This window comes from Solanum stenotomum, chromosome 2, assembly GCF_019186545.1.
Source record: "Solanum stenotomum isolate F172 chromosome 2, ASM1918654v1, whole genome shotgun sequence".
NCBI lineage: Eukaryota > Viridiplantae > Streptophyta > Magnoliopsida > Solanales > Solanaceae > Solanum > Solanum stenotomum.
The window spans coordinates 41,284,366-41,356,454 of NC_064283.1; the positions used below are offsets into that span (position 1 = coordinate 41,284,366).

Consider the following 72,089-nt stretch of genomic DNA (forward strand, 5'->3'; position numbering starts at 1 on the left):
TAAGAAGTGGCTACGCGATGCGGAGGGGTTCCATATTTCGACCGACGAAATTTCTTCTTCGTTTCCTAACCCCAATTCGCCTAACTTCGATTCTTTTTCTCAATCTCTCTTTAGATTTAAATACCCAACACAAGAACACAAGAATCTCTCTAACAACTCTATAAATCGACACAATAACCTCAAGAACTTAACAATCTCAGCCCAATTCAAGAACGAAAGCAATTTCATGAATACATAACAAGAACATCAAAGCTTTAACTTTCTAGAATGAAATTAACGCTGAAATTAACATGATTGGCGTGGGGGTGAACAAACCCAACACTATAGAAGCTTACATACCTGAAAGAATTATCCTCTTGAAGCAACTTGAAGGAAAACCTTTGAAAGATGAACCCTAGCCTTAGCATTCTCTCGAATGCCTTGATCATAGAATTTTTGGAGTGGATGAGAGGGTTTGATTTAAGAAAACTGATTTTCTACACGTTTAGGGTAACTTAGATGACCTCCTAATTATTTTTAGGACTAAAATACCCCTAAAGAAATAAGTAAAACAAGTTGGGAGTCGGAAAGATCTTCAACCAGGCAGTGAGGTTCGTGTTGGCACCGCGTCGCGGAGCTGCTGCCAGGTTTGCGCAACGTTAGAAAATCCGTCATAACTTTTTACACAGGGCTCGGAATTGATCAAACTCGGTGGCGTTGAAAAGAGGACTCAAAGGGCTTTAATTTTCTATCTTGAAGATCACCTAACTCATCTTGTACTAGGAGTTATGGTCATTTGAAGTTGACCCAAAACTTCAGAAAAACTTAGGAATGACTTGAATGAACTCTCTTCTTCTTGGAACTCAAGGTGCTACATATAGTGACCTTAATACTCAAGAAATTTTAAATTCCTTGCAAAAATCTCACTCACTATAAAGAACGGTTCGAGTCTTAGCTCAAAAATTTTCTGGGGTGTTACAATATCTCCCCTTTGGGATCATTCGTCCTCGAATGACGACTGGACTGGGTATGGAAATGAGTTACTCTTACTAAGGTCTGCATCTAATGGTCTGCTCTTACTATATTCAAGCTTAGCCCATATCCTTAAGTTCAGATTCTATACTTCTCATCTCAAACTATTACTCATTACCACCACATTCAAGGTTTGTACTCTAACACCTCCATGGACTCTTACTAACCAACTCTTTCAGAAATTCTCAACACTTGACCTGATTTCTCATCTTATCATCTCCCCCTTAGATCTAAAGCTAACACTTGAAATCTATGGATCTATTCCACATTTACAACTCAATTATTCTATCTAGGCACACATGGAAAATTATAACTTAATTGGAACCTCATCTGGTAGCATACCATCTCGGCATACCTCTTAACACTCTTATTACTCTTGTGACTTAGCCACACTTCACTGCCCTTATCTAAACGTTAAGGTCTCTTACTTGTACCACTCATATCTATTGCAGGTAATCATCTCAATTCCTCACCTAATCTATGTGAAGTCTTCTAGGTCAAATCTCAAGACTAACATCATCACCCTAATGTTGCCATTCTTTGATCATGACACTCATCTCGAATTCAAGCTTAATATTTATGACTAAACTCGAATATTAATATGATTGCTCGCTAACTCTACTAACTTACAACTACTAGATGCAAATTCAGAAACACTCGTCCACTAGGACCTTATGACAAATAGCCAATCCTCACCTCTTAGTATTCATACTTATAATTTACTATCACATTTCCCTTCACAACTTGAGTACTATTCACTCATTCACTATACATCAATGCCTAATTAGTTCTATAACACTTTGAATATTATGGGCTCTCCCTCAAAATCATAAGCCTAGCTTAGATCTATAACCTCATGAATACTCATGCTCTTCTATTCAACACTTACACCTGGTCATTTCCTACACAATGACACTTCATCACCAACTCCTTTCTAGCTACAACGCACTCTACCTCCTATGATGGAATCTTCACTACTCAGCACTTCTTAGTCTACCCATAAGGGAAAACTCCTCATCAATAACTTACTAGGTGTATGACTATAATAACATAGTTTGTCAAAACACCATCTCCCTTACTAGGATTCCTAAACATCTACATACTTCCTCTAACTTTGGGCTTTTTCACTACTACTGCTCAGGATCTCATAACTCATGCTACTCTTTAGGGTGAAAATACTACCCAAGCTCTAAACATACTTCCTCATAAGGATCTCAACTGAAACAAGACTTAAGGAAAAGAGTGCAACTCACTTTTAGTTCAAACGCACGATTCAAATGAATATGGGTGCATTCCTCTGAAACTGAACACTTAACTTACTATTTGGCTTCTCTCAAACCCCTTTGGAGTCTCATGACTTTCTCAAGACTCTTGCTAAGAACAACTCATCCACTAAGGATTAACTTTGCTTTTCAATTACCTCTAGTATGATGGGTAGTCGACTGATTCTGAGAAACGCACGAGTTAGAATAAGTCTCTATGACATAGCTCTATTGCACGATTAAGAGTATGAAAGAAGGGAAACTTTTCTTAAATGTCTGCAGTCCCTCATTTATAGAAGTGGGGCCCTTATAACCATAAACAAGAACCTACTAACACGACTTCATAGACACTCTATGACACTTAAACTCTGTGCTCTGATACTAAGTTTGTCACGACCCGAGTCTACACCCTGGACGTGGCCGGCATTCAAGAACCATTATTGGTCCCCAAGTGAACCCTCATCCTGGTTGACTACAAACGGAAGACTAACTTAAACATGCAAAAGCTTAAAATTGAATAAAATTCATAAACTCAACTTTTCAAAAACTTTAACTCAAATGAACAATTTAGAATAAAAATAATATATTCAACTCACCATAAAATAGGCACTTAAGTCTTTAAAATATTTAATAAAATAAATGAATAATACAGACTTCTCAACTATATTGACTATCTATGAAACCTCTAACTGATAAAGATGGAAGTCGGGACAAGACCCAAGGCATCTTGACTAAACTGAAAAGTAAATGAAATCCTCTGGAAACAAAGAGGCTCACCATAACTAACTCGAACTCTCAAATGTATCAACGAAGCTCCTGTTGATGATCCTAAATACCTGTGTCTGCATCATGAGAAGATGAAGGCCAAATGGCTCAGTAAGTGGAATGTACGAGAATGTAAGGGAAATTCTAAAACATAACATAAGCTTGAAAGAATCTGAAAGAAACTAAAGAACTTACCTGGCTCAACTCAACTCAACATAACTGAACTCATTTTATTATAAAACAGTTTAAAACAAGTGCAATATAAAGAAATTGAAAACTGTTTAAAACATGTTCTCAACTCATAATCATAAAATCATAAAAGACATACCATGCTCCCTCTCAAAGTATACTTGTGCAATGCATGAATGAAGTCCCATACCCCCATTCATACTAAGCAGAACCCCTTGAGGAACCATGCAAATACTATTGTGGGATTTTCTCTAACCGACAACCATCACTTAAGAACTATAGTGATGATACAACGTTATTAGCCTCACGTTGCCCGGGCCATCCTATACCTTGTCGTGGTATAGGACCTGAACTACTAAGTGGATCCACTAGTCTCTGCGAAAAAAATTCATCTAAAAAGTATGACCCTTTTCTACCTATGATGGCTACATGGTTTAAGGGGGCTGATAGTTGTATGAACTCTTCCCCATCGGTGCTCAATACTACTCCCAAAAATATTATATTATATTAGCTCTTTATGTTTAAAAACATATTTCTTCTGTGATTTGAGATTAGTGCTAAAAAACATAGCTCAAAGGCTATATTGGAGATCAAAGTTTCCCCTCTTACTTCATTTAGAAAGCGATTTCTCTTTTCTAAAAACTAGCCCGAAGGCTCTTTGGAAATCTCAATTTCCGTTCTTATTTAAATGTGAAAACATTTTAAATCTTTTTGGGAATACTTAGTCCCCATATACTTTTTGAAGAAAAGAACACCATCTTTACCCTTTACTGAACTCAAAACTTAAGTTCTAAAACAAAGTTAAAACGTTTGTAAAAGACTTCTTAAAATATGGTTCATGCCGAATTATGGACATGAACGACTCAATGCAAGGTTTTCAATAACCATAGATAGAACTCAAATACTTTGAACTCAAGAACTTCAATGATACTACTCATTTCAAGAATGCTCAACTTAGAGTTCATGCGGAATTATGAGCATGAACTACTCAACTCAAAGACTCAAAGATATTTCCCATCAAAAGACTGTTCGACTTATAATATTCATGCAGAATTATGAGCATCAAATATTCAACTCAAGGACTCAAAGATACTTCTCAAAAGGGATAAGGAACTCAATACTTAAAGACTTAGAACCTGAAGATACCACTTTTATGAAAGATGCTCAACTTACGAAGTTCATGCGAAATTATAGGCATTAAACAACTTGACTCGATGGTCTACATAACTATATGGAACTCATGTATACGACTCTTCTTATTCTCTGACTTACTTTCTCAAAACTTAGTTCAAATTGATAGTTGATCTCAAAGGATTCACAATTGAACTCAAAGACTTTCTTGAACTCTACTCTTAACTCTGTCTTGAATGTGAACTATGAATTCAAGAGTTATGGTTTATGATAAGAAAGATCTTATGATGCAAAGGTAGACTCATGAATACATTATTCTCACTTTCATACTCACTTGCTCGAGTCTTGAAACAAGTTATTAGAATTTGTAAAATACTCCTAAAAAAGACTCAAAGGGACTTTCTCTAAATGTCCGAAAGAACTCTCAAAACTTGACTCTTAACTTTACCTTGAATGTGATTTATGAATTCAAGGTTGTGATTTGTGATAGGAATGATCTCGTGATGTTTAGGAATGATTTTAGATAGCTAAACATGAGAAAATACTGAAAGTCAATATCTGAAGGTAGGTCCGCGACGCGGAGAAGCATTTAAATTTTGGTTTCAAAAATGGCTTATGAGGAAGAACACTCCGTGTCAGCTCAGCGACGTGAAACATAAATTCCCAAATCTGAGAAGTGGCTGCGTGACGTGGAGGTGGTTCCAAATTTCGACCAACGAAATTTCTTCTTCGTTTCCTAACCCTAATTCGCCTAACTTCGATTCTTTTTCTCAATCTCTCTTTAGATTTAAATACCCAGCACAAGAACACAAAAATCTAACTCTAACAACTCTATAAATCGACACAATAACCTCAAGAACTTAACAATCTCAGCCCAATTCAAGAATGAAAGCAATTTCATGAATACATAACAAGAACATCAAAGCTTCAACTTTTTAGAATGAATTTAACGCTGAAATTAACATGATTGGCGTGTGGGTGAACAAACCCAACACTATGGAAGCTTACATACCTGAAAGAATTATCCTCTTGAAGCAACTTGAAGGAAAAACTTTGAAAGATGAACCCCAGCCTTAGCGTTCTCTTGAATCCCTTGAGCATAGAATTTTTGGAGTGGATGAGAGGGTTTGATTTAAGAAAACTGATTTTCTACACGTTTAGGGGAATTTGGATGACCTCCTAAGGGTTTTTAGGACTAAAATACCCCTAAAGAAATAATTAAAATGAATTGGGAGTCGGAAAGATCTTTCACCAGGCAGTGAGGTCCGTGTTGGCTCTGCGTCGAGGAGCTGCAGCCAGGTTTGCACGACGTTAGAAAATCAATCATAACTTTTTACTCAGAGCTCGGAATTGAGCAAACTCGGTGGCGTTGGAAAGAGGACTCGAAGGGCTTTAATTTCTATCTTGAAGATCACCTAACTCATCTTGTACTAGGATTTATGGTCGTTTGAAGTTGACCCAAAACTTAAGAAAAACTTAGGAATGACTTGAATTAACTATCTTCTTCTTGGAACTCAAGGTGCTACATATACTGACCTTAATACTCTAGAAATTTTAAATTCCTTGCAAAAATCTCACTCACAACGAAAAACGGTTTGAGTCTTAGCTCAAAAATTTTCTGGGATGTTACAGCTAACATCATGAATTTGGAGGAGAGGTGTCTCATAGTAGCAGGTCCATATTGAAGAGGTCTTGCAAAAGTGGAAGCACCAGCTACAGAAGTTATCTCGGTGAACTAGCCAAAATCATGGTCCACCACATCAATCTCTCTCTTTTTGTTCCTGTTATCCTATCCACATTTTTTCTTCAGGGAATGAATCTCTTTACCTGGTTTCTTCTCCTCATCAGTAGGGTGTTTTGCCACCCTCAACATTGTAGCTGGAGAATTAAATTAGAAAAATTGTTAAATTAAAAAAACTATTGATTCGGGATGAAAAATTAAATTAGAAAAATTGTTAATTCGGTATTGAAATAGTATATTTATCAATAACATGTTTTTAGATGTTATATTACTTTAAAAAATAATTAAAAATATTAGAGACTTAATTAATAGTCTTGTATAATATAAATAATATTAAAATAAATTTAAATTAAATATTAAAGTGACAATTTTTTAAAAAAAAATTAGAAAAATTATTAATTCAGGTGGAAGTAATAACTTGTCAATAATATATTTTTACATGTTACAAAATAATTACAAATAAATAATATAATAAAATAATAAAAAATGAAATGGTAAATGTTTTGTTATTGTAGCAAATTTCCCCCAAATATATGCCCCTCCGCCATAGTAGTCTACGTAGCAGAGCAGTGTGAGCATGGAAATTGAAGAGACTATTATTGAAGTGGAAATGGAAGATGAAGCCATCCCAGCGCCGATTCCGAAGGAGCCGCCGAAGATTCTGCGGCTGGAGGAATGTGTGGTGAACAGAATAGCGGCTGGCGAAGTCATCCAACGGCCAGTCTCTGCCGTGAAAGAGCTCATTGAGAATAGCCTGGATGCTGATTCCACCTCTATTTCTGTTGTTGTTAAGGATGGCGGTCTTAAACTTATCCAAGTTTCCGACGATGGCCATGGAATCTGTGTACTTTTATTTTTAATTTTAAATATTCCTACTGAAATTGACAAATATTTTGGTACTACACCGTTCCGTTATATATAATATATTTGTTTTGATTATTTTTTTATGTTTTTATTTGTTTATAGTATGAAGATTTGCCAATTTTATGCGAGAGGCATACTACGTCCAAGCTGAGTAAATTTGAAGATTTGCAGTCCATTAGGTCGATGGGATTTAGAGGAGAAGCCTTGGCTAGCATGACATATGTGGGTCACGTCACTGTCACCACCATTACTATGGGCCAGTTACATGGATACAGGTGATATAATGTGTTGTTTTTCATCCTACAAAATGAAATACCTCATGTTGTATTGTGTTGAGGAGTTACATCATGCATGATAAACATTTTTATTTCATATGGTATGCTTTCGCTTGGATTTTTGTTTGTATATAGGTTTTGCTTTTAGTAATTACATCTTTCTTTCTCAAAGTAATTTTTTCCCCGTAATGTGTTCTTTCACAGCAACTTAGTTAGCCTCGGAGTTTTGAGTGTTATTCCCTAGCAGGCTTTTTTTTTTTTTTTTTAGGTTTCTTCACGTCAGTGGCAAATTTAGCTTGTTAGGTACAGGTTACCAAGTCCACTATTGTCAACATGGAACGTGGATATATATGTGAAAAGTCACTAAATAATATATTCTGGAACCATAACTCAGAAGTACAATAAGTTCAGTGCTAAAAAGTTTAAAGATCGAAACCAACAAGCTTAAATTCTGCATCTGCCTTTGCTTCATGTTCATGTTTATCGAAATAGTCATATTATGATCTTGAGAAAAAGTAAATTGGTCATTTAAAATTTGGATATAATATTTTTTTTCTTCCTCTTGGGATCTTCCAGGGCAACATATAGAGATGGTTTGATGGTGGATGAGCCAAAGGCTTGTGCTGCTGTCAAGGGTACCCAGATAATGGTATGATTGCAACGTCTTGTTATTTATGATCGTGTTTTACCCTTCATCTTTAAGTCCTCATATATAATTTGATGGACAGTGGGATGTGGGAACACTGAAGGCAACAGAGCTTTTATTTTTTAAAATGGTGTATAAGATCTAGCTCAGAAGCATTCTGGCTTCAAGTTTGATAGTTTTTATTTTCTGTGGAAACGCTTAGTTTCACTAATTAAAATGTCCTTAATTCGGAAGTTCACCAATATTTTCTCTGTTTATGTGTGAAGCTATAATAATTGCTACAAGAACTTTTGCTTGGTTGTTTTCTTCCTCCCAGATTGAAAATTTATTTTATAACATGGCTGCGCGAAGGAAAACCCTTCAGAATTCTGCCGATGACTATCCAAAAATTGTTGACCTTATTAGTAGGTTTGCAATTCATCACACACACGTGAGCTTCTCTTGTAGAAAGGTTAGTTGTTTGACAATATTATGTTCCTTTATTACTTTTAGTACTTACTCTCTTGTATTCAAGCATATGTTTAGAAATACATCACTTTAGAATTTCTTTGCACGCAGCATGGAGCTGGTAGAGCAGATGTTCACACTATTGCTACTTCTTCAAGGCTTGATGCAATTAGATCCGTTTATGGAGTTTCAGTTGCTCGAAATCTGATGAATATCGAAGTTTCTGATACTGGTCCATTAAATTCAGTTTTTAAGATGGATGGTTTCATCTCCAACTCTAATTATATTGCGAAGAAGATAACAATGGTGCTTTTTATGAATGGTATGTAGTAGTATTGGTTTAAGAATATAACATGTGGTCAAGCTGAGACCAAAGGGCTGTTGATGCTATGTCTGTTGCAGCCTTAATAAACACAGCATTACGAGTTACTTGAATCTGGGTCAACTATGGGTAAACTATTCGCTACAGATATATAACTTTCATATGTTGGCCCATTAAATTTGCATGTATTCTCCGTCCAATCTCAAATCTCGAGTTATTGTGATACTAGACTTGGGCATTGCACCTTGTGCTTCCTTTAACATGTTTTCAACTTTATGATCTGATGACAACTGCTGCGCTCAACCACCAAACAAAATTGATCTTTTATGTGTGTTAATTTTCAGTAGACATTTAGAGCTTCTAAGAAAATAAAGTTTAGAACTATTGTTCTCCTTGGTCACTCCCGTATTTATAAACATAACTTAGATGTTCTGATGCTTTCAACTAGTTTCCTTAATGTAAAACTTCATTACCATCAATTAGTTTACTGTCTTGATTTGGCAATTGTTCTGTTTCATTCTTTCCAGATAGACTCGTTGATTGTGGTGCTTTGAAGAGGGCAATTGAAATAGTCTATACTGCAACATTGCCTAAAGCATCAAAACCTTTCATATACATGTCAATCATTTTGCCGCCCGAGCATGTTGATGTGAATATACACCCAACAAAGAGAGAGGTATTGATGATTCTGTACTTACAACTTTCATGAATCTCTATCCTAACAGGTGGGATTGTTTGCAGAATTAAAACTATTGTAGGAAGGAGAATTGAATATTGTTACTTAAGGGGATCTTCAGAACTTAGCCTCCACTTAAATACCTTCGTTGTATGGCATCACCTTTAATCACTTTATTAGATACTTGTTGAACACTTAATACTTCATATCGGCCTTCTTGTTCATAGTGGTTGACTAGTTGAGGAGTTTTCTCCTGACCACTAGGTCAAGGATTCAAGGCTGGTAAACAAAAGAAAATGCTGCGACTTTTATGAAGTCACAACTTTTTATAAAAGTCACAACTTTTTATAAAAGTCACAACTCTTCATTAAAGTCGCAACTTTTCATAAAAGTGACAACTCTTCATTAAAGTCGCAACTTTTCATAAAAGTCACAACTTTTCATAAAAGTCACAACTTTTCATAAATTTCACAACTTTTCATGGAAAGGGAAGGCTAGTTTTGTAAATAAAAAAATTAAAAGGGAATTCTGGTTTGTGGTGGCGCCACGTAGGCGGGCCGAAGGTTCTCTTTTATATATATAGATGAAGATGATGTTCGTTACTACGTAATCATGTATGTAAGACAACATAGTGTTTTAATTTTAATGATCGATAGGTTTTAAGTATTATTTTATAAATATTGTGATATCAAATTCCTGCGCGAAGCGCAGGTAATTTTACCAGTTTAAGTAATAAAATTAAAATAAGTCAAAAAGTATGAGAGAGAGAGAGAGAGAGAGGAGAGGGAGAGGGAGAAGGAGAGGGAGAGGGAGAGGGAGGGAGAGGGAGGGAGGGAGGGAGGGAGAGAGAGGGAGGGAGAGAGAGACTTAAAATGAAAAAAATATATATTTTAAAAATTAAACTAACACATGTCATTAAAATCGGAGAATGGTTAAAAAATGATGTAATAATATCAATTCAAAATTGTTTAAGTATGTAATAGGCTCGTATAGTTAAGGTGTCTTTTTGAAAATTCGGGATAGCTTCATGTGTCACTTTATGTCTTTTCTCTTATTTTCTATTCTTAAATAGTCTACATATGAAATCCAAATCCAATGCATCCACAAAGTGTTTAAAATGATTGAATATTTACCAACATAATCTTCCAAAAGTGAAGCTATGTACCACAACAAAAGCATTACCTTGAATCTGAGATTCAACACATACATTTTTTGCATGTCTTTTCCCATTTTAAGTGAATGGTACTCATGCTGCAAAACGAAAAATGAATTGCTTCCACATTAGGCCTTTTCATTAGGGCCATTATCCTCATTCTGCCTCTTTTTTCTATTGCACTTAGTTTAGATCTTTAGTTGTTCCTTATTGTTTTCATGACTAAAATTGGTAACTTGATGGGAGAACTCTCATATTACAAGTAATCTCTACTCGGTTCATCTATATTCACAAAGCAAACTCCTTCCGGAAAGTTGTAACCTCCATTTCTAGGCCCAAGGAATTGGTAATATCTATGGGGGTTGAGATAACTTTTTATGTGTCTTTTCATTCTTTTTAATTCCGACTACTCTCTACTTGGTTTCATGTAGTTTTATCAAAAGTAAAAAGCGCAAAAAAGCTCTAAGGTCTATTGGGGCTTCAAGTGCAAACAAAGCATGGGCTTCAATGAAAAAGGCACAAAGGGAGGAAAAATACAAATATATATGCTTAGTCCAAAACTATTACTTATAAGCATGAATGACAAATATATGAATAAATAAATAAATAAAAAAAAAACAATAAAGTGAAATATCAATTGTTTAGTATCGCCTCTACTCAGGGAAAAGTATGTCTTAGAACCTTGATGATGGCACTGAAGCGCACATTAAGCGAGGTGAAGCGCTAAACATGTTTTTAGCTTCGTTACAGGGCTTAAGCACGCCTTTGAAAACTTTGGTTTCATGCAGTAAATGCAAAGTCATGACAGAGTGGGCATCTTTCAGAATTAGAAAGGTTAAAATGGTCAGGCTAATTTTGTATAATATTGGCTTGAGATGAGTTTAAATGATTTAATATGGTCAATGAGGATTCATATAGTCGACTCCAACTTGTTCAAGATTGAGGCATACTTGTTGTAGAAAGACTAAAAATAAGAAACACCTAATGGTCCAGCCAACATGAAAATCACACAGAAAGTCCAAGAAATGAGAATAACCCTCAGATGAGAAGATATGATCATTAGGAAACGACATTGATTTCGTCAGCAAGTTTAAATTGTAAAATAAAATAGAGAAACACACTATAAGGGCCCCATATTTTTAAATAAAAATAAAAGAAGAGAAAAACAGAACCTATGAAAAACTAAAACACATCGAAAATTGCCTGACAAAGAATGATAATATCAGATAGGGTTTGAGTTCAAGTCTGTCCAGGTGGAGACAAAGAGCTCAAATTTTTGGTTCCTTCCTGAGAACTTTCTTGTCTCAGTTTCTTTCTTTGACAAAATCAACTTTTGCTTGGGTTCTTAAAAAATGCTTCCTTGTATATCTTTGATGTGAGTTGAAATCATCATCAATGCCTCGTGATTCCTCATTAAATTTTAATTATTCTTAGTGTAACCTAAACATTCATGGTATATTGGTGTCCCAGAATTTATTGCATTGGGTTGTTATAAAATGGTACAGCTATTAAACATAACTTTTTCGTATTTCATTTGCAATATGGAAAAAATAAATATTCCATGAATTTACTCTAGTTAGAAATGCAAAGAACACAGTTACCTTAAGAATACCAAATACGTTGAATATGATATTTGATATAACTAAGAGACATTGCGGTTGATTCATTGTACAATATCAAATTTGATATTATCTTTACATTTTGTGAAATATTATAGTAGTAGTGTTTGATTTAAGGGTACAAAAGTTGTTTGCCTTTTGATAGGTATTTTGGCAATTCAACTTTGGACTTGGGGTTTTCCCACTTTTATATTTAATAAGAGTAATAGATAGATAGATAATAGTAAGGCTAGCATTTGTTTTTTGAGAAAGGTAACAAAATAGAATCAGCTTTGTAAGAAAAAGAATTGGATGATTTTTTAATGGTTCAATTCTTGAAATGTTACAAGTGGTTCATATAAAATCATTTATTGATATGCAGGTAAGCCTTTTGAATCAAGAGTTCGTCATTGAGAAGATCCAGTCTGTAGTAGGGTCAAAATTGAGAAGCTCCAATGAGTCGAGGACATTCCAGGAACAGGTAAGGACCACCTACCTAACAGTTGCTTAAAGATATGTAAACATGTCCTACTTATATATGTAAAAAGTAGAAGTTCTCAACAATTTGGCTCCATGTCCTTTTTTGTTTTTGATTAGTCAATTTGACTTATATTTATTAAAGGGAAAAGGGCCAAATGTACCCTTGAACTATTCACAATGGACCAATTTTACCCTCCGTTATGTTTTTGGCTTAAAAATTCCCACCAACTAACAAAATAGCTCAAACATATCTTTCTTACTAACGATTGCTAAATATGGAGGGATGTGATTGTTACTAAATATGGATTTCTCAATCCTTGGATTACTAAACAACTACTTCCTCCTCACACATGGTCTGGAGACACATGAGTGCCCATTGAGCTTCTTTTCAACCGAAGACCTCAATAGTAATTGGAGATGGCAGGAAAGTAGATTCTGGCTTGATACCTGGCCTGGAAAGTCAACACTAATGGATCTGTACCCAAACTGATTCAATCTGGCACAAAATTCTGATGCGATCAGATTATTAGACTAATCAGGGTTGGAATATCATATTCAGGTGCAACATCAATGACCTGGGAAATGGACAGGTTATGTTCACTACTAATTCTCCTTCACAAGACCCCTCCCCATCTTCCCGGAATGATTCTCGATGGTTAAAGTTCGATACTAAAGGAAGGTTTACTGTCAGATCATGCTACGCAGCAGAGGGCCAATGCTTCTGAAAAGTTTCCCTGGAAATGCATCTGGAGAAACATAGCACCACTAAAACTTGACTATTTTATTGGTGGCAAAAGTCTGTCTTAGGCATGAGAACCTTCAAAAGAGGGAACTAATATGTGGAGTAGATGGTGCGTCTGCCTAAAGCAAATAGAAGAAGTCAATAGCCTATTTCTTCATTGCTCTTCACCTCACAAATGTGGAGTTTCGTTCCTACCATAGTGGGAGTTACTTGGACTGTTGAAAACTGATTAATATAATGCTGACACTTAAAAAGGTTTAGGAAAGACAAAGAGGAAGACCTCCCTGTATATTGATCAATTACATTTACCAATCAAAAAAAGAAGAGGATGATGATTGGAGATATGCTTTGTCAAAACATCAATGTAACAATTAAGAAGTTGTTGAACTTGTTGTTTTCATTTTGCTTCCCTAATGTTGTTATATCCAAATCTGAATGTGCATACTCTCAGACCTTTAGGTGCTTTTCCAAACAAACTCCTTTCTGCAGTCTTTAATGCAGATCCATAAGATTAGGATATGAAAATCCCATTGTATTGGTGAAATTTGAATTGTAGCCAAAATGAAGTTGTATGTTTGTCGGTGGAGACAGGTAGGCCCCAGGGGCTTCATCCGAACTCCTTCGACGGAAAATTAAATTATTCATACATGGTAAAAAATATCTTCTTTTTTTTAAGACAAGGGAAAACCGCAGCCGCTACCCTTTGGGTGCGCACAGGGTAAAACTCCGCTCCTATGCAATAGCTTGCAAACCACACCAGAGAGGAAACCCGCACCGGGCAAGCTTGGTGCGACAAGCTCGACCCAAAAGGCAAACTGGTTAGAAATATCTTTTTATGTATATATGGTAGATATAGCTTCTTTGTTTGTTTACTTTTCATATTTTAAACCCTAGGGAAAATCCCGACTCCGCCATTGACGTTTGACCTGAACTTTTGTCCTGGACTGTTCACTAGAGTTATCATGCTTCCTTGCCAGCCTACTGGTATACCATCTAGCTTGTTCACTATTCTTAATTATCCACCATATTTCATATGTGAGACAGACTATGGATTTTTCTTCATCCAGTCCAACGGCCACAAGTAAAGATTCCATTAAAGAACCGTCTCCTTCTGGTATGTTTCTTGCCTTTACTGACTATCTCTTCCTTGAAATAAGATGTGACTTATCTAGTTCTTTTAGAATCTAATAATTTGCAGATTCTGCCTCTTTAATAGCCATAACGTTTCTTATTTATTAAGGGATAAAGTCACAAAAAGTGCCACATAAAATGGTACGAACAGATACTTTGGACCCTTCTGGAAGGCTGCACGCTTACATGCAAATGAAGCCTCCTGGTAATTCAGAAAGAGGTTCTTGCTTGAGCTCTGTGAGGTGGGTCTCATCTTTCCTTGCACATGATTTCCAATTGTTAAACTATTTTTGATCTCTTTAATATGACAGGTTGCTCGCTTGTTCTTCAATTTCTGTTAGAATATTGGTATGTAAATGTTATGCCATCATTCATTTGCACCGAGGGAATATTTAGAAACTCAAAATTGGATTTGAGTCTATCGTTAGTTTTTTTTTTTCTTTTTCTAGTAGTGCCCAGTCAGGGGAAGGATATGTTGTCCAAATCCTATTCCCTTAGCCAATTATATTTGCTATTTTTATATATGTTTAAATATTATATAAATGACACATATATATAAGGGCCAACCCCTTTGACACTAGAAAATACTATAATACATTGATGAAGGAGTTTCACTTAACGTTTGCTGAATTTTTGAAATTCCTTGCTCGAAACCTAGAAGGCTTGACCTGTGATTTTTTCCTTAAACAAAAAGACCATAGACAACTTTCCTTAGTTTTAAACAAAATTGTTCTGATAAATAGACTTTATATTCTCCAATGGCCCAAAGTCCAAAATAAGTCATTTTCTTTCGCAGCTGCCAAAGATGACCACTACTTGCAAAATCATTAAATTGGCCAAAAGAAACTCAAAATAGATCCATAAGCCACTTGTATATTTCTTGACTATGCCAAAGTATTGTATTACTTGGCAAAGCACACCTTATTATCCTATTAATGGATGATTCTCGAGTTAAAATGTCAAACCAACTTTTAGGGATAAATTCTTGATGGTAATTGAGATGTCTGACACTGTTGCTCTTGTTTGCTAGAGATTGCATTCTCTGCTTAGTCCTATTTTGATGAAACCTGAGAAGTTGTAATTTGAATTCCCTAGCAATCTTACAAGTTCCTTTTTTATCTTTACTTCAAGGTGTTGGAGCTTCTCTTAAAGTTTTCTTCTTTGTGACCTTGCCATTAGTCTTCTAGGAGCTTCAAGGACTGGTCCTTGGATTCAAGTGTTGATTGGCTTCCTTGGATGCTACCACTCAAAGTGCTCTCTTGATAGTAGACAACATGAAAGGAGAGCATCATGTAAATGCTAAATGTTTAGGGAGGTCTGGTATTATATAATCATCCATCATCCTTTTTGTTTTGCACTATATGGTGGCACCATTGGAGAAGAAGCTGAAGTGGATACTTCTTGTTTACTGTCTTTGGAAGTTAGCTATATTGAGTATAGTATATAGGCATACACATTACCATACAAACATGAGATTTCAATTAAGTGATGGGAGTGAGAGAAAGGAATTGTGGGAGGAGTAGGGAGCAATGAGGAGCTTCTGTGAAGGGCCATGGGTGGTATGTGGGGATTTTAACACCACACGGTTTCCATCAGAAAAGATCAATTGTAGTAGAATTTTCGGGGCTATGTCTGATTTCTCTAGTTGCATCAATGAACTGGAACTTGTGGATCCCCCTTTATTTGGGGGATCCTACACATGGAGAGGAGGGGCGAATAAAAAAAAAGCTTCAAGAATTGACAGATTCTTGTACTCTTTTCTGTAGGATGAGATATTCACTCAAATTAGACAAAGGTCTTTACCTAGCTTGGGGTCTGATCATAATCCCATAGTACTGACCTGTGGGGATGAGACTTTCAAAAAATCATACTTCAAGTTTGAGAAGTGGTGGGGTTCCTTTAATGTGACAGGCAGTCCTGACTTCATACTAGCCTCAAATTTGAGTCTCTTAAAAAAGAAGCTCAAGGAGTGGAGCAAAGAAAATAGAGGCAACTGGAGGGTCAGAAAAGAACACCTATTGGAACAAATTGGCAGTTTGGAAGACATTCAGGTGCACAGAGCTTTAACATATGATGAGCAACTTTTGAAAACTCATATAGCACTAGAGTAGGAGGAAGTAGCTAGAAATGAGGAAATCCACTAGAGACAGAGATCCAAAATTCAGTGGATAAAGAATGGAGATAAGAACACCAAGTTCTTCCACAAAATGGCTACAACCCACCAAAGAAACAACACTATAGAATTCTTAGTGATTAATGGAGAAGAGTCTTTAGATTTTGTGGTAATCAGAAATGCAATTGTGAATTTTTATCAGATTTTGTACAAAGAGACAGAAAGCTGGAGACCATAATTGAACATCTTGGATGTTCAAACAATCACAGAAGAAGTACAAATCTGGTTGCCTAGAGATTTTGAGGAGGAAGAATTCTTAGAAGGAATAAAGCAGTGTGTTGTTGATAAAGCACCTGGACCAGATGGCTATACAATGGCTTTCTTCGGTGCTTTTTGGGAAACTATCAAAGATGATGTGATGCAGACCTTCCACAAATTCCATGCTCATCAAAAGTTTGAGAAGAGTTTTAATGCCACATTTGTAGCTTTAATTCCAAAGAAGGTGGGGGCAAATGAGCTAAAGGATTTTAGACCTATCAGCCTGATCACGGGGGTATACAAGATCATAGCTAAGGTGTTGGCAGAGAGGTTGAAGAAGGTGATCAGTAAGCTAGTAAACAAGCACCAAATGGCCTTTATCAAAGGAAGGTAAATCATGGATGCTGCACTTTTAACTAGTGAGTACATTGATTCTAGAATTAGAGGAGGAGCCCCTAGACTAATGTGCAAGCTAGACATTGAGAAGGCATATGACCATTTGAACTCGGAGTTTCTAATCAATATCCTAAGGCAGATGGGGTTTGGATGGAGATGGCTCAGCCGGATAAATTTCTGCATTAAAACCACTCGGTTCTCCATTCTAGTAAATGGAGAACCAGTTGGTTATTTTCCAGAAAGAGGCACGAGACAAGGGGACCCAATATCCCCTTTTCTCTTTATCTTAGCCATGGAGGGTTTAGATAGGTTAATGAGAGTTACTTCCCATAATAACTGGATAAGGGGCTTTTCCATAAAGAACAGGGTAAATGATACAATTGAACTAACACATATATTGTATGCAGATGACACATTGGTTTTCTGTGAAGCTGAGCAGGAACAAATTTGCTATTTAAGAGTGATCCTGGTGGTTTTCGAGGCATGCTCAGGACTAAAAGTAAATTGGAGAAAGAGTAGTAATTTTCCAATTAAGGAGGTGCAACAGATTGAGGCTCTTGCAAGTATTTTGAAGTGCAAGATAGAGAAGCTCCCAATAGTTTACCTAGGAATGCTTTTGAGCTCCGAGCACTAAGCAAAAAAAATTTGGGATGGCAATATTGAGAAAATAGAGAAGAAATTGGCTATATGGAAATCCCAATACCTATCTCCGGGAGGTAGAGTTACCGTAATTAACTCAGTTCTGGATTCTTTACCACTTATGTGATGTCCCTCTTTCCTATCTCCCATTAGGATAGTGGAGGTTTTAGATGCACTTATAAGAAACTTCCTATGGCAAGGGAACAAGATAGGAAAGGGATCCAATATGGTGAAATGGTCTATAGAACAACAAAGCAGGAAAAATGGGGGACTTGGAGTGAGGAATTTAAAAGTTCATAATAGGAGCCTTCTCTTAAAATGGTTGTGGAGATACAATGAGAAGGAGTAGCCTCCATGGAAAGAGATAATAAATCACAAATATGGGCAAGAGGACTTCTGGTGCACTAGTGAAGTCAATGAAACTTATGGGGTTTGGGCATGGAAGACCATTTGAAACCTTTGGGTGAGTCTAAAGAACAACTCACAGATAGTGGTGGGCAGAGGAGACAAAACAAAGCTCTGATTGGTAGATGATTGGTGTGGAAATGGGATTCTAAGGGACCTGTTCCTTAGTCTTCTCTTAATATGCACAAATACTAACAGCAGGATAGAGGAGATGTGGTCACCACAAGGTTGGAATTTAATATTTTGTAGGCTGCTAAATGACTAGGAGATTGATGGAGTGGTGGAGCTTTTGAGCTTGATTGGTGGATTCCATGGTTCTACTCCAGAGCCAGACAAATTAGCATGGGGACATCACAAAGATGGGGTATAATGAAGAGGGGCAAGCTTTATGGAAGGATGTCATCAGATCCAAGTATGGTGAGTACAATCCTTGGTGTAGTAATGTTAGTGTTGATGCCTATGGGGTGGGGGTCTGGAGAACTATCAGAAACTTATGGCAAAAACTTGAAGCTAATACGTACATTGAAGTGGGAGATGGCAGGAGAACTAAGTTTTCGACAGATGCGTGGAACAAACAGATTCCTCTAAAAGAATCCTTTCCAGATCTGTAGCTATGTACTCCCCAAAAAGGTGGAGGATATTACTCAGTTTCTAGATAGTTTAGGAGGGATATAGGTGGTAGATTTCTTTGGTTTTGTTTACTGTAAATCCCAGATGTAACTACTACTAGAATACACTATTGGTGTATCTTGTCTATAAAATGTTAACTTTCTCAAAAAAAAAAAGATCTGTTCTTACTATGTAGTAATCCTGATGCAAATATCAATGAATGTTGGATAGCACAAGGGTGGGATCTAATCTTCAGAAGGTTTTTGAATGACTGGGAAGTGGAGAGAGTGGCCAAATTGCTAGAGCTATTAGAAAAATTCCCTGGCATCACCAATGCTCCTGATTCTCTGAGATGGAAACATAGTAAAGATGGGGCTTTCACGGTTAGCAGAGCATACAAAATGTAAAGTCCACAGCAACGCAACTCTAAGCAGAGTTTGTGGAGAAAGGTATGAAGAACCTTAGCGCCAACTAAGATAAAATGCTTTACATGGTTGGTTGCTGGAAGGGCTTGCCTGACACATGAAGTGCTGAGGAGAAAAGGAAAGATTATAGTATCTTGGTGTTCATTATGCAGGAACGCAGCAGAGACCAACCAGCATCTATTCTTGCATTGCAACTTTACAACACAAATTTGGTCCATCTTCCTTAGTCTCACAAAAACAAACTGGACCATGCCCAAGCATACTGCAGATTTGTTGAGTTGTTGGACAAGAAGAGGGGGGAGCAAGAGTCAAAAGGCATGGTGGAGGATAATTCCACATTGCATTTGGTGGACAGTATGGAAAGAAAGAAATAGTAGAAATTTTGAAGATAGGTCCAATTCCATTCAGAAGGTTAGATGGGATTGTATTGCATCCTTTTATTTTTGGTGTAAAGAGAAAGGTTTAGAGGATACAGAACAAATTGTAGAATTATTAGGACCCTTGTAAGTATTTTTTTTTCCCCTCTTCTTTTGTTCCCCTCTGTTTGCAGGTCACCAGCATCTCCTTAATGCTGAAGAATACACCATTACCATTTTCAAAAAAAAAGATGGGGTATTTTCTGTGAGCAGACTATACAACTGGGGCTTAAAAGAAGTGCAGGAAGAACCACTGGATCTTGGAACACAATATGGAAAAGTGTGGCTCTTGCCACGGTGAAGTGCTTCACTTGGTTGGTTGCTAGGAAAAAATGTTTGACTCATGAGGCAATGTAGAAGAGGCACATAACATAGTATCCAGATTCCTCCTCTGTAAAGAGGCTCTGGAGACTAACAAACACTTGTTCATGCATTTTAAGGTAACTGCTCAAGTGTGGGCTCTGTTTACAAGCATAGTCCAAAACACACTTCTGACCTCCTTAGTTGCTAGATCAAAATGGGAGGCAACAAGAGTCAGAAAAGATGGTGGAGAACAGTTCCAGCCTGTATCTGGTGGATTATATGGAAAGAAAGGAATCAAAGGATATTTTAAGGAAAGGAGTGTACAATACAAAAGATCAAATGGAAAGTAATTACTACTCTAGGCTTTTGGTGTAAAGAATAGGATGTAGAAGAGGAGTTCCAATTAGTGGACTTCATAGGTTCTCTGTAAGTATTTCTTTTAGTTTTTTTCCTTTCTTGTAACAATTTTTGGAGGTGGCCAGCATAGCCTTAATGTTGAGGAATACAAAAAGTTACCAATATCATAAAATAAATAAATGAAGTTGTATATACCATAACTACTCAAACATCAAGTTGATAGTTTAGTTAAACATGCTACCAACATACTTTTTCACGCAAAGAAAATGTTGCAGGTCTTCTATCAGACTAAGGAGGAATCCTAGTGAAACCGCAGACCTCACTAGCATCCAAGAGCTTGTTAATGAGATTGATAATGACTGTCACCCTGGTATGTGCCGATGGATTACCAAAATTTTAGTTGATAGGAAAACAAATTAGCCTTTTACTCCTACTAATCTTGAGTTATTAATTTGTAGGTCTATTGGATATTGTTAGGAATTGCACATATACTGGGATGGCGGATGAGATTTTTGCTTTGCTTCAACACAATACACACCTTTATCTTGTTAATGTGATTAACTTGAGGTAATCTATCACTTTAGCTTTTTGATAAGATATCATTATTCTAAGAAAGATTTAAAAGTTTTTTGTTGCTTCTCTATCAAGGTTCATTGATTGGATTATGGGAATATGGATGTAGTGAGGACTTTGTATGCTTGCTAGAATAAAAGCTCTACAATTTGCATAATCTTGGTACCATTAAATCGGTACAACATACTAAAGAAGCATAGCTGCACAATCAAGAGACTTGGCTAACCAAAGGCACTTCCTTTTTGTATACATCCTTGTTGGTATAAGCTAGCTTGGAAGAAATGTTTTGTGTGATGCACTTTGATTGGGCACGGAGTTTTAAAAAGAAAGAAAGACTTTTAAAACTTTTGGTCTAAAACAAACCATATACATTTGTTTGGCTATATATTATCTCATTAAGGGGTTGTTGGTAGCTGGATAAGTCCAAAGCTAATACATGAATAACTTGGTTTGGTTATTCATGTATTAAATTTATACCATGTTTGGTTTGCAAATAGGATAAAAGTTATTCATGTATTAATTTTATACAATGTTTGGTTGGTAGGTTTTCAAATGTTGTATAAAAGTTATTCATGTATTATTTTTATACGGTGTATGGTTGTATTTTTTGTAATCCTACATAATTAATACTTACCTAACTTATGATGGAATCTGTGTGTAATTATTGCGGGATAGAAGGTCGAATAAGTTATGTGGGTATTAGTTATACATTTATTATAATAGTAAATTACACATTCACCCCTATTAATTTACTTTGAATGTATATTAGTTTACAACAAACCAAATAATTAATACATGTTAAATAAATCACTACCAAATTTTTTTCTTTGAGTTTTTGTCTTGTTAATTGCTTAATTACTTTTAGTTCTTGTGGTTAAATTTTTGTTAATTGTTTTCTTTGGCGGTAAGGCAGTGACTATTAATTGTAATTAGTTTCTTTGCTTAGTTTCTGCTATTAATTGTAATCAGTTTCTTTTCTTAGTTTCTCTACAACGAATTGCCAATACAAGTTTTACTTTTTTTAGTTATTTGTCATTTATTTTAATTTAAATTTCCTATTGCGTAATTGCTTAATCATATTGAATACAAATTACTTAATTACTTTTAGTTATTTGTTAACTTTATTGTTTTTGGCTATTTGTGTTTATTTAATTTTAACGTGTTATTAGCTCACTATTTGTTATTTATTTTAATTTAAATTTCCTATTGCTTAATTGCTTAATCATATTGAATACAAATTACTTAATTACTTTTAGTTATTTGTTATTTACTTTATTGTTTTTGGCTATTGGTATTTATTTAATTTTTCAATTGTACAACAAAAATTAGCTCACTATTTATTTTTGGAATTAAGAAATAAAAATTAGCTCACTAATGTATTGTAATCTCTACATAACTAAACCATGATAATTGGAAATTTTTATTTTGAGCGAGGTACGACCAACAAAACTTGTATGAGGATCCATTAGCAAGTTGACACGTGGATTGTGTGGGCACAAATTGTCCTTTAAAGCTGCAACTAAAATCAAAGGGGAGAGAGAGTGTAAAGTTCAATTGGAAATTGAAAGAAAATCGTGGGGATCCGTGTCAAATACAATTAAATAAACTAAAATGGTGTATTTAAAGTAAAAAAGTGCACGATAAAAAAATAATGAAACGAACGAAAAGTTATGTTATACACATTGAAATTTTCTGATTAAATCTATTTTAATAAAAATGTCAAATAAGATGTCAATGCCTCCAGATTGAAGTTTCATTAATTTACTATTTCTAAAAATAAAATATAAAATTTAATATATTTAATATAAACTTTGTACGATTTAATAATAGTATAATAAGTAGAAATTTGATTGTTTTGCTCCAAATTAAAATGAAATTCGTACTATATAATGTTGTTATTCAGCTAACACCTCTTAGATAAAAGAAATACTATAATAATATGCTTGTTATATCATAGGATACTTTTTAAAATTTTCACTTTGTTACACATTTCAAGTCTTTTTCTCAGTCCATTTATCAAATATCCATTTTTAAAATTAATGCGAGTTTGAAAAAAAATATATACATAAATCTTATTTTATCTTATAATATAGAATCATTTTTAAAAGTAACGCAAATTTGAAGAGATCAAAGTGTATATAAATATCATTTTATCTTGTAATATAGAAATAATGTTTTTTTTTTATATAAATCCTTAATTAAACGAGTTAAATAAATGTGCATATAAAACATAAAATAAAAATATTGGTCAGATGATAATATGACTTCTCATTCCCTTCATTACATTTTAATGTGTATTTTTCCACTTTCAATACAACATTTTAGTTTATTTAATTGTATTTGATATGTGCCCTGCGATTTTCTTTCAATTTCCAATTAAATCTCTCTCCTCTTTGGTTTGAATTTTAGCTTTAAAGGACAATTTATGCCCCCACAATCCACACGTCAACTAGTTAATGGATCCTCATACAAGTTTTGTTGGTTGTACCTCGCTCAAAATAAAATATTTCATGATAACTAATACCTACATAACTAAATCTTGCATAACTAACACATGTATAACTAATACTTACATAATTAAACCTTGCATAACTAACATCTACATAACTAATACCCACATTACTAATATCGAGTTTGTTACATATGTAACTAATATGAGTTCTAATGAGGGATATTTGCAAGCTGATCACTTGACTTCACAAATTTTGTAACAATCTTCTTAGAGTATCTTTTCTCTAATAAAGTGACAGTCAATCTTAATTTGGTTAGTCCTCTCATGAAATACCAGATTTGATACAATATGAAGGGTTGCTTGATTATCACAAACAAGTTTTATTTGATTGATTTCTCAAAATTTAATTTTTTTTGAGTAATCGTGTGATCAAAACTACTCACACGTTGTTATAGCCATTGCTTGATATTTTGCTTCTACATTAGATCAAGCAACTACATTTTGTTGCATGCTCTTTCTGGATACCAAATTGCCTTGTTCTAAAGCACAATATCCAACGTTTATTAGAAGGTAATCCTATCCAATCAACATTTGTGTATCCCATGATTTGCTCATGGCCTTGATCTACAAAGAGTGGTTCTTTCCTTTCATATATTGTAGAATGCGGTCAACTGCGTCCCAATGACTATCACAAGGATAATTCATAAAGTGAGCTACAACACTCATATGAAAAAAATGTCAGGTCTAGCCATTGTGAGATAATTCAACTTATCAACCAACCTCCTATAAAGATGACTATGTGGCTTTTCCGGTCCTGACAAAAGTTTAGCAGTTGGAACCATTGGAGTGTCAATGAGTCTATATCCCATCATTCTTGTCTCCTCAAGAATGCCTAATGCATACTTTCATTGTGAAATAACAATACCTGATTTGGATTGAGTAACCTCAATACCTAGAAAATTCTTCAGTTTGTTGAGATTTATAGTTTGAAAGTGTTAAAAGAGATGTTGCTTTAAATTGGTGATAGTCACTGTTATCAAAAGCGAAAAGCGGTGAAACATTATGATCTCTGAATCTACATAATAGCATGTGAGAAAATCTTTCACAATAGCATTGATACTTTCCTTTCAAAGCATCCCAAATCATTTACAATAATTTCATAAAAATATGCATATCTTCATAAATTCATAGTTCATAGGTTTATGAGTTCATCATAGGTTTATAGTTGAAAATCATAAATGAGGCATGCGTCAACATAATTTCAACTAAATATCATGTATTAACATTGAATCATGCATTAGAAGACTTAATTAACAATAATAAATCATAATTGGATGAAACCCACAAAGATGGAATTGAAACCCTAACTTGAACAATTGAATTTGAGATTGAGAAATTGGAAACTTTGGGGGCCCCATGGAAGAATAGATTCCATGGGTGAATACCCACATACCTTGATGCTTAATGCCCAAAAAGAATGGAGGATTGATGAACTTGAATTAACCCTAGCTTCTTCTCCTTCATTAGTCTTGAGAGAATTTGGGGAGGATGTATTTGGCTAGGTTTTGGGAAATTAGGAGAATGGGTTGAAGTGGGTAGTTTTAGGACCTAAAAGCTTTATATAGGGCTTAGGGTAGAAGACAAAACGACATAATTTTGATTTAAAACAATCAAGAAAACGACTCAAAAGCCCCTTAAAATAATTGTCGAAGCCTGTCTACCGTTTGGACCTACGGTCCGTAGACACCAATCAAAGAAACCAACTTGACCTTGTAAAATATCACTAAGTATGGGACCTACCTATGAGACCTATATACGGCTCATACAAAGACTAACGGGCCGTCCTCGTAAATGGTAAAAAGAGGTACTGGGACTTGACTTTTCAAATATCATTTTCCCTCTTCTTCGAATGCCATCTACAGCCTGTAGAAGCTTCTATGATCCGTAGATGGGGACCCGTAAACACAACCTGCAGCCCAAAAATCCCTTTTCTTTCTTTTCCAAATTCCAAGGTGTTACAACAACTGATTGTACTTGCGGAGATGTCTGCTTGCTTGCGCAATTCTGAAGGAACTCATTATATTCCATTAGAGCAATAGGATCATAGTTGGGTGGTGGACAATGCAAAGTATAACATATGTCACGAGTGTGTCCATTTTTATGGCAATAACTACACTTAGATCGAAGTTTCCCAAAATGTCCTCCTCGCCAATTGTCCATAGACTGATATGGTCATTTTTCTATGGTTTGAGATGCGAGAATAGAGGAGTCAACAGTGGGTGCTGAAACTACTTTTTGACTAGGAGGTGCAACAAGACGAAGTAGACGAGAGAATAATTCATCAATTGTAGGAATCGTAGGACTGGCTAGAATCTGGTCACACACAGAATTATGGTCAATAGGAAGTCCAGCAAGTGTAAGAACTAGAAATAATGTTTGCCCATGGTCTTGTTGCTTTTCCACGTTTGTAGTGACTGGCATCAACGTTTCAAATTCCTCCATGACTGCCTGTACCTGTCCCAAGTAAGTAGATATGTTAGATTCTTGTTTCTTTAAGTTGGTCATCCGAGATATCACATCATAGAATCGAGATATGACATTAGTGTATAAAGCACGTGTTTTTTCCCAAACTGAATAACATGTCTGGAATGGGAGAAACAAGGGCATCAACTTTGAATCAATAGAGCGCCATAGGAGACTACATAATTGAGCATCCACTTTCTCCCATTGTGCTTTGGCTTTTGCATCCTCATCACTAGGCTTTGCTTTTCATTTACCACACAAGTATTGTTTGGTAAATGATCTTGAACACCTTGACCCTAGTACCACAACTCAACTTAGGAAGCCCAAGCCAAATAGTTTGAGCTTCCCATTAATAGTTGTGAAGTTATCCAATTCCCGTATTTTTGGAGCCAAAAACATTTTTTCAAAATTTGACTTGAAAATTGTAAGAAACTGCTGGAAACTGCCTGGAAATTCTGATTTCACCGGGAACTTGCTGGAAATTGCCTGAAAATCGCTAGAACCCTAATTCCAGCGATCGGATCTGGAGAAAATTAGACGGGTTTTGATCGGAAATATTGGACAACCCCAACAAAAAAAACAGCTTGAAAACAATGACCGGAGCAACCCTCACGTGCCGGCGCGTGATCCAGATCTCGCCGGAAAACTTCCACCTTCGAACAGCGGGATAGCGTGTGAGGGTTTTTTTTTGGTGGTTCTGGTTGGGGTTTGGTCGCTTGAGCTTCCTGAGCCTCGTGATGGTGTTGGTTTTCTCACAACACCTTCAGAACAGCAAGATGACACAAATCAGCCCTAACTGTCCCCGGAATTTGACACGGTGACTTGAAGTTTCTCACCAATGCTCTGATACCATGTGAGAAATATAGAAGAGAATATGATTGAATTGTTTATCTAAATTGTTACATAAAGACCCTATTCATAGACACTACATTAGACTCCTTTTCCAACTATGATTCCTATACTTGTTCCAACACTTAGAATTGATTATACCGCATAAATCTATTGTTGTCTTCAAGTTTTAATCTAAAAAGTAATGGGTGCAAACATTAATTGAACTCTCTAATTTTACTTTTTCTTGAGAAAGAAAAGTGAGATTGGGTAAAGCTTCAATGATGAGGACTTGAGGTTTTAATCAAAGGATTAGAGCTAGAAATAGTTTTAATTTGATTTGATCCTCATTTAAGGGCTTGAGCTAGAGATAGTCTATGCCCACTCAAGCTAATGTTTGGTTGTTGATATGGTATAGTTTTGGGGTTTGAAAGAACCAAAACAAACACTTTGCTTTGAAAAACTTTGCATGTAGTTCAAACCAAAGATGTGGTAATCCATTCTAAGATAATTAGTCAATATCTATCAAATCGACACCCCATCAAATGCACACCCCTAGTCTCTCCAACTTTGATAAATCAACATTTGTGCTACATTTTGCAATAGAAGTTTCAAATCGATTACTTGTTATAAACAATGCCNCCCCCCCCCCCCCCCCCCCACCCCATTTACATTCATTGTTGATACAATATGCATGCTCTTGTGAGTTGAGTCACGAACTTTGGCAAATCCTACCTCCAATCCACGTGGGATTTGACCCTGACTCTTGTTGGGTAATTATTTTGCATATGACTGTAGCCATCTCCTTAATTGGAAAGTTGTTTTGTACGTTACCATACATTATATACAATCCTATTCTCACAATTCTTAAGAAGCCCAAGAGAGGAAAAGCAATCTTAACTAGGTGAATGTTACAGGTTCGAACCTTGCCACAATCAAAAACCTGGTATTAAGTGGTTAAGGGTAGAGGTCCTAACCTATTATCCACCGAGTTTCGAATCCTGCGCCACTAGCTCTCAAAAGATTTCTCGGTTATTAAAAAGAAAGGAAATAACAAAAAAGAAAACCTGCTAGAGCACTTGACAGCGAAGATTCCAACATCTCTACAGCTTGATCTCTCGCTTTGATTTCTGCCTTTTCTGATGCTGTGTAATTTTTCCATGGCTCTTTTAATTCCTTGAATTTTCCTTCATTAGATAACTTGTTTAACTATGTATTTGATGATCTTCCCTACATTTGATGCTACAAAAGTAAAGAGCTTATGTATCAGCAAGTTTTACGTCGGTTTGCCCATTTCAATGCAATTCAACTGAGTGAACCAGCATCATTACCTGAGTTAGTAATGCTTGCTCTGAAAGAAGAGGGTACAGATCCAGAAGGCAATGAAAGCAAAGAGCTAAGAGGAAAGATTGCCGAGGTAATTTCATCTTAACTCAACTGTAACTTCACTACAGTAATTTAATTCTATTTCTTGCCATGTCTGCTCCTGGACACTGAAAGAAATTGTTAATTTTGTCTAATTCAATTCAGGTAATTTTGTCACCTATCATCATTATACCCTCTTCCTAATCAGCATTGGCATTTTCTATGTATTACTTCAGATGAATACAGAACTGCTCAAGCAAAAGGCTGGAATGCTAGAGGAGTATTTTAGTATTCATATCGATTCAAATGGCAATATGTCTAGGCTTCCTGTTATACTGGATCAGTACACACCTGACATGGACCGCATCCCAGAATTTATACTTTGTTTAGGAAATGATGTGAGTTCTTTGCTATTTCTTTGTCTTCTTTCCTATTCCATGTAACAAAGATCTTATCAATTCTATAATGTTCTTGCCCATGACTGTGGACCTTTGGGTGTTGCACAATGAAGTTCATCGACCACATATGAAGCGGCCTGATCTGCTTAGTATGTTGGAAGTTATCAGCCTGTAAACTCATTTTCATTGCCAAGTATCATCCTAAATTAATATATTGAGCCTTTTAACATTGATTACTTTGGTACTAGATTTCCTATGTACATTCTATTTCTTCTTTCAATGAGTGGTCTCAATTTACGTTCTGACTTTTGTGCTTTCCAAGGTTTAATATATAGTAGCTACAATTTCCAGCCTCTGTTTTCCCCGTCTTTTTTCTCTCTTCTACTTGCCTTTCTCAAAGGAAGTTATGCTACATTAGTTTTGTATTGTTTGCCTCTGAATGAATCTATCATGTTTCAGTGGATCAACTTGGATTTCCATTGGCTGGAGAAATATATTTAAAAGCAACAGTTTTTTGTCTCATTGTGTTGTCTGTTCATTAGCATATGACATTTGAAGTCCTCTTCTTTCTTCTTGTGGAATCACCTCTCAAATTTTCCTGATAGCTGTAGGCGAAAATTTTAAGTTAAAATTTATTCTGATATTTTAGAACTGGTAAGCAAGTATATTATTGAAGCAAAGCACTAAAACATTATGATCTCTGAATCTACATTCAAGATCATGTGGTGTTTTGATGATTGACAATCTGTGTGAAGAATGAAGATCAAGAACCAGGCCCTCATCAAATCTCCAAGAAGAAGTGCAGAAGTTAATCAATACTACAAATGAAAGTTATCAGAGAACCTGTTCCTCTAGCAGAACTGAGACTGCAATGAAGAAGTTTCGTGAAGACTTGGAGAATTGAATTATGACTCAGAGTCTGTTTGGATAAACTTGTAGCTTTTGGCTTATTTTTGTCAAGTCTCACAATAAACAGAAAAGGATTTCTGGTGACGCGAAAGCTGTGCTCGACTCTTTCCTATTTCACAGCATCAGTTCAGATACCACAGTGGAAGTTGGACGAGATAGCCATGGACATTGACTTAAAAACAGGTGCTTAAAAGCTTTTTTTCTTAATACTCAAACACTACAAAAGTGCTTAAAAGCTATTTTGACTTAAAAGCACTTAAATTAGCCAAATCCAAACAGGCTCTCAGTCCAATTCTACAAGGAACTGAAGTTCAAGATGTGGAAATATTACCATAAATTGAACACATGGAATTAGCTTGGAATTGGGAAAAAGAAGTTGGTTTCATGGACAGACTTGAATTGATTCTTGTTTGGATTGGAGAACTACAAGGTGGCTATTTACTTCTAGATAAACAGCACGTCACACAGCTTTGGAGTTTGACCACATCTAAAGAGAGAAGCGTCACCACGTCAGAGTGACAGAGTCAACTCAAATAGTCTTGAAGAAGAAGTTGCTGCTACAATGAAAGAACTTGTTCCTATCAAGTTTTATCTATACTGTTCTTGAGTTGTAATAGTTAGTCTCTTGGAGTAGTAACAAAACAAGATCCTTTCTTAGTTGATTGTAGTTTTCCAAGAGACTAACTATTATCAACTAAGAAAGGATCATGCTTTCTTGGCAAACATTACAGTTGGTGGAAGGTGAGAATGAAAGACTTCTTCATTGGTGAAAATCCCAAACTATGGAGCATCATTCAAAAGGTCCAAACAAAACCCCTGCATAAGAATGCCCAACTGGATGGTAAAGCAAGAAGAACCCTTGTATGTGGTATTAGTCCTAATAAATTCAACAAAGCTTCCTCCTGTATCATTACTGAGCAAATATGGTATACATTGCAAAGTAATTATAGAGATCTAGAGACAAAATTTCAGGACTACAACATTGAGAAGGAAGGCACTTAGTCCACCAAGAACCAAAGAAAACTGCACAAATTAAGGACCACAACATTGAGAGTTTTTTTTTGAGATAAAGGTAACTGTGTATTCACAAAAGGCTCATCATCAAATAAATGATGAGCATAGGTCACTTACAATCTCATCAGAGCATATCAAACTACCCTATGGGAGATTACAAATTACCTATGAAGTCATCAAAAAGTTCTATATCCCCCATCATATCTTGTTTACACCAAAAGTACAAAAGACTAAGACAATTCATTCTAATTTTCTGGGTGTTGTTTCTCTTATCCTCAAAGCATCTTCCATTCCTTTCTTTCCATAGGGACCACCAGATGCAGGCTGGGATTAACTCCCACCAATCTTCATTTGACTCCCTTCTTCCTATCTCCTTCCAGCTGTAGAGCAAATCCTTAGTGGACTTTGGAATTGCCCAGCATACACCAAGAAGACCAAGAAACATGTTCCACAAGCTTGTAGCTACTTTGCAATGAAGGAATAAGTGACTATTAACTTCTGCATCTTGATCACACATAAAGCATCTTGAGCAATTGTCTGCCTTTCTTTTGAAGCACTTCATGTGTTAAGCAGACCCTTTTGCACACTAACCAGGCAAAACATGAGATCTTCAATGGTATTTTTATCTTCCATATTAACTTCCATGGCCAGTTTCTGATCTGTGTTTGGCCAATATTGTATCTGCAGTAACATGACTTTACTGTAAACTCACCTTTGCTTTGCCATCTCCAAATAGGCTTATCAGGTTCAGTGGAGGTGCCTGGGAAGGCATTGAGGATCTGAAACAGATTAATGACCCTCTCGATTTCCCAATCATTCAAAGCTCTCCTGAAAATGAGATTCCAACCCTGAGGACTCCATAGCTGTGAGATTGTGGCCTTGTATTGAGTGGTGAGCATAAACAGGTCTGGGAAGAGTGATTGCAGGCTTTCATCCCCAATCCAATGTTCATTCCAAAAATCAATTTTCCTACCATTTCCCACCTTTAGTGAGATGTTGCCTTTGAATTGGGGCCATAATCTTCTAATAGTCTTCCACACACTGCATCCAAAAGTTCCAAGAGCCTCCTCAGTAATCCAATGGCTTTGTAGTTCATACTTCATTGTGATGACTCTTTTCCAGAGTGACTGATCTTCAATGCAGAATCTCCACAACCATTTTTGAAGGAGACAGTTGTTCTGAAGATTGAGCTTTTTTATTCCCAGCCCCCCTTGCTTTCTGCTAAGAGTAAGAGTATCCCAGTTAACTAGATGGTAACTTTTGTGCTCTTTATTTCCATTCCATAGGAAAGACCTTCTGAGTTGATCGATCTTTTTCACAATGTTCTTTGGAATTGGAAATAGGCTCATCATATATGAAGGAAAGGCATCAAGGACTGATTTAACTAGAGTCAACCTACCTCCCAGGGAGAGGTATTGACTCTTCCACCTAGCAAGCTTCTTGTTACATCTCTCCAAAACTTCACTCCACACAGCTGTCTCCTTATTTTGTGCTCCTAAAGGCATGCCCAGATACCTTGTAGGTAGGGTTGCTATTTGGCAGCCAAGATTTCTAGCTAGCAACTCCAAATTATCCACTTGATTCACAGGATAGAGAAAACTTTTTTGCCAATTTACATGCAGACCAGATATACCTTCAAAGATAGTAAGGATTGCTCTGATGTGTCTAATTTGTATCACCTCAGCCTCACAGAAAACTAAAGTATCATCTGCATATAGTAGATGAGTAATCCCCACCTCATTGTCCCTATTCCCCTGATTCTGAGCCTTAAAGCCTTTAATCCATCCATTAACATTTGCTTTTCTGATCATGTGATTGAGGCCTTCCATGGCTAACAAGAAAAGAAAAGGTGAGAGAGGGTCACCTTGTCTCAAACCTCTTTGTGATTGGAAAAAACCTTCAGAGTTTCCATTTATGATCAGGGAGAATTTAACAGTGGATATGCAGAACTTTATCCAATTGAGCCATTTCCTCCCAAATCCCATGTCCTTTAAAACCTTCAGCAGAAAAGCCCAATTGACGTGATCATAGGCCTTCTCTATGTCCAACTTACATAAAATTCCAGGAATTTTTTGCTTAACTCTGGAGTCTGCCAACTCATTAGCAATTAGTGCAGCATCCATGATTTGCCTTCCTTTCAGAAAGGCCATTTGGTGTACATCAACCAGTTTCCCCATTACTGTCTTCAACCTCTCAGTAATCAGTTTGGAAATGATCTTGTAGACTCCTCCTATCAAGCTAATAGGCCTGAAATCTTTCAATTCTTCTGCTCCAGGTTTTTTAGGAATCAGGGAAGGCCCATCCCGTGCTTTCGAGCGATTCTTCCCGCAAAAGGCGAATCAGTGCTAGGAAGGTGGCATTGAAAGACTTTTCAAAAATTCCATTTTGATGGAAGTTGTGAATTGTCAGCATCAGATCCTCTTTTACAATTCCCCAACAAGATTTAAAGAAACTCATTGTGTAGCCATCTGGCCCTGGAGCTTTATCTCCATCACAAAGTTGTAGGCATTGCAAGACCTCTGATTCAGTAAATGGTCTTTGCATCCAATCCTTTTCTTCCTGAGAAATAGTTGGACATTCCATAAGGTCAAAGTTGGGTCACCACTCCTCAGATTCAGTGTAAAGTTCTTTGTAGAAATTAATCACGGTGTTCTTGATCTCTACAGGGTCTTCTACAACCTCTCCTCTGTCTATCAACCTATCAATAGTGTTGATCCTTCTGTGGGCTGTTGCCATTCTCTGAAAAAACCTTGTGTTATTATCTCCTTGTTTCAGCCTTAAAACCCTTGATTTTTGTCTCCATTTCGATTCTTCATTTTTTGCCAACTCTTCCAGCTCCACTATTATGGTGGCTCTTATTATCACTTCATCTTCAGTCAATTACCTGGTTTCTTGTATCAAATCAATTTCTGCGAGTTCCTCCAGTAAGCTATTTTTCTTACTAGTGAGCTCCCCAAAATTTGACTTGCTCCACTCCTTGAGTTTTTGCTTTAGCATTCTTAGTTTAATATTCAATATGTAATCAGGACAATCTTCCACTAGAAATTCATTCCACCAACTTTGAATCAAATTGGTGAAACCCTCCACCTTTAGCCACCAATTCTCAAACTTAAAGTTTGATCTTCTCTGCTCCCAGTTACCACTTTCTAACAATATAGGACAGTGGTCAGATAACACTCTAGGTAGTAACTTTTGCCTGATGTTTTTGAATTTTTCTTCCCATTCCATCGAGTACAAGAATCTGTCTAGTCTAGCTGCACTAGAATGATTGATGCCTCTAAACCAGGAGAGCTTTCCACCATTTAAATGAGGATCATGTAGCTCCATCTCCTCTATCCACCTTGAGAAGTCAGACATAACATAAGAGATTCTGTTACATCCTCTTCTTTCTCCCATAGTTCTATTTGTATTGAAATCTCCACATGTAATCCATGGACCTTCACATAAAGTCCTGACTGCAGCCAATTCTTCCCAGCATATCAACTTCTCATCTCTGGTATGAGGAGCATACACTCCAGTGAGGTACCAGGTGAAACAATTTTGAGTTGATACAAACTCATACGTAATGGAGTATTGACCAGTTTCAACAAGGGTCCCACTCCAGATTCTACTATCCCACAGCAGCAAGATCCCCCCACAACTGCCTTCAGCTTCCAAGTAACCGCATTTCATCCACCTACATGACCATAACTGTTTGGCCATTGCTTCTAAGTCCTTGCTAATCTTTGTTTCCTGTAAACAATAAACATCTGCCTTCCACTTTTTCATTAGACTCTTCACCATAGTTCTCTTATTCTGATTGTTCAGCCCCCTTACGTTCCATGTAATCAAGTTAACTTTCATTTATAAGTTAGGCTTAGATTCCTCCCTCTACTTCTGCTTCCTTCCACCTCTTCATTTAGGCTGGATTTTAAGTTTTACAGTTCATTCTTTCCAATACCTCTGCTCTTTGGAGTAGAGACTGCCTCACCCTTTCCCTCTTATCAAGTTGTATTTTCCTCTCATCAATCTTCATCAACAAAGCTATGGTTTCTCTTTCAAATCCTTCGAAGGCCACCCCATATGTGTTGCTCAAATCTAGGATATGAGAATTCACCCAATTTGAAGCTTCTGTTTCGCAGTCTTCTTGAAATTTGGAAGCTGAAAGTTGACTGGTTCTGCATCATGAATATGTTGAAGTTGCATGTCTTGCTCTGTTGATTGTGTATCGTTTGTCTCCCCTCCTCCTTTTTCATGAGAAGTTTGTTGTGAACCAATCATACCCGGTTCTGTTTGGATGCAAGATGAATTTCTCTCTCCTCCATCGACTTGCGTCGCCATGCATGTTTCTTTCGCCGTGTTTGTTTCCCAGTTCCTGAAGGCTTCCAGAAATTTAGCTGCCAGGTCTTTTATTTCTGTGAGACCTTTGTTTTCTGCCATGTGATTGTCACGTGAGGGTTCATTAAAGTTCATGGGCCTTTTTGAACTCACAGGAAGATTTGTAATGTCTGTATGCTTTTGGACTATTGGGCCTGCGTTTGAGGGTTTCGGGCCCAAATTTTTTGAATTCAAAGTGGGTCCAACAAAATTCCTTTTTAACACCTCCCCACGTGGTCTCCTGCTGACACCACAACTTTCCTCTCTTTTATCCTCTGGGTAAATCCTCGATAACTGCTGGATAACGGGCTTCTCCTTTCCCTCTTCTACGATGGTGAACCTCGCCGGAATTTCTGTCCACAGTTGCATGGAAAAAGAGATTCCAGCATTGATAATGGTCACCTCCTTCGGGATCTTTGACCCATCGCCTTTTACTTTGATTCGAGCCCATTTGAGATGATTCCGTAGTTGTGTCTCTTCCTCAGTTTCGATCCAACCTCCACAGAGATCTCCGATGGCCTTGAAAACAGTCTCTGACCAGAGATGTAGAGGAAGGCCTACAATCTTGGTCCAGATCGCTGTTGGTTTATTCTCCATATCTGTGGCCGCTAAAGTTGGGGACCACCACTCTAACCGGACCCTTGAGTTGTTCCAAATCCACTCACCTGCAAGCACCTGTTCTACCGTGGTTTCCATCGCAAACTCAAACAAGAATTTTCCAGCTCCCATTTCGTAAATGTTTAGCCTATGGCTTTGTCTCCAAAACTTGTTTGCCCAGCTTCTCACCTCTGCTAGGTTTGGCAGTACATTATTCCTTCCTTCAAAATCTCCAACTAGACTTCTCTGCAAAACTTCACTGTGGGTGTTTGAAGATTCATTAATGCAAATGATTCCTTCTTCCTTCATTAATGTTGCTTGGGCATTAACTCCGTCCCCTTTTTTATTAGACCATTTAATGCTCCTCACTGCCTCTGCAAAGGGATAATTGTTGTCTACCAACCTCTGCTTTGTACTTTCCACCTCCTTTCTAGTCATAGAAAGGAATCTCCCCATTTTGTCTGCTATGTTTCCCCATCCTGAGTTCAAAGTCAACTCCGGGATTATGATAACAGACCTTATTCTTCCCCTTATGTTTATCAGACTCAGATATCTTCCATATTTGTTGAAATTCCTAGCACAATATATTTCTGATAGAGGTTCTAGTCTCCTCCATCTCTTCACCACATTTCCTTTCGTCTTTGAAGCTTCCTGCATGACCTGAGTGATCCAGATCATTGATTTCTTGTTGAAAGAAGTTCTAGTGACGTTTCTTTTACTCCTCTCAGTCCATTCTTTCCAGTCGCCTATCGTTCCTTTGATTCTCTCGAGATCGTAGGATTTAAAACCTACGGAAAAGTAAATACAGTCCTCCATTGATCAGAGGAGGGGTTAAGGAAGGAAAAGGGAGGGAAGGTGTGGGTGAAGGATCCCGGTGATCAGAAGGACCACCGGAAAATGGATGTTGGTTTTGGATCTAGTTCATATTTTTGGGAATCGTGCCTGGGAGTAGAGCATAATGTTGGAAGTGTTAAGTTTTGTTGGCTACAAACCTTCTCAACAGTAGATTTTACATTGAGAGTTATATCAGCCCTAGAAGAAGAAGACAATGAAATGGAGACAAGCTTAGCTAAAATCAAGGAGACGATCCACACTTAGAAGAGAAATCTAGTGTGTATAACTCACATAGAAATGGAATTTCTTGAGAAGCTATATCTACCGATAGAGACAAATTAACACATTCATTCTGGGCAAAAAAGGGATCACCATATAGCAGTAGTAGGAAAAGGAGAAAACGTGAAGAGGAAGATAATCTGTCTAAAGGAACAGGTCCTTATTCTAGAGGGTGAAAATTCAGCTCAAAATAATGGAATGAGCAAAAGAACATCAGCATCTGGAAAGAATGCTTCAAAAGACACACTCAAAAGGAAGAATCAGATGTCACATCCTCTACTCTTCATGCGGAGCTTTTGAGGAAAAGAATGCTTCAAAAGGAGCTAGTCAATATCAAGAAGTTTTTTATTGAAACTAAAGGAACAGGTTCCCAGAAGGTGTGCTGTAAGAAGGTAGAGTAATTCACGAGAAGATCATCAAAGCTGAATATGAACTGGACAGAATAGTTGAATGGAGAAGACCATAAAAAAGACACACCTCCACTTACCAAACACAGATATAAGAAGCCATAAGAAAGGGAAAAGATGGTTAAAATGCAAGGATCTGCTAAAAATTACACAGCTCAATAGAATGCCAAAGATTTTGCCACATGCCCCTCTAAAGAAAGGAACAAAACTGACAAAATGGACCAAGAAACACTTGATTCATCCTTTGTCTAAATATTGGGAACTCAAACTAGTTTTGGTTCCTAAGACAACTCTATGACCAAGATTAAAAGCCCAAATGAGAAAAAAGAGGAGCTTAGACTAAGGAAACTTTACTCTCAGCAAAAGGGGCTTATCAAAAAGGGAACAAAGTAACAAAACTTCCTTTCTTGAAGGTAAATGAAGACTCTTGCAACAAAAAGAAAGAAGAAAATATTCAGGAACCTCAAAGCATCGTAAGTGTAATACATATGTCAAAAGGAGGATTGTCCTTCAAAACAAGATCAACTCAAAGGATCTTGTCAGAGAGTCTAGTTCTCATGACTCACAAGTATGCATCTCCTTCAAATCTACAAATTACTTTAAATCTGTGTATTAGTGTCATTTGTTAAAAAAAAAAGGGGAAGGGGTTACACCTAAGGGTGTGCCTAGTGGTCAATGAAGTAGTTGAGAACCCTGAGGTCTCAGGTTCAAAACTTTGTGGAGACAAATAAACACTAGGTTATTCTTCCCATTTGTGCTAACTTTGGTGGACAAAGTTACCTGGTACCTGTTGTTGGTGGGAGGTGACAAGTATCCCGTGTAATTAGATGAGGTGCGCGAAAGCTGATCCGGACACCACGGTCATGAAAAAAAACGGGGGGGGGNGGGGGGGAGGGGGTCATGATATCAATAACCACGAAAATTGGTCCGTTAAAATAAACCCCCTTCGATGAAAGTCAGTGACTTGAAAAAAAAAAAGGGACTTCAAAAGTCATCCGGACTATTTATTAAAAGATTAGTCACTCGTATATTCACTTAGTCGCATCATTCTTGAAAAATCAATAGAGCAAAGTAATTCTCAGCAACTTGAAACCTAGTCATATCTTCCTCAACACTGTTGCACACTCCAAAATTACATCCGATGCTCAATCCACCGAAGTCTTACTCAGGATGCAATCAAACCCTAAAATATCCAAGAAATAAGATCAACCACTTCAGGGTAGAGAAGAAGTTACAACTCAAGGGGAACTGGTTCGTAAGCAAACAAATAAGGAGGAAGAAACCCGGAACCATGGTTCTGATATCTCAAATGTTGAAAGGAAAGATGAAGTCGAATCCCCTAAAGAAAAAGGGTTGAAGAAAGCTTCAAGTTCTAAAGGTGTCAGTTAAAGAACAGGACCCTCAGAATGGATGGAAGAAACTGCTCCTTCGGTCAAAGAACCCAATCTAAAGAGGATTAAAAAAAACAGCTGAAAAGAAAAACAAGAAGTGCTAGAATCAAAGAGCTCAAGAAAATACTTGGACCATTATGAATGGACTAAGCTACTATTTGACACAAATCCAGTGGTTCATGAGGAAGAAGTTCATAATTTTATAGAAGGTTCAAGCTAGTTGATGATGATATAGTGGTGTCCTCTGTGAAGGGAAGAGGAATCAGATTTACAGTTGAAGACGTAGGGGACATTTTCAACGTATCTTGTGTTGGTTATGATGAATACTTCAAGAAAAATGGGGCGAAGATGGGCCAGAAAAAAGCAGGGTTTATTTGACAGCCAAGTTTCCACAAGGAAGAGATGCTCAGGAGTTAAGGTAAGTGCTGAAATGGGAGATGACTCTAGCTCACAAAATCATATTGAGCTAGTAAAGAAGTGTGTCCTGCCGCAAGTAGAAAAGAGAAATGAAGCTAAAAACAGGGACATGATTGTGATGGATGCACTTGACCAAGGAGATCTGGTAAACCTTCCTGCTTTATTGGTACAACACGTGGCTCTAGCTGCTGAAGGGGCACATTCCCTACCCTATGGCTTTTGGCTGATAAAGGTATTCACCCACTTTGAGATTCCCCCGAGCGTTGGGAAAAAGGGAGGGGAAAAGGAAATGATAGGCAAAACCGCACTTGCAGAGTGTTTCAACAACATTAGCAAGCTAGGAAGCACGATGGGAGGCTAGAGACAGAGAAGCTTGGAGAATTGTTCCAGCTTGTATTTGGTGGACAATATGGAAAGAAAGAAATTCCAGATGTTTTGAAAATAGGAGCAACTCTGTTTAGCAGATAAAAATGAACTGTATTCTGCTCTTTAGCTTTTGGTGTTGATAGACATACTCAGAAGAAACTGTAGATATTCTAGGTGCACTAGATTCCACTTAGGAGATTAGAATAGCTTCAGTTTCCTAGAGTTTTTTTATTTTTTTGCTGTATATATGGGCTCAGTACAACCTATGTACTGCTTGTGTTTTGTTCACATATAGAAATATACAAGGTTACCAGTTTCAAAAAAAAAAAAAGGGAACAGGTTCTAAGAGCAGTAGTGTGGTTACAAACCTGCTAGAAGAGCTTGTCAAAGAAAGAGAGGCAAAGGAAAAGGCGGAAGCTGTGCATGAAGCCTTCCAAGCTCAAAAAGGCTGAGAATGCTAAGCTAACAGTTACACTTCTTGCTGAGCAAGAGGTTTCACTTGAGAGGATTGAGAAATTCATGAGCCTCTTTTCATCCTTATCTCTCACTGGCAAAGAACCTGATTCTTAGCCTCAAGTTCCCTCCTGTGTCCTGTCTAAAGTGTTTTTCTAGAGTTGATAGTTCATGTTTTTTTGGGACCCTAGAATGTAGCAGTTACTGGCAGATTTAGGTAACTGTAATGTTTTGAGCAAGTGTCTTCTCGACTGCCATGATCAGTATAGGTGTTCTTGGATTTTTTGTTCTTAGACGTTGATACATGTGCCTACTTGGATGCATTAATGAAGTGTTCCTTTTGGGATTAGTAATTTCTAATGTGATAATTTCCTCTTGGTTATGCTATTAATTACACATTTACTTAATTTTTATGATGCCCAAAGGGCGAAAAAATGAAGGTAGCAGCTCATTTTCATATGTTAAAAAGGGCGACTCTGTGATACTTGGATAAAGAGCCACAAAATGTTCTCTTCGAAGTGCTATAGTTGGGGCCAAAATGTAAAGAAATAGGTGCTTATTTATAAAGGAGCCTGGTTCTATTTAGAGAACAATTATATTCTGTTGCTAGTGATTAAGATACCAATATAGGAACTGATTCTTACTTAAAAAGGAATCCTAACTAAGAGCACTAGAGACGGGGAACATTACAAAGAGGCTGCAAGAAGAAAGATGAAAGAAGTTGGTCCCTACATTGAAAGTTGAAGAGATGTTTTTAAAGAATGTTCTTTTGAGAAAACATATTTATGATCAGGTTCTCAAACCTAGCCATCCAATGGGTTGCAATGAGTGGAATGCTAGTCCCTGTACTTGTCTAAGTAATCTTACAAACCTTGCTTAGCCATACAAATGTAGCAACTTTTATTTTTTACATGCTAGCCGAGTGAAGAAGCTAGCAACACTGTCAGAGGAACTCATGAGAGAACATGTTCCTCTAGCAGAATTGAGACTGCAATGAAGTAGTAGTTTCATGTAGACTTGGAGAATTGGAATTATGCAGTCTAATTCTGCAAGGAGCTGGAGTTCAAGATAAGGAAATATTACCATAAATCGAACACATGTATTAACTTTGAATTAAGAGGAAGAAGCCCGTCGCATGAGAAGATCCAAACGAAGTTAAACTAGAATTGGATTTATGGGCAAACTTGAATCAATTCCTGTTTGGATTGGAGAACTACAAGGCAGCTATCTACTTCTATATAAACAGCACGACACAAAGCATTGGAGTTTAACCACACCTAAAGGAGAGGTGTCATAATGAAAAAGTCAGCACAAAGAGTCTTGAAGAAAAAATTGTTGCTACAACGAAAGAACCTGCTCCTATCAAGTTTTATCTATATTGTTCTTGAGTTGTAATAGTTAGTTTCTTGTAGTGGTACCAAAACAAGATCTTGATTACTTTCATAGTTGGTTGTAGTAAGTGTTGTTTTGTGTTTGTAAGGGACTTCATTGATAGGTAGAGTCATTGGAGAGAAAAGTTAAGGGGGTAGAGTTTGGGATTGTTGAGAACAGTTCCTTGGGTGTTACAAGGGCAACCGTAAATCTTAAATTGCTTGAGCTTAGTGGTGCGTTTGAGAAAATCCTACAGATGTAGGTTGTGGGTTTGCCTCTCTTGAGCAGGGAGTTTTTCTTGCTAAAATACTAGTGTTGATTTACTTTATACCACAATTTACCTTCTTGCATCATTGCTCAAAGAACCGGAATCTTTGAGTACATAGTACACAGCCAAACTAATAGAGCCGTTTCGACATAGAAAGTTTTTCCATTTTTGCATTTTTTTTTATATAAAAAAAATTTGGTTATACATTGGACTGACTTTTTGGTTAGATTTTGGAAAGGAGTTTTTCAAATTTGAAAAGCTGGTTTTGACTAGATTTTCAAGTGAATTTATTTCCACTTGCACAACTTCAACTTCTAAAAACCATTTTTCAACTTCAAAAATTCTTTTGTCCAAATTTTAACCAAATCTATGTCCATACGCCTTCTAAGAAAGTGATCTGTACATACAAATCAGAAAATCCCCTGGGCAAAAATAAAAAGAGGGCTGCCTTTCTATACGGAAATAGACTTCTGTAGTGACTTGATCAAATCTAACATACTGTTTTTATCCTTCACATCCTGTAAGTTGCACCAAAAAAGCAAAGTTATTTGTACTTTTAACATTTGTACAGAGATTGCTTTCCCTTCAAACCACCTAACATTTCTTTCAGTCCACAACCCTACAGATACAAGCTGACACTGTAACCCTCAAACTTCTTGCTGGTTCCCTGATCCCACTTTTGTCCCAAACAGTCAACAGGTCTTTCAAACTGAAAGGCATGACAAAAGAGAAGTTGAAAATATTGAAAAACAGATTCCAAGTTGCCTCCACTGTGCAATGCAAAAAGAGATGGCTGCTGAATTCGTCCTCCTTTTTTCTCTCACTACCAAGTCCCACTTAACAAGATGAAAGGCTATTTTTCTTTATTACTAATCCATAGGTAGTATATGGAAATATTAGGATTTGATGAATTTTAGTCTAAGCATGTGATATTACAGTTGCCTTGGTGGGTGATATATATTGCCTATTATTGTGGGTCTTATGGTTTCTATGTAGATTGTGTGGAGGATCAAAGTTGTTTTATGTGACATTGGCACAAAGTCTTGTTAAATTTGTTTTTTCGGTGAACAAATTGGTATTTTCATCAAACTTGAGGGGCATTGTTGACATCCCAAAGCTACAAATGTTGGTAGATAGGACAAGACTAAATTGTTACTCCCTCTGTCCCATCTTGCTCAACTGTCTGATTTTACTTCTGTTAATTTGTAGGTTGACTGGGAGGATGAGAAAATTTGTTTTCAGACTATTGCTGCTGCCCTAGGAAATTTTTATGCCATGCATCCTCCATTATTGCGTAATCCCTCAGGTGATGGCTTGAAATTCTACAGAAAGAGAGTGCTTTCAAGTGGTTCAGAAGTGACTTCTACAGAAAACATAGGTAAGCAACTACTCTGAAAAAAAATTTCCATTATGTGTATCATGTACTTATTGCAGGGTAGCAAGGGTTCATGTTGGTCCTAGTGAAGGAGCTACACTCCTAGTCCGTGTAATTGATAGCCAGATCCTACTGCAATTTGGCACGTTAGGAAATCATTACACTCTAGGATCGCTGGGCCCTTCAGTAAATAAGCAGTTTTTTGTTTACCTTGTTGAGATTGCCATATCAGCATCGCCGGTGAGAGAATTAGGGATAACAATTAGGCATAAGCAGCGACAGCTGTGATTTAAACTTTGCAACTTCCATTTTTTTAAGATAGAAATTAGCTTTAATCAGCTAAATGCTATGTGTGAGAGATGTATACGAAAAATATTATTGAATTGTGTATCTAAATAGTTACATTGAGACCCTATTTATAGACTCTACATTGGAATCCTTTTCCAACTAGGATTCCTATTCTTATTCCTATTCCTATTCCTATTCCTATTTCTATTCTAAGTAGGAAATACTTATTTCTATTCTAACACTCCACCTCAAGCTGGTGCATACAAATCATATATACCTAGCTTGTTATAGATGTAATTAATACGAGGACATGTGAGGGACTTGGTGAAGATATCTGCAAGCTGATCATTTGACTTCACAAATTTCGTAATAATATCTCCCGAGAGTATCTTTTCTCTGACAAAGTGACAGTCAATCTCAATGTGCTTAGTCCTTTCATGAAACACTGGATTTGATGCGATATGAAGAGCCGCTTGATTATCACACACAAGTTCCATCTGATCAACTTTGCCAAATTTTAGTTCTCCCAGCAACTGTTTGATCCAAACTAGCTCACAAGTTGCTGTCGCCATTGCTCGATATTCTGATTCTGCACTAGATCGAGCAACCACATTCTGTTTCTTACTCTTCCACGACACCAAATTACCTCCTACTAAAACACAATATCCGGATGTCGAACGTCTGTCAGAGGGTGATCCTGCCCAATCAGCGTCTGTATATCCAATGATATGCTCATGGCCTTGATCCTCAAAGAGTAGTCCTTTACCGGGAGCTGACTTTATATATCGTAGAATACGAACAACTGCTTCCCAATGACTATCACAAGGGGAAGTCATAAACTGACTTACAACACTCACAGGAAAAGAGATGTCAGGTCTAGTCACTGTGAGATAATTCAACTTTCCAACAAGTCGTCTATACCTTTCAGGATTACTAAGTGGCTCCCCCTGTCCTGGAAGGAGTTTAACATTCGGATCCATAGGAGTGTCAACAGGTTTACATCCCATCATTCCTGTCTCCTCAAGAATGTCTAAGGCATACTTGCGTTGAGAAATAACAATACCTGATCTAGACTGAGCAACCTCAATACCTAGAAAATACTTCAATCTGCCAAGGTCTTTAGTTTGGAAGTGCTTAAAGAGATGTTGCTTCAAATCGGTGATACCATCTTGATCATTACCGGTGATAACAATATCATCAACGTAAACAACCAAATAGATACATCGACTTGGTGCAGAATGCCGATAAAACACAGAGTGATCAGCTCCACTACGAGTCATGCCAAACTCCTGAATTACTGTGCTGAACTTCCCAAACCAAGCTCGAGGAGACTGTTTTAGACCATAGAGTGACCTGCGCAATCGACATACAAGGCTACTAGACTCCCCCTGAGCAACAAAACCAGGTGGTTGCTCCATATAGACTTCTTCCTCAAGATCACCATGCAGAAAAGCATCCTTAATGTCCAATTGATGAAGAGGCCAATGATGAACGGCAGCCATAGATAGAAAAAGACGAACAGATGCAATTTTAGCCACAGGAGCGAAAGTGTCACTATAATCTAGCCCAAATATCTGAGTATACCCTTTGGCAACAAGGCGAGCCTTAAGTCGATCAACCTAACCGTCTGGACCAATTTTGACTGCATAAACCCAACGACAACCAACAGTAGATTTACCTGCAGGGGGAGACAAGCTCCCAAGTACCACTTTTATGTAAAGCAGACATCTCATCAACCATAGCCTGCCTCCATCCAGAATGAGAAAGTGCTTCACCTGTAGTCTTAGGAATGGAAATAGAGGACAAAGACGACACAAATGCATAATGGGGTGATGATAGACGATGATAACTTAAGAAGATATAATGTGGGTTAGTATTTCGAGTGGATCGTATACCTTTTTGAAGTGCAAGCGGTTGGCTAGGAGGAGGCAGGTCCACAGTAGGAGCAGGGTCCGGCGCATGACATGAATCATCTGGGACTAGGGTTGGATGTGGACGGCGATGATAAGTTAGTAGTGGTGGCACTACAACTGGAGATGTAGAAGTAACCGTAGATTCCTCAAAGGTTGGCACAGGTAAAACCTGAGGTATGGATAAGACCATAGAGACATCAGGATGATCAGAAGATGTATATTAAGGCTAAGACTCAAAAAATGTAACATCAGCGGTCATAAGGTATCGATGAAGATCACGTGAATAACAACGATACCCTTTTTGGACTCGAGAGTAACCAAGAAAGACACATTTGAGGGCACAAGGAGCTAGTTTATCTTTTCCTGGGGCTAAGTTATGAACAAAGCATGTGCTCCCAAAGACACGAGGAGGGATAGGATAGAGATGTGACTGAGGAAACAGTATGGAATGTGGAACCTGATTCTGAATAGAAGAAGAGGGCATTCTATTTATCAAATAACAAGACGTAAGAACTGCATCTCCCCAAAAACACAGTGGAACATTGGATTCAAGGAGAAGAGTACGAGCGGTCTCAATAAGATGCCGATTTTTTCTTTCAGCTACACCGTTTTGTTGAGGGGTGTATGGAGAAGTAGTCTGGTGAATAATGCCTTGGTGAGTCATAAACTCCTGAAATTGGGAGGATAAGTATTCTAAGGCATTATCACTATGAAAAGTACGAATAGAAACACCAAACTGATTTTGTATTTCAGCAAAGAAACTTTTGAAAATAGAAAATAACTCAGAACGATCGTTCATTAAGAAAACCCGAGTACATTTTGAATAATCATCAATGAAACTAACAAAATAACGAAATCCTAAGGTGGAACTGACTCTACTAGGACCCCAAATATCAGAATGAACTAATGAAAAAATAGACTCTGAACGACCCTTAGTACTACGAGAAAACATAGCACAAGTGTGTTTCCCAAGTTGACACTACTCACAATCTAATGTGGATAAACTAGACAAACTAGGCACCATCTTTTGCAATTTGGATAAACTCGGATGTCCCAAACGTTTGTGAATTAGATCTGGGGAATCTGTAACGGAGCATGCTGCTAAGGAATTTGAAGAGGTAAGATAGTAAAGGCCTTGTGATTCATGTCCTGTTCCAATCATCTGTCCCATACTGCGGTCTTGCATGAGAAAAAAATCATCGAAAAAAGTTATGCTACAATGTAGGGCTTTCGTCAAACGACTAACAGATGCTAGATTAAAAGGAGAACCAGGGACATAAAGAACAGAGTCTAGGGTGACAGAAGATAGGGGTTTGGTTTTGTTTGGATCCCATTGGCTAAAGTAATAGCTGGAAGAGATTGTGAGTAAACAATATGGATAAAAGTGATTTATTACCAGAGATATGATCAGAAGCCCCAGAGTCCATGACCCATGTTTCAAGAGTACTAGATTGCGACACACAAGCAAAAGAATTACCCACAACAGAGACATCAGGTTGTGCAACTGAAACTACTTGTGGAGACATTGCTTATTTGCACGATATTGAAGGAACTCATCATATTCTGTCTGAGCATTATTGGATGGTTGATTAGGTTGAGCACCATATGCTACTGGTGGAGATGTCTGTTTACTTGCGCGATTTCGAAGGAACTCATTATATTCCTTTAGAACAATAGGATCATAACTGGGTGGTGGACCATGCAAAATATAACATATATCACGAGTGTGTCCAGGCTTATGACAATGACTACACTTGGATCGAGGTTTCCCAAAACGCCCTCCCCCTCGTCGATTCTCCATAGATTGATATGTACGCTTTTCAAAGGTTTGAGATGCGAGAATAGATGAGTCAACAGTGGGTGATGAAACTACCTTGTGACTGGGAGGTGCCGCAAGATGAAGGAGACGAGAGAGTAATTCATCGATTGTAGGAACTGAAGGGCTAGCTAAAATCTGATCACGTACAGAATCATGATCAGGAGGAAGTCCAGCAAGAGTAAGAACTAGAAACAATGTTTGTCTGTGTTCTTGTTGTTTTTCCACATTCGTAGTAACTGGCATCAATGTGTCAAATTCCTCCATGACTGCCTGTACCTGTCCCAAGTAAGTAGACATATCGGATTCTTGTTTCTTTAAGTTGGTCAATCGAGATAACACATCATAGAATCGAGATATGTCATTAGTGTATAAAGCACGAGCCTTTTCCCAAACTGTATAACACATCTGGAATGGGCGAAACAAGGGCATCAACTTGGAATCAATAGAACGCCATAGGAGACTACATAATTGAGCATCTACTTTCTCCCATTGTGCTTTGGCTTTTGCATCTTCCTCACTAGTCTTTGCCTTTACATCTACCACATAAGCCTTGTTCGTTAAGTGATCTTGGACACCTTGACCCTTGCACCACAGCTCAACCGAGGAAGCCCAAGATAAATAGTTTGAACTTCCCAATAAAAGTTCTGAAGTGATTATAGGGCTAGAACTTCCAATCCCCATATTTTTAGAACTAAAAACATCACACCCAAAAGACATTATGCTAAATTTGTCTTGGAAACAATGAAAAAAAAAACTTGATTATTGAGATCTGATTGTCGGAAAATTCAAATCTCGAAGAAAAGTCGTCGAAAACTTCTTGGAAATAGCCGGAACCCTAATTTCGGCGATCGGATCTGGTCAAAAACAGTATGGGCTTGGTCGGAATGGCTGGACGACCCCAACTATCAAAAAAATTCTCAAAAAATATGATCAGAAAATCCCTCACGCGCCGGCGCATGAGCCAGATCTCGCCGAAAACTGCCACCTCCGATCAGCGCGTGAGAGCGCGTGGGGTGATGTTTTTCGGTGGTTTTGGCTGAGGTTTGGTCGCGGGGGCTTTTCGAGCCTCGTGGTGGTGTTGGTTTTCGCACAACACCCACAAAAAGAAAAAAGAATAACAAAATCAGACCCAACAGTCACCGAAAATTGACATAGACATACGGTGACTTGTTTGTTCTCACCAATGCTTTGATACCATGTGAGAAATGTATACGAAAAATATTATTGAATTGTGTATCTAAATAGTTACATTGAGACCCTATTTATAGACACTACATTGGAATCCTTTTCCAACTAGGATTCCTATTCTTATTCCTATTCCTATTTCTATTCTAAGTAGGAAATACTTATTTCTATTCTAACACTATGAAACAACTTATATTGCTATCCAAAAGTAGAAGCCATAGGAAGATAGACCAACTTAATATATGTTGGGATGATATTGGAGATAATTATTCTTGTGACTTGGGTAAAGTCTCGACCCAAAATCGGGTAAGTGCCCCGATAGGTAAGCCAACCCAAAGTAACAAAACGAAATACGAAAACTTGGAATTAACATATAAGAATCATAATTAGTCATAAAACGATATAAGTTTAATAAACTCATAAAATATGCGGCAATAGATACAACTCTTCCCAAACCTAGTGTTACTAGTACAAGCCTCTAAGAGTGTCAAAGTACGATAATAACTACTACATTGTCTTTAAATACGAAAGACATGGACAAAACAAAAGGACATAAGAGATCCAGGAACTGCGGATCAACCAAACAGCTACCTCGTACAAGCGTGCCCTTCGTTTCATGCATAATATTGAGGACATGTGCCACTCTGTTCCAATACATAATATTGGGCAGGCGTGCCACTTCGATCCTTATGAAATGCAATGCATAATGTGCATGCATGCAACTCAGATCCCAAATCCACAAATATACATTTCAAGGCAGTGCATTCATAGAGTAACGCAATCCTACAATCTTTGCCTTTTCAATGTCTCAGCCCATATAAACACCTCATATCAACCCAAAATACAGTTAGGATCGCACCTATCACAAGATATTACCATAATCCGACTTTGAATCCGTAAAGGAGAGTAAAGTCATCAACTAACATGTTCCTGAGTCAAAACAAGTCACAACTTTGTCAATCATGCTATTAAGGCAAGGAATCAACCCAAACTAGTCAGATAATCACATAAACCCATACATGGCACCGGTACTCACATAAATGCTCGTCATCTCATTTACACAGATCCCCCATTTACCCATTACCTATATACACAGTCAACAATACACTAACACTTTGTAAAGAGTCAAAGAAAGCCTTAACTTGCCTTCAATAGAAGTCTGAAAAGTCAAATTATGGATTTTCCCTTCCTCAAAGCCTATGAACGAGCCCAATCTGGTCAAAACGTAATCTGCATAAGTAAACGAGTCCGTAGGCACTCATATTGTTATACTTCTATTCCGGGTTCAAAAAGTCGAGCCCGAGTCCACCAGGGAAAAAGGGGATTTTCTTTGAAAATCGTGTTATCCATGACATAAGAAACTTGAATCTAAAAATTCATATAAAATGGAGTTCAAATTGACCTCAAACCATCAAAATATGATTTCTTAACCTTAAGTTTGAAATCTCCAATTTCTATGCTCATACGCGGTTTAAACGGTGAAATAATCAACAAATCAGTAAATAAATGCCAATTAGGAAGTGAAACTTGAATCTAATAATTCATACAAAACAGAGTTCAAATTGACCCTCAAATCATCAAAATACGATTAAATAACCTTAAGTTTGAAATCTCCAATTTCTATGCTCATATGCGGTTTAAACGGTGAAATAATCAACAGATCAGTAAATAAAATACCAATTAGGGAGTTAGATTCTTACCCTCGCGACAAAAAATCTCGAATTGCCTCCACCATTGCCAAAAGATCATACTTTATACACCTAAAGCCAACAATCGATATTCCCACATATATAACCATGAATTTAAGTATGAAAGTAGTGGGTATTATTGCAAAATGACTAAATCTGGATTGTAATCATGTACCAGTTGATCATAGGAGAAAAATGCTTTGAAAATCGCTTCAATTGGAGCTCCCTAAATGTTGAAAATACCAAATAGAACACAGTATGAGATTTTATCTCAGCTATTTCTGCTTCCGCGATCATTTTTTCTGCACCAGTGACATTGTACCTGTGGTGCCACTTCTGCACCCCGATTTCGTGCATGTGGTCTGATTTTTGCACCTAGGGCTTCGCAGATGCAAACCTATTTCTGCTTCCACAGTCGCACCAGTACCAACACCAACAACCCTTCAAGACACTAAAATGAGCATATCTACCTCATACGAACTCGAAATTCCATTCGAGCTCATCTTCCTCAAATATTGACTTTGTTCAACCATTTCAACTTTCCAAAATGATAAACTCACCCAAATCTCGTCCAACCACTTTGGGAACCGTGACACCTACCCCCGCAAACCACAAATATTATACTGAAGCTACGGGAAGGGGTAAAATAGGCAAAACACGGCAAAAATCATAAAATGACTTTGAGGGTTGTTACAAAATACTTTCATTTGATAGCCTCTCCCTATCATAGCACACTTGCTAGTCTAATATTAATAGTGATGACTATAACTTTGTATTCTATATGGTGATTTTTGACATTCACTGAGTATTACCATTAATTGTTTCTCCTCCCAACACATTACTATGTGTTTCTTTCATATTAATCTTGTGGATCATTTCTTAGCTAGGACTAACTTCTGAATTTGCTGTTACTAAGAGAATGATACCATGGAGGCTGAATTTGAGGAAGAATTACTTTTGGAGGCTGAAAATGCCTGGGCTCAACGTGAATGGTCAATTCAGCATGTTCTGTTTCCCTCCCTCAGGCTCTTCTTCAAGCCCCCTACTTCCATGGCTACAAATGGAACTTTTGTTCAGGTAAGTAAAACTTCTCTTCTTCGTTGCCATCTCTTACTTTACATTTTTTTTCTATCAAGATTTAGTGTCATAATCTTTCTCATTACTATATTTCAAGAGGAAATGAATAGGAAACCAAAAAATGAGGAGTGAAAAAGCATAAATCTCCGGTGTAGTCTTTTCCAGGCAGATATTCAGTCTCTCCCCACCCGCTCCTTCCCCGTCTTTCAACTGTTCTTTTTGTAGATGTTATCTTGAGTCGCCCATGTTTATGATATTGATCATCTATTGTCTTATTCTAGGTTGCATCACTGGAAAAGCTCTACAGAATTTTCGAGAGATGTTAAACTTAGGAGAATTTTGATGTGGCCTCCTTGATGCAAAAGGATGTACAAATGTACAGTTTCTGATTTGAGAAGGAAATTCCCTGGCCCCTACCCCCAAAGAACCAAAATATGAAAAACTGGTACAAGTTCTTTTTTGGTGTGAAGATGGTCAGACTTGTCATAGTACACAACCATCCCCCTACATAACGTTTTATTGTGCTCGCGTTCACTGTGAAAAGAAGCAAAAATGGAAGGAATACAGTTTCTCTTTTACTCTATTCCATTAAACTAGTGGTAAAGACTTCATGTTATACGCAAGACATGAGTTAAGCAAATAGGAGCCAAGAAAATTGGAGGCTAAAATTTACTTTTCTTGATTACTCGATAAACCAAAGATGCCAATAAACCTAATCTCTACTGAAAATCAACAACATGGTAAAAACTGAGAAAATATGGAACCAAGATGATGGGAGTTTATTTTACAGTTGTTCCAGGGATATGGGTATAGAGTGAATTCTTTATTTCCTTACTGGGAAAGTATTCTTATTAAACACAAAAATGATACTCCATGAAATTTGTGTTGGAATACTATCATAACAACTAAGTAATCAACCAGGATTACTTGCATCTAATATATTTTACACATTTTAATCAAACATAAAGTTGATACTTTTTTCTTATTATTATTTTTAAAATGTGATTGTGATCATGAATTGAACATTCAAGCTTGAGAAAAAATCGACCACAAGATCATTCGCCAATTTCACGGTTACTTGAATAACATCAAAATTGCAAAATCTGTGTGGGCGGATTTTCCATGTAAAAGCCATAACAAATCTTCCTATATATTGAATAAATTTATCAAGGGTTATTGCTGGATATAATCACTAGTTATTGCTTATAACTTATATTAATTCTCCATTTAAATTTACATGTTACATCGTATAGAATTGAAAGTATGGTTCTTCAATTAGATGTCTCTTGGTTTCTTGGAAATTAAAAAAAAAAAGTTCCAATTACCAATACTTATATTTCAGGCCAAAAACTTTTAAAAGATCTATGCTCATATCCTTAATTTATTTGGCATTTTTATTCTCAAAAGGCCAACCCTATTTATTGCAATAAGCCCAATATTCCTAAACTTTCTAATAGTAGTAAAATCACTCTCTTTGCGCGAGAATTTACTATCGCAGAATTTATAAAATAATACTTAAAACCTATGAGTAATTAAAACTAAACACTATATTATCTTACATACAAGATTACGTAATAACAAACATTAATAATGTAAAGGAAGATGATAATTATCATTTATCCTTCAATCAATCATCTTTAATTTGATTTTATAATTTATCTTTTTGCTTCCGGGAAATGTTACTATTTGATATTTTTAGGGATTTCAATGAACATTAACCGGAGATATTAAATTTTCTAATAAATAAATAATCGTTGGTGAAGGGATAAATAAATTTTAAAAGGATGAAAAAAGTGAACAAATATTCTTATTCTAACGAGTAGAAAGTTCAGCCCTACCTTTTGCTTTACATATATCATTTTACAGTTCCCCATTTAAATGTATTATAAGTAATTATTAAAATAAAAAATTAAAGGGAGTATATCATATTGGACAACAATTCAACTTATTATATATACTTGAAAGGGAAAAATATTACACAAATTATTTAGTTTATTTGAGTGTTTTCTAAAATTCAACATTCCAGGGCGAAGAAGTTCTATTTGAAACTACATTTCTATTCCAATCGCAGTGTCCAAAAACACATCTATTACTTCAAGAAAAGTATTGACAACTTACAGTAAACTTGAGAATTTGTCCATACTTTAATATGAGCAACTAATTTAATGTGATTAAAAGAGGCTCCAGTCTAGTCATATTCTTCTATAGGTCATCCGGCACATCCTTGAACCCATGACAAAAATTTATTAATTCTTATCTTCTTTTCCTGGTTCACTTCGCACATCAAGGTGCGACAAAGTTTTTAAGGTCTTTATGTCCTTACAATGGCATGTCAAATTTGAATTTTGTCTTCAAGAAATGGTAGTATAGGTCTTTAAGGAAATTTTTTACTGTACCTTTAACAATTCCAGTAGAGAAAACTTACATGAATACTCAATTAACGTGTGTTATTTAATCTGTACTAATAAATACTTATCATAATAACGTTGCAGAAACATAAACAACAAAGCATAAATTAATGACTATAAAAAAACATACCAGGGTATGTAACAATAGAATGAAACAGAAAGGAAAAAGTCGTACACGAATATTTAATTGTGCAGAAGAAGAAGAAGAAGTTCAGAATTCTTCATTGTTTTAAAATGAGAGGAATTTCCTCTATTTATAGATAACTACACATTTGTAGTGTGAAAATATATTTATTGTGCCTTATCGGAAAGGTCACAACTCTTTGAAAAAGTTACAACCCTTCGGAAAGGTCATAACATTTCATAAAAGTCACAACTTTTCATCAAATTCGCAACTCTTCATAAACATTACAACTTTCATAAAAATCGTAACTTTTCATATAAGATGCAACTTTTTCATAAAAGTCACAACTTTTCATATGTAACAACCTAATTTCCTTCGTTAGGAAAAAGCCATTGGGGAAAGAATTGGGGTCAGAAAACTTTTTGGTAGTAACTTGGATTTTCTCAGCCTAGTCCAGATTTGGACAAAATCGGAGTCTATGAGGTCTAGGTAAATCTGGTAGCAATTGGGTGATCTAATTATGAATTTGATCACATGAGTGGATAGATAAGTCGTTAAGGAACCTGTACGACTTTACGAAATTGAATTCGGGTGAGTAGAACTCCCGAAATTGAACTTAGCGTGGAAGGTATTTTCTGAGTGTCATTGGTTGAAGGTATGTTGTGAAATGGGGGTCTTGGAATTATTAAAATAGCTCACTGGTTTCGTGCAAGCCGCTGGGGCGGGATTTCTGCCGCCAGGGCGGGGTCGCTATGGCGGATTGGGTTCCGCTGTGGCGGGACAGACGCGACTTAAGTCGGAAATAAAACCCCAAAAATGTTTTATTCCGCACTTTTCGACTTTGAGAGCTAGGAGACAACCCTAGGAGATTTCTTGAACGTTTTCACCATTCTTGAGGCTAAAGGTAAGGATTTTACTCCCCAAATCCGTGTTTCGATCCATAGAATGTAAATTTATGAGTAATTATCGATGGGGGAGGTTTTTTATCTAGAATTTATGGTGGAAAAAAAATCCTAAATTGGGTATTAGAATATTGGGTTTGGTCTAGGGTTATTAGGTTTGTTATAATCCTGATAATTAGACCTTTATTTGTTGATCCTTGCGTTAATTGTATATTTTTAGACCACGAACAAGCGAGAAGAATCCGAAAATGAAGATTCAAGTGCCTTAGGGGATTCAAGCTTGGATTCGAGGTAGGTGATGATTGTGATTTCATGTTGGTGTGATATATGTTTGTAATTACTTCATTATGATACATACATGTATGCGAATATTGCATTATTGATCACCCTAATTGTAAATGAGGATAATTGAATAATTGTATGCCATGAATCATCTCTTGTTGTATGATTGTGAGAATATACATTGTGATTGTGATAATATACATTGCGATTGTGATTGTGATTGTGGCTTATTGAATGGGCGGGTGTCACGATCCGACACACTAACTGGGATCGATTACCATATTTCGGCATAAACATGGGATCGATTGCCACGTTCCGGCATAAACATGGGATCGGCTGCCACGTTCCAGCACACTAACTTGGATCGGGTACTATGAATTGGTATGCTAACAGTTTGAGTTTGGGTTCCATGAGAGGACCATTGAATTGGGTTCCCTGAGAGGACTATTGAATTGTGTTGTGTATATACTTGTGATGATTATGTTCATATCTAATGATGATTGATATTGGAAGACTGTATGTTGCTCTAAATTGATAACTAATGGGTATTATTGAGAATGTGGAATGCTACATTGATCCTGAAAAGATGACTAATTTTGTATATGTTCGGTATATGTCTGTTTTATAATGTTGTGGCTACTTGCATGTGTTTCACTTATTGGGATAGCGGCGTGATCCTACCAGTACACTGTGGTTGTGTACTGATACTGCACTTGCTCTTTCTTTGTTGAATACAGGGCATCTTTAGGTGGCTATTGATAGACCTCAGCTAGGTGACTATTGAGTGTGACCAGATTCAAGGGTGAGCCAGTTCTTTCGGGCTACCATATATCTTTCTTGTTTAAGTCCACTCTTTTCGGACTTAGACTATTTATTTAAGGTGTCGTTTAGTTTCGGGGTTGTACCCTTGTTCTTAGACTTATCGTCAGTAGAGTCTTGGTACAATGACTTTCAAGTTCTAAGGGTTGTTCTTCCGCATTAGTTTGGTTAGTTGTTTGTAAAAACCTTTGGAGTTTATGAGGACTCCGTATTAATTATATAGTTATTTAAACCTGCCTCTGTAGCTTTAAATGTGTATTACTTGGTTAAGTTGATTAGTTGGGCTGTAGTTTTGGTTTCCCCATCGGAGGGTTAGTGTGGGTCCCACTCGCGATGGTCTGGGTCATGACCAAAAGTAGAACTTTTCATAAAAGTCACAACTTTTCATGAAAGGGGAAGGCTAGTTTTGGAAATAAATAAATTAAAAGGGAACCCTAGTCTGTGGTAGCGCCACGTAGGCAGGCCTAAGATTCTCTTATATATGTATACTAGGTAAATTGCCCGCGCTTCGCGCGGTGGTGAACTACGTCAATAATCTACTTCTAAACATTTGATAATATAAGTGTTTTCGAGAGGGTACATCCCTACGATAAATTATCAAGAATATTTTATCCAAAGAAGAAATGAAATATTTTTTCAATCTTAAAACCAAAAAGATTTGTTTCTAAGTGTTTATAAATTTTGTTATTAATTCTTCATTTTACTCTAGTAGTTATTCATCACTAAACTCTTTAGAAAAGATATGTAATTGTTTCATTGTCTATATTTGTATTTTCAAAAAGTGGTACAAACATTTTATTCATCAATTGCGAGTGTGTTTCTCTTATTCAAGACCTCTACATACAAAATCCAAATATTATACATGTTATATAATTAGTTGTGTACATGATAAGTTAATTAAAATTTGACAACACATCTCTTGGAGTTCAATGAAATAACGAATGTCGCTCAAATAATTTAGATTAAATGATGTCTTGGCAAGTCCCTTATTCAAAATCATTCGCAGTCGATGACACTACTTTGATAGCCAAAAGGCATATTTTGGGCTTTCGTTCTTGAATTGGGCTGAGATTGAGGAGTTCTTGAGGTTATTGTGTCGATTTATAGAGTTGTTAGAGTTAGATTCTTGTGTTCTTGTGCTGGGTATTTAAATCTAAAGAGAGATTGAGAAAAAGAATCGAAGTTAGGCGAATTGGGGTTAGGAAACAAAGAAGAAATTTTATCGGTCGAAATTTGGAACCCCCTTCGCATCGCGCATCCACTTCTCAGATTTGGAAATTTCTGTTTCGCATCGCGTCGCTGACATGGAGTGTTCTGCCTCAGAAGTCGTTTTCGAAACCAAATTTTAAATGCTTCTCTACGTCGCGGACCCACTTTCAGATATTGACTTTCAGTATTTTCTCATGTTTAGCTATCTAAAATCATTCCTAAACATCACGAGATCATTCATATCACAAATCACAACCTTGAATTCAAGTCTTGAGATTTCTTTCAGACATTTTGAGAAAGTCCCTTTGAGTCTTTTTGAGGAGTATTTTACAAATTCTAATAACTTGTTTCAAGACTCGAGCAAGTGAGTATGAGAGTGAGAATAATGTATTCATGAGTCTATCTTGTCATCATGAGATCTTTTTTATCATGAACCATAACTCTTGAATTCATAATTCACATTCAAGAGAGAGTTAAGAGTAGAGTTCAAGAAAGCCTTTGAGTTCAATTGTGAATCCTTTGAGATCAATTATCAATTTGAACTAAGTTTTGAGGAAGCAAGTCAGAGAACAATAAGAGCCGTATACATGAGTTTCATATAGCTATGTAGACCATCGAGTCAAGTTATTTCATGCCTATAATTTCGCATGAACTTCGTAAGTTGAGCATCTTTCAAAAAAGTGGTATCTTCAAGTTCTAAGCATTTAAGTGTTGAGTTCCTTATCCCTTTTGAGAAGTATCTTTGAGTCCTTAAGTTGAATATTTCATGCTCATAATTCCGCATGAATATTATAAGTCGAACAATCTTGAGATGAGAAGTATTTTTGAGTCATTGAGTTGAGTAGTTCATGCTCATAATTCCGCATGAACTCTGAGTTGAGCATTCTTGAAATGAGTAGTATCATTGAAGTTCTTGAGTTTCAAGTGTTTGAGTTCTATCTATGGTTATTGAAAACATTGCATTGAGTCATTCATGTCCATAATTCGGCATGAACCATATTTTAAGAAGTCTTTTACAAATGTTTTAACTTTGTTTTAAGACTTAAGTTTTGAGTTCAGTAAAGGGTAAAGTTGAAGTTCTTTTCTTCAAAAAGTATATGGGGACTAAGTATTTCCAAAGAGATTTAAAATATTTTCACATTTAAATAAGGACAGAAACTGAAATTTTCAAAGAGCCTTCGGGCTAGTTTTCAGAAAAGAGAAATCACTTTTTAAATGAAGTAAGAGGGGAAACTTTAATTTCCAAGATAGCCTTTGAGCTAAGTTTTTGAGCATTAATCTCAAATCACAGAAGAAATATGTTTTTAAACATAAAGAGCTAATATAATGTAATATTTTTGGGAGTAGTATTGAGCACCGATGGGGAAGAGTTCATACAACTATGAGCCCCCTTAAACCATGTAGCCATCATGGGTAGAAAAGGGTCATACTTTTTAGATGAATCTTTCTCGCATAGACTAGTGGATCCACTTAGTAGTTCAGGTCCTATACCATGGCAAGGTATAGGATAGCCCGGGCAGCTAGGGGCTAATAACGATGTATCATCACTATAGTTCTTAAGTGATGGTTGTCGGTAAGAGAAACTCCCACAACATTATTTGCATGGTTCCTCAAGGGGTTCTGCTTAGTATGAATGGGGGGTATGAGACTTCATTCATGCATTGCACAAGTAGACTTTGAGAGGGAGCATGATATGTCTTTTATGATTTTATGATTATGATTTGACAACATGTTTTAAACATTTTTTAATTTCTTTATATTACACTTGTTTTAAACTGCTTTATAATGAAACGAGTTCAGTTATGTTGAGTTGAGTTGAGCCAGGTAAGTTCTTCAGTTTCTTTCAGAATCTTTCAAGCTTATGTTATGCTTTAGAATTCCCCTTACATGCTTGTACATTCCACGTACTGAGCCATTTGGCCTGCATCTTCTCATAATACAGACACATGTATTCAGGATCATCAACAGGATCTTCGTTGATACATTTGAGAGTTCGAGTTAGCTATGGTGAGCCTCCTTGTTTCGAAGGATTTCATTTACTTTTCAGTTTAGTCAGGATGTCGTGGATCTTGTTCCGACTTCCATCTTTATCAGTTAGAGGCTTCATAGATAGTCAATATAGTTGAAAAATCTGTATTATTCATTTATTTTATTAAATGTTTTAAAGACTTAAGTGCCTATTTTATGGCAAGTTGAACATATTATTTTTATTCTAAGTTGTTCATTTGAGTTAAAATTTTTGAAAAGTTGAGTTTATTGAATTTTATTCAGTTTTAAGCTTTTGCATGCTTAAGTTAGTCTTCCGCTTGTAGTCAGCCATGATGAGGGTTTACTTGGGGACCAGCAGTGGTTCTTGAGTGCCGGCCACGTCCAGGGTATAGACTCGGGTCGTGACACCATGAATCTTTTAGCCACTGAGAACTCTATAAAGATCAAAGTCATTAATTTTACAAGTTTAAGAATTCTAATCTAAATGACATCAATAGTCTAATGATTACATCAAATTCTTGATTAACATATCTTTACTTCAACATAATGATCAAAAGCATAAACATAAACAACAAAGTTTAAAACTTGTACTCAAAAACAAAAATTAATAACATAAGCATAAATCAATTACTGTAAAAAACATACCAGAATTTGTAACAATAGAATGAAACAAAAAGGAAAAAATCGAGCCCACTGAATGCACATTGTCCCTTTAAGGAAATTATTCCCTTCTAGTACCCGAGGTTTAAAGGAATAGATCCTCTCAGGATAGAACGATTCTACGATTCTATTCACCAGTGTATTGATACAAAAGCAATGGTGTCAGTGAGCCACTCAACAGGAGCAAAGTCTTGTACAGAAGAAGAAGAAGTTCAGAATTTTCGTTGTTTTAAAATGATAGGAAATCCCTCTATTTAGAGACAACAAAGGGTAGTGTGAGTAAATGCTTATTGTGTCTTATCGGAAAGGTCACAACTCTTTGGAAAAGTCATAATCTTTCATAAAAGTCACAATTTTTTATAAAAGTCGCAATTCTTCATAAAAGTTGCAACTCTTCATTAAAGTTGTAAGTCTTCATAAAAGTCGCAACTCTTCGTAAAAGTCGCAACTTTTCATAAAAGTCACAAGTTTTTATAAAAGTCACGACTTTTCATGAAAGGGAATGGTAATTTTGAAAATAAATAAGTTAAAAGAGAATCCTGGTTTGTGGGGGCACCACGTAGGCGGGTCTAGGGTTCTCTTTTATAGATCTGATATATTCAATATTGAATTTAATTTTCAATTTTCTTTTAATGATAACATAAAATATTTTCCTTCATAACAAACACACCCTTAAAAGGAGACGAAGAATTAAAAAAATCGTTTCATGGAAATACATATTTTTCTACATAATAAGATGCAAATTAATAATATAGATACCCATATTATTCATTAAATTTATTCATTTTTATCCATATTAAATATGGGTTGAGATAAATATTTTATTTATGTTCATCTAACTCATTTTCAATCAATCCATATTCAACTCGATCCGCTCATTTTTCACCCCTAGTAATAGAGGTGATGGAGCATAGAGAACAAAATGAAATAAGAAAAGTCACATAGCCGCGTAGAGTGATTCAAACTATTGAGTATGAAAAAAAAAATTAAAATTTCAAACTATTGAGTATGACTGAAGAAAAGAAAATTCAAACTATTGACTGTGAAGAAATAAAAAGATCCATAATATTAGGGCTGGACATTCGGTTATTCGGTTCGGTTTCAGTTTTTTTTTTTGGTTTTTTCAATTTTCGGTTCTTGTACAACGTGTACCGAACACCGAACCGAATTATTTCAGTTTGGTTCGGTTTTTTTAATTCGGTTCGATTTTTGTTAGTTCGATTTTTTTGTTATGGGTCTGCTTAGTGGGCTTTTAAAAGTATACAATTTTTTTGTTTGATTTTTCAATTTAATGGACTAAAAATAGTTACATTGCTATGTCATATCAGCTGCAATATTCTGTAAAACGCCCTATAGCTGAAAGCTGAAACATGTACATTTCACACTTGTACCACTGCTACTATAAACGAAATATTATTACATATATATGTACCACTGCTGTTATACACTAATGCAAGCTGTAAAATGCAAGTTGTCCCTAAAGAAGTATACTTGTAGTTGTATAATGCAAGTTGTTCCTAAATTAATTGGACATTTAATTTAACTAACAACAAAAAGCTCACCTCAAAAGTCAAAATTGTCATACTGCCAAAGTTTTTAATTAACAAAAGTGCATTGTACTAACAAGCAACAATTTAACAAGTGATAAAACTTCACTACACTTCACAAATACAATGATCAATTGATCATGCCATTACACCACAACATAATAATAATTTAACAAGTAACAATAATGCACCAATGTAGTTTCTTTCATGAGACCACTTTCAAGTTTCAAGTGCCAACAATAACAAACAACAATAATGAGCAACAAACAATGTAGCTTCTTGCCTTCTTCCATGAGATCACTTTCAAATGCCAACAATAACAAATAACAAAAAGTGAGCAACAATGTAGTTTCTTGACTTTCTTTCATGAGATCATTTTCAAGTCTCAAGTGCCAACAAAAATACTAACAAAACTTAGTATTGTACGTCTTTCTTCATTGTCTTGACTCTTTGACCTTTTAAGATAAAATCAAATGTTAGAATACTACTTTTAAGATTAAAAAAATGATATGATTAAAATAAATGATGTATTGAACTCACCACTATTATATACTTGTGACTTTCAAGTCAATCATAGATCAACAATGGAAGAGTTTCTTCCACTATTTGCCATCTCTATAAATAAGAAAATCAAATATAAAGTCTTACCAAGTTCAATTTTTTCAAGAAACTCTAAACTTTCTTCAACACAAATAGGCTTAGTTTCTTGTCTAAGCCAATCTTAGACACAAATAAGACATTGCACACATTTGGGAGTCAATGAACTTCTAAAGGGATCAAGAATACGACCACCAGTGCTAAATGCACATTCCGATGCCACACTCGACATATAAATAGCCAATACATCTCGAGCCAACTGTGAAAGTACAGGAAATCTAGGAGAATTAACTTTTCACCAAATCAAAGTATCAAAATCCTCAGATTCAGGCTCTTGGTCTTCAAGAAGATATCTATCCAACTCAAATTTAACACCTAAACTTCCAGAATCTTCCTTTTGTTTCTTCATAAAGAATTTGTTTTCACATTTTGAGAAAGACCACAAGTAGATGAATCAGATAAGTCAGATGAAGATGATTGATTTTTAGAACCTTTTGCGTACTTACTTACATAGATCGCAAATAATTTTTTCAAGTAAGCTTCTACTTCATTATTCACTATCTTTCCCTTTTCTTCCCCAAGTAATTCTTCAAGAGCAAAATTAATATACACAAATTTATTGCGAGGATCCAAAACAGAAGCAATAAAAAGCATTTTGTTCATCTTCTCAGGAGTACCCCAATATTTCTTGAACTTTTCTTTCATCCCCGAAGTCCTTTTACTCAAATCAACTTCATCACTTGCCATACATGCTTTCAAATATGCATCAAACTCACATATATCCTCAAAATGAACATTACAAGTAACATACCGTGAACCTGAAACTTTCAATATGAGCTCATAAAATTTTTCAAGAAATTTTGTGACATTCCTCACATTAGTCCAATCCTCATTTTGAATTGAACCTGCAATACTTCCATCTTCACAAACATCAGTAGCAAGAAAAGAATTAAAATTACCATCATAAAGATCAAACCTTTCAAAAGCTTTCTCAAACTTTTCTGCCGTGTCCAACATCAAATATGTGGAATTCCACCTAGTAGGCACATCTAAAGACAACATCTTATCACTTTCTATCTTTTGTATTTCAACACATTTCAAGAAGTTTCTTGTCCTTGTAGAAGATGATCTAACATATTTCACCATTTGTCTCACCTGTTTGATAGAAGGACCAATTTCTTTCAAACCATCTTGCACAATTAAATTAAGTATGTGAGCCATACATCTCACATGAAGATGCTTACCATCCATCATATTAGTTCCTCACATATCTAATTTTTTGGACAACTCTAAAACCGCCACATCATTTGAAGAGGCATTATCAACCATAACAGTAAAGACATTGTCCAAATTCCAATCAAGTAAACAATTACTAATACACTCAGCCAAATGCTCACCTTTATGACTAGTGATCGGACAAAAATTCAATATTCTTATATGAAGCACCCAGTCCCTATCAATAAAGTGAGCAGTCAAACACATATAATTGATTCTTTGCACCGAAGTCCATGTATCTATTGTGAGACAAATTCTTGGTTGTATTTCTCTAAAAGACTTTTTCAAATCTATTCTCAATTCACCATAAACTTCATAAGAATCCCTTGTTATGGTTCTACGAGAAGGAATCTGAAACAAAGGTTGGACTTTACTCATAAACTTCTTAAAGCCTTATTTTTCAACAAAACTAAAAGGTAGCTCATCCAAAATTATCATATCAACTAAAGCTCTCCTAGCTACCTCTTGCTCAAACTTCCAAGTCTCTATCGAAGAACTGTTATTTTGAATATTTAACAATTTTTTAATACCAGGTGCAATAGTCAAATGTTGTCTCAGTCCACTTGTTCCATTTCTAGTTGTATTAGCAGCATAGTATTGTTTACAATATAAACACTTTGCTTTAATTAATATATCATTTTCAAATATTTTTTCAAAGTGTTGCCAAACAGTAGATCTAGGATCCATTTCTCTTCTTTTTTTTGTTTCCTCTGTGTCAATTGATGCATCATTGCTATTAGTAGGTGTATTATTCGTAGAACCAGCCATACTTATTCGACTTTGATCAACCATACCCACATTTAATTGATTTTGTTCAGCCATCTATATAAAAAAATTTATTTCACAATAAATTCACAAACTAATTAACTAGTAACAACTAACAAAAGCACAATTCAAAAAGAAAAATGAATGGAAGAAGAAATATTCATTTTGAAACTTTGCAACTTAAAATGAAAGAAGAAATATTGACAATACCTGATGGTGGTCGCCGCCTCGCCGGTCGCTGGTGGTCGCCTGCTGCTACGTGATGCTGGTCGGCGGTTGTTGGCTTGTTGCCGGTCGCCAGAAGACGTGCAAAGAACAATGGAATCAAAAAGTGTGGCTGCCCTGCTATTCTGCTAAGTGCTAAGTGCTAAGTGCTAAGTGCTAAGAGAATAAAAAAGTAAAAGGTAGTGTTTGACCAATTGACCTAATTGATTTTGCTTATTTATTATTTGTTATTAATAAAATATAAATAATATTATAAATATAATATAATATATTTCGATAAATCGAAACACCGAATAGTACAAAATCAAATACCGAAAATCAAACCAAAATATCAAAAAATACGAAAGTATATACCGAATACCGAACCGAAAATCGAAATACCGAAATAATTCGATTCAATTCGGTGTTTCGGTTTCTCGATGTTTATGCCCACCCCTACAAACTATTGACTATGAAGAAAAGAAATAATTCAACTTATTCACTTGTGGTGTAAACAATTTTCTGATTGGCTCTCACACTGGATCAAAATCCTCTCATTTTTGTTTAAAGAAATGCATGCATTATTTAGTATTTGACAAAAGGGTCTGCTGGACCCATATACTTGTATGAGTTTGTATTGTGAATTTTTCTACTTATGCCTTTGTCATGTAGATCCCTGAACCCATACAAACTGATACTAGTATAAAAGTCCACCAGACCCTTTTGTCTTTAATATTTTATGAGTGAAGTTAGTTTCAAGTACATAAACAAGTAATCCCTCTATCCTAATTTATATGATTGTTTTTTGGCCACTTTAAAAAAAATGACATTTCTATATTAAGTAATAATTTAATTTTAAAATATTCATTTTATTTATCCTTAATAAAATAATTTATAGCTGCACAAATTTCTATCATTCATTTTAGACCACAAATATTAAAAATCTTTCTTTCTTTCATAAATACGTACCATGTTGACTCACATAAAATGGGACGGAAGAAGTAATTGAAAGAGAGAAGAGGTGCAAAATAAGAATCCCCTCCAAACTATGATGAAAGCACGCACTAGGTAGAAAAACTCCTCCAACACATGGCTCTAGTGGGAAAATGATATATATCAGCCTCTATTATTATTGCAATAAATGAATTTGCTACATGTTGGGTAAGCTATCGTCGGATAAACCAAGTAACCCTCAATCTCCACGGCAAAACCAATACAGAATTGTTCAACTAATGTTAATAATATTTCATATAATCCAGATGTTGCTCTTTGCTCGATTAAGAGTTCCTTCCCTAAAAGGGATTTTTGCCTATCAATATTGGTATACAAAATGAATGTGTACAGTATTATACCACTATCTCCACCAATCTGGCACTTTCAACCTTCTGTTTCTATGTACATCAAGTTGGGTAGCAGGAAGCTTGTGCTTCACCTCCCTCCATATCATGTTTACAGCATCACCCTTTTTCGGAGGGTATTGGTACTCAAAATGATGGCTAATCTTCTTAAGATAGCCCCACATTTCAACCCATCTAGCTTTTGAAACACTCCTCAGCTGATCAAGCATGTATCCTTCTTTCTTTGCCTCCTCACGTGAGAAAAATATCGAGAATTCGGTATAGTCCAATTCATCCTCAAAAGGTAGCTCAATTCTGTCACTCACAATTACAGGAACACAATGGCTGACTATAGCATCAAACAGGCGGCAAGATGATGGGGTGTCCCCTGCTGGGTGTAGACAGAACTTTGACAAACGCATCCCATTTGTTGACTGAAATACAAAGGGAAAACTATAAGTATAGGCAATTAGTTAGGTGGGGGGACTTTTTCTTTAATAAGGTAGGTGAGGGACTTTCTTAATCTCAACTGCAGTGGTACCCCTTGTGATAAAACTGGCAGGTCAACGGAAACGGCCAATAATTAAGGATCCAACATATGGCATTATACCAAAGTACATTGCAATGTGATCTCATATATTCCAGTTGTAACAACAAAGAGATGCCACCCAATTAATCAGTTTTGACAACTAAACAACTTACTTCATTTACACCTTTCCCTGAGATTCCTGCTGCTTCAAAGACAACATCCTTTTGACCACTTAACATGTCTTTCATTTGCTGACGGTCTTTTCCATCCTGCAGCATGAACAGAGTTGGAACAATCTTCATCATCTGAGAATACATGAGTTTTGGTGGGGAAAAAAAATAGAGTACAATATTCTCAAATGATTTGATTCAAATAAATCAATTATTTGAGAGCATATATGATTGATTTATTCAGAATTCAGATGAGCATACATCTTTTCTGTCTGTCCTCCCACGGAAGAAAAGAAGCGTTGTGCGGGACTCATATGGGTCTGAAATGTCATCAGCTTCAAAAGTTTCAACCACGTGTGCATATGGGGCCACTACATCTTTCCTCAAATTAGACACTGTTGGAGGAGGACGACCAAAATCTGCAACAATGAAAATAGCAGCATTCACCTTCTCCCGGTAACGCCTGAAAGCATTTGGATGATGCATTGGGATCACATGATCCCGACCAGCAGACCTCTTCCAATGTTCTGACTTTTGTAAGAAGTCCATAATTTCAGCCTGTTAGAAGAATAAAGCCAAAGCAAAAACAGAATAATTATTACAGGAAGGAATACTAGAATAACACTAGTACTACATCCCAATTCTAAACCAATCTGATCAGTTATATGAATTACTTCACCGATATACCTACCTTTGTGCAAACTAAAAAGACTCTTGAAACACCAATCCTAATGTACGCGTGCCAACACCATAAAACTTAATCCCAACTAATGTACGCATACCAACAGCATAAAACTTAATCCCAAATAATGTACGTGTACCAACGCCATAAAACTTAATCCCAAATAAGGTACGTGTACCAACACCATCAAACTTAATCCTAACTAAAAGACTCTTGAAACACTAATCCTAATTTTCCTGTTCTTGCCATGTACTCCTGCTTCAACCCAGCTGTGCAGTGTCTAATTTTCCGAGGCATAGTCCAGGCACTATTTTTTAGCCTAAGAAATACTCTCCACAATTGACTAGTGACCTTGTAGTGTATGAATAGGTGGACCACTGTTTCTGTAGTTTACCCACAGAAAAAGTTTTCCAAAGAAAAAACATTTGAAGCATCGTGGGATTCCCCTCTTCATCAGGTTATCTTGTGTCAGCACAACTTCCTTTGCCAAATAGCCATACAAAGCAGACTACTTTATGTGGGATTTTGGCTTTCCAAATATGTTTCCAAGGCCATTTAATTAATTGCTTGTTTGGATGGTTTAGCTTCCTTTAGGCTGCATTTACTTCAAAAGTCCCTTTGCTATTTCCTTTCCACTATAGGATGTCTTGTCCCATCTTCAAACCACTGAACTGATCAATGGTGTTGAAAAATTCTATAACTCTTGGAATTTCCCAGTCATTGAGATGTCCCCTGAATACAAAGTTCAACCCCTTGAGGTGTCCACAATTTTGCTATTGTGCTCTGCTGATGTGGGGGCAAGGTTGTATATATCTTGAAATAGTATCTCCATATTGCCTACTTCATGCCAATCATCGTTCCAAATAATAGTTTTAGCTCCATCTACCACTTCAATCTTGGTGTTGACTTTGAATTCATTGCATAACATTCTGATGGATTTCCATAAGCTAACACCATAGGGAGTAGTAACTTCCTTTGTCATCCAGTTATCCTTTTCCTCATATTTGGCTTTAATGACAGTGCCCCACAGTTCTGATTTTCATTAAAATACTTTCAAAGCCACTTGGTTCTGAGAGCTTTACTTTGGTTCTTCAGGTTCTTGATCCCCAAACTCCCAGTTTTCTTCTCAATGGTCATTTCCTTCCATTTGACTAGATGGAAGCCCTTGCTATCTTTGATTCCTTGCCATAGATATTTCTTCTTGATGCGATCCAACCTATTGATGATTTTTGTTAGGACAGGAAATAAAGCCAGCATAAATATTGGAAGTGCATCAAGCACAAAATTTATCAGAGTCGGTCTTCCACCCAAAATTTATGGAGTCGGTTTCAAAACCTTATTTTACTGGGAGTTTCCCTCAGTTCAAGGCTTTGGTTTACTTAACTCTCGCTAATATCGTAAACTAATAATATCATTTGCAAATAGCACGCACCATGGTAGTTACCGGTTTCAAAAAAATCGCATGCACCATCGTTGTCTCGTCTCATACACTTGGTTCTTTCATCCATAAGTAACCCAAGCAAGTAACCTAAAAAATAGATCTGTGGTGTAAACTCACAATTATGAGAACCTGCTTTATATCCCGTTGTTCTAATGCTTACAATAGCTCCTTGGTACATCTCCATTATGAAATTTATATATTTAACAAGAATTCTTTTTATTCTCCGGCACCTGCAAAAGAACTTCTTGGCAATTCATCATATGTTTTCTCTAGGTCATTGGATACTTCCTTTTCCTACAAATCTCCACCAATCTGTTAGCAAATATAGCATTTGTTGTAGAACCTACAGCCACAGGTAACAATTTATTCTTTGGCACCCTTCTAAATCTCTAAGCCTATGCTCAATCCTATTTGGTCAAAATTTATTGTATGACTCAGAAGTTTATTACCACAAACTTTCACACAATTTGATATATCTTTATTTGACAAGTTACATTTTGAAAATCTCTTTTTTCTAATATTTGAAACCAAGGTACTCTTTCTCTTCTACCCTTTGGGGTGGCCCAGTGGTTTGGGCTTAGGACTTCCATGTTGGATGTCTTAAGTTCGAAACCCTTGCCAATGAAAGAAAGGGGTTTGCCTTCTGGGTCGAGCTCGTCGCACCGGGTTTGCCTAGTGAGGATTACCTCTATTGTGTGGTTTGCTTGCTATTGCATGGGAGCATGGGTTTACCCTATGCACACTCAAAGGGCGGCTGCGAGTTTTCCTTGTCATCCATAAAAAAAAAATACTCTTTCTCTACTTATTTGTCATCTTTCCACTGCAATATAATTGTAAATAGCTTAGCAGGTTACTATTTAAACCTTTGTAGGGATGTCATCTCAACAATAGGATTTTCTAACCCTTATATTGTTATACAACAACAAACTCAATGGAATTACGTGGGGTCTAGGGAACCCTTATATTTTTTTTATTTTTTTTTTATGACAAGGAAAACTCGCAGCCGCTACCCTTTGGGTGCGCACATGGTAAACCCCTGCTCCTATGCAATAGCTCGCAAACCACATAGGAGAGGTAACCCATACTAGGCAAGCCCGGTGCGACGAGCTCGACCCAGAAGGCAAACCCCTTGCTTTCGCTGGCAAGGGGTTTCGAACTTGAGACCTCCAACATGGGAAGTCCCAAGCCCAAACCATTGGGCCACCCCGAAGGGTGGAACCCTTATATTTTTATGACATCCTTTAATTAAAAGGATCTTTTTTTTCTTTTGATAATTGTAGTGTTCGTACCAACTTTCCCACCTCGACAAAGTCCATGGGATACCTGTCACTCCCATCAACAAGTATTAGGTAACTTTGTCCGCCAAAGCTAGGAAAGATGAAAAGCCTAAGTTCTCAGGATTCTCAACCCACTTCATTGACAACTAGGCCACACCCTTGAGTTTAATTCTACGAACCTAGTTTCATGAGTGTAGCTAAAGTTTCGCTCTTGAGCAAATATTCAAGGATATGTAGTGTTATCTTTGTAATTGGAGTTAAATAATTGATCAAAATAGATGATATATATATATATCTTCTTTGATCTCACTATCTCTTGTCAAAACTTGTTTGGCATCCTTTTATTACACTTGACAAGGTTCAAATCATTACTCCTCTTCTCTCACGTGTCCTAGGATTTACTTTCTTTCTCCACTTCCCACATCCTTAATTTTTTGGATTAAGTCACATAAGATTTTACCAGGCATGACAAATAGCCATTTTACCTTTCTTAACTCCCTTGTGTTCTTCCAAGGCTTTAATCATGTTCTAACTTTTCACAACTTTCCAGACTAGCAAAAGACGGCACAAGCCTGCATAGCTTACTTACATGACTAACTCAACAAAAGCTAAGGTGAAATTGAAGATATATAGAAATTTCTATGTCACTCCTTTTCCTTTAATCTCCTTCCTCGATTCTCCTCAAGTTCTCCACATATATCTCATAATTTAGGTTTTATAACTCTATTTTTAGGTGAATCCCTGCACCCATATCCATGCATGGATCCATATTCCCGAATCTTAAAAATTAGATCACAAAGGATCCGACCTCTAGATTCGCACCCGTATCGAACACTCGCACCCGAGTCCGAGCAACTTAGTCTTTGACCACTTTGGTCCTAAGTACTGCTATATGCTCAATCAATTTATATTGTTCTTGTTGAAATGATTTGGCCCCAAAAGAATGTTACTTTATGGTTCTCAAGATCAATTAATAACTAATACATCAACTCCTCTTCCAAGTTCATTCACTATGGCACATCTCTCTTTGATCTTACTATCCCTTGTCAATACATTTTGGGGGTCATCTTTCAATAACAAGGTTCCATCTTCACCCCTCTTCTCTATTCAGTGTACTGGATATATGTTTCTTTCTACTTACTCTGCATACTAAGTTTAAAAAAAGACTTCACCTCAAACTTCACCAATAGTTTCTTTATTCTCCTAACTCTCTTAACTCTCTATACTATTCAAAGATTTCATCTTCTTCTTTTCATATTTTTAAATGCCAGCAACAAAAGACTACACAATTCACTAACTTTACCAATCCAACTAGCAAGGGGCTCCCACCCTTTTGGTTCCAGAAGAATGCTACTTGAATGTTTCTAGGCACCAAGTAATGGCTAATACACCAATTCCTCTTCCAACACTATCATGGGCCCTTTGCAAATATTCCACATTGAATGGACTTAAGAATCCCTCCAGAATTTTTATCAAGTTATCCAAAGGTAATGATTCTTCAACTGACAATGTAAATGTAGGAGAACTTTATATAAGACCAAATAATGCATAATTTACTTTGCAAACCTTATTGGTCTGAAGTGTTCCTTAACACAACCTAACTTTAGATGCATTTATCATTTCTTTTAACAAAAGAACAACCTTCACCACTGAATGAACAGTGAACAGGATTGGGAGAAGTCCTTTTAATGACCACCTCCTTGAGAGAGCCAAACTGCTAGTGTCCTCTATAAATTTCATTGGTTAACCAAAACGGAGAACATTAGCATCAACTCACAGAATCCTTATTTTTCAAAGCACTTCACCTACTTCCCTTTTTTGTAGGTCCCAAAATACTTGACCTATTTCCTTAAACAGAAATCTTTTTCATTTAACAATAATTCAAAAAAATATAAGCTTTAGGATTTTAACACCTGACAGTTTTCATCAACTAATTCTACTTCTCATGTTTTAAAATTATTGTTGTAAACTCTGTTTCATCTGACTACAGTATAAGATATTCTCATGCTCAAACTTCTCTTCATCGTCATAACAATCAAAATAGGTCAAGTTTGCCTAGGTGGAAGGAGTGTGAGTTAGCAATATGTGCATAGAAAATGAGTGTCTTTACCAAACATTTAGTTGAATAAATCACACAGCCAGGTTTTTTAAGCTGCACTATGAATTGCAAGACGCATCCGCCATTCCACTTTCACAGGTTAAATGACCAGACAGTACACAGTCAGGGTTAAGCCTTTTAAAGGACTTATTAACTAGAATTTGGATTTCTAACAGCTATTAGTTTCCAGGTTGAACTTCTTAAGTATGAAGCATAATATTTTCTATTTTGTTTTTAGATAAGCTAAGATAATTTTATTAATAATGGAAACAAAATCATGTATACAAGAAATACACAAAAAAGTAGAGAACCTGTATAAAAATATGATACTTAATATTCTATACATATTGAAACCTCATGGGGACATAAAAAAGAAATGGGAACAAAATGCTATTCCTCAATTAAACGTCTTGTTGAGAGCTATAATATCTTAATCTTATCCTATACTTGTGAGGAACTGTCTTGATGCCAATAAAAGGTCTGGTAAACAGAAACAAGAATTACTAACATCACCCTTCGGGGTGGCCCAGTGGTTTAGGCTTGGGACTTCCATGTTGGAGGTCTCAAGTTCGAAACCCCTTGCCAGTGAGAGCAAGGGGTTTGCCTTCTAGGTTGAGCTCGTCGCACCGGGCTTGCCTAGTGCGGGTTACCTCTCCTATATGGTTTGCGAGCTATTGCATAGGAGCAGGGGTTTTACCCTGTGCGCACCCAAAGGGTAGCGGCTGCGGGTTTCCCTTGTCATTAAAAAAAATAAAAAATGAATTACTAACATCATCTTTCTTTTCAATTAACAGGACATATTTACAGTTGAAATATCTTAGCCCAAGTGTTAGACTCTAACTAAGAAGTCTGCATAAAGAGAAGAAAGTATGGAAATGTAACTGAGGAAAAAAAGTTCTTACATGAGAGAAACAAATCTAACAAAAGCAACTAATCTTTTTGCTTTCCTTATCAATACTCGCTCCTGTTTCAAAACACACTAAAAATATCCTTAGCAGTAATTGTTGTTGAGAAGTATAGAAAAACTCAATTATGGAACATACATAAGTACAAGTATTTAAGAGTCAAGCAGAGTTTGTAATGTAATATACTAGATAGAAAGAAGGAATTATCACCTGCAATTGATCATCATATTTGACCTCTGAATCATTCCCATGTCTATAGTAAGTATTATAACTCAAGGAAGAGAAAAAAGGGACAAAAAACACATTAGCAGATTCAGGGTCAAAAACCCTAACAGCTTCTCGTGTATGGCCATTTTCATCATCAATTGA

General features: G+C 36.4%; 2 protein-coding genes across 3 annotated transcripts in view; one reads left to right on the forward strand and one right to left on the reverse strand.

Annotated features, from left to right (window-relative positions):
- Positions 1 to 6,642: 6,642 nt before the first annotated feature.
- LOC125856538 (DNA mismatch repair protein MLH1) lies at positions 6,643 to 50,971 on the forward strand. Of its 2 annotated transcripts, XM_049536101.1 has the most exons (16): positions 6,643 to 6,943; positions 7,066 to 7,238; positions 7,815 to 7,887; positions 8,201 to 8,335; positions 8,443 to 8,653; positions 9,181 to 9,329; positions 12,463 to 12,561; positions 14,347 to 14,416; positions 14,543 to 14,675; positions 20,630 to 20,724; positions 20,813 to 20,921; positions 27,982 to 28,147; positions 28,332 to 28,493; positions 42,365 to 42,533; positions 50,340 to 50,500; positions 50,782 to 50,971. In XM_049536101.1, exons 1-16 carry the CDS (start codon positions 6,677 to 6,679, stop codon positions 50,824 to 50,826), a joined length of 2,217 nt encoding a protein of 738 aa, XP_049392058.1. In that variant the 5' UTR covers positions 6,643 to 6,676; the 3' UTR covers positions 50,827 to 50,971. The 2 variants fall into 2 exon arrangements, with proteins under 2 accessions (XP_049392058.1, XP_049392059.1); XM_049536102.1 differs by lacking the exons at positions 50,340 to 50,500; positions 50,782 to 50,971 and adding an exon at positions 50,307 to 50,338.
- Positions 50,972 to 64,633: 13,662 nt separating this feature from the next.
- The window catches only part of LOC125856540 (probable arabinosyltransferase ARAD1), a 7,914-nt gene continuing 458 nt past the window's right edge, over positions 64,634 to 72,089 (reverse strand). Inside the window, exons 1-4 of the mRNA XM_049536111.1 lie at positions 71,931 to 72,089; positions 65,579 to 65,875; positions 65,321 to 65,416; positions 64,634 to 65,052 (exon numbers count right to left, since the gene is read on the reverse strand). The exon at positions 71,931 to 72,089 is cut by the window's right edge and continues 458 nt beyond it. Coding sequence (XP_049392068.1) covers positions 64,636 to 65,052; positions 65,321 to 65,416; positions 65,579 to 65,875; positions 71,931 to 72,089 — 969 coding nt within the window. The 3' untranslated portion in view covers positions 64,634 to 64,635. The remainder of the gene's footprint in view (positions 65,053 to 65,320; positions 65,417 to 65,578; positions 65,876 to 71,930) is intronic.

What these genes read in the sequence shown, in the direction of transcription:
- LOC125856538 (XM_049536101.1), top strand. Translation starts at nt 6,677, where the DNA reads ATGGAAATTGAAGAGACTATTATTGAAGTGGAAATGGAAGATGAAGCC. An exon ending in TGAGCTTCTCTTGTAGAAAG is followed by an intron (nt 8,336 to 8,442) that starts GTTAGTTGTTTG and finishes CTTTGCACGCAG; the next exon opens with CATGGAGCTGGTAGAGCAGA. An exon ending in CGAGGACATTCCAGGAACAG is followed by an intron (nt 12,562 to 14,346) that starts GTAAGGACCACC and finishes TATGTGAGACAG; the next exon opens with ACTATGGATTTTTCTTCATC.